We start from the raw sequence: 72089 nt of genomic DNA, 5'->3' as shown, positions 1-72089 counted from the left end.
TGTTGCTCATGTTTTTAGTGACAGTTCTTGGATGTTTGTTATTATAAGATGTAGTTCTTTCTTCAGTGCACTCTCCTGGTGTGGGTTCTTCATGTTGCTCATGTTTTTAGTGACAGTTCTTGGATGTTTGTTATTATAAGATGTAGTTCTTTCTTCACTGCACTCTCCTGGTGTGGGTTCTTCATGTTGCTCATGTTTTTAGTGACAGTTCTTGGATGTTTGTTATTATAAGATGTAGTTCTTTCATCACTGTACTCTCCTGGTGTGGGTTCTTCATGTTGCTCATGTTTTTAGTGACAGTTCTTGGATGTTTGTTATTATAAGATGTAGTTCTTTCTTCACTGCACTCTCCTGGTGTGGGTTCTTCATGTTGCTCATGTTTTTAGTGACAGTTCTTGGATGTTTGTTATTATAAGATGTAGTTCTTTCTTCACTGCACTCTCCTGGTGTGGGTTCTTCATGTTGCTCATGTTTTTAGTGACATTTCTTGGATGTTTGTTATTATAAGATGTAGTTCTTTCTTCACTGCACTCTCCTGGTGTGGGTTCTTCATGTTGCTCATGTTTTTAGTGACAGTTCTTGGATGTTTGTTATTATAAGATGTAGTTCTTTCTTCACTGCACTCTCCTGGTGTGGGTTCTTCATGTTGCTCATGTTTTTAGTGACAGTTCTTGGATGTTTGTTATTATAAGATGTAGTTCTTTCTTCACTGCACTCTCCTGGTGTGGGTTCTTCATGTTGCTCATGTTTTTAGTGACAGTTCTTGGATGTTTGTTATTATAAGATGTAGTTCTTTCTTCACTGCACTCTCCTGGTGTGGGTTCTTCATGTTGCTCATGTTTTTAGTGACAGTTCTTGGATGTTTGTTATTATAAGATGTAGTTCTTTCTTCACTGCACTCTCCTGGTGTGGGTTCTTCATGTTGCTCATGTTTTTAGTGACAGTTCTTGGATGTTTGTTATTATAAGATGTAGTTCTTTCTTCACTGCACTCTCCTGGTGTGGGTTCTTCATGTTGCTCATGTTTTTAGTGACAGTTCTTCGATGTTTGTTATTATAAGATGTAGTTCTTTCTTCACTGCACTCTCCTGGTGTGGGTTCTTCATGTTGCTCATGTTTTTAGTGACAGTTCTTGGATGTTTGTTATTATAAGATGTAGTTCTTTCTTCACTGCACTCTCCTGGTGTGGGTTCTTCATGTTGCTCATGTTTTTAGTGACAGTTCTTGGATGTTTGTTATTATAAGATGTAGTTCTTTCTTCACTGCACTCTCCTGGTGTGGGTTCTTCATGTTGCTCATGTTTTTAGTGACAGTTCTTGGATGTTTGTTATTATAAGATGTAGTTCTTTCTTCACTGCACTCTCCTGGTGTGGGTTCTTCATGTTGCTCATGTTTTTAGTGACAGTTCTTGGATGTTTGTTATTATAAGATGTATTTCTTTCTTCACTGCACTCTCCTGGTGTGGGTTCTTCATGTTGCTCATGTTTTTAGTGACAGTTCTTGGATGTTTGTTATTATAAGATGTAGTTCTTTCTTCACTGCACTCTCCTGGTGTGGGTTCTTCATGTTGCTCATGTTTTTAGTGACGGTTCTTGGATGTTTGTTATTATAAGATGTAGTTCTTTCTTCACTGCACTCTCCTGGTGTGGGTTCTTCATGTTGCTCATGTTTTTAGTGACAGTTCTTGGATGTTTGTTATTATAAGATGTAGTTCTTTCTTCACTGCACTCTCCTGGTGTGGGTTCTTCATGTTGCTCATGTTTTTAGTGACAGTTCTTGGATGTTTGTTATTATAAGATGTAGTTCTTTCTTCACTGCACTCTCCTGGTGTGGGTTCTTCATGTTGCTCATGTTTTTAGTGACAGTTCTTGGATGTTTGTTATTATAAGATGTAGTTCTTTCTTCACTGCACTCTCCTGGTGTGGGTTCTTCATGTTGCTCATGTTTTTAGTGACAGTTCTTGGATGTTTGTTATTATAAGATGTAGTTCTTTCTTCACTGCACTCTCCTGGTGTGGGTTCTTCATGTTGCTCATGTTTTTAGTGACAGTTCTTGGATGTTTGTTATTATAAGATGTAGTTCTTTCTTCACTGCACTCTCCTGGTGTGGGTTCTTCATGTTGCTCATGTTTTTAGTGACAGTTCTTGGATGTTTGTTATTATAAGATGTAGTTCTTTCTTCACTGCACTCTCCTGGTGTGGGTTCTTCATGTTGCTCATGTTTTTAGTGACAGTTCTTGGATGTTTGTTATTATAAGATGTAGTTCTTTCTTCACTGCACTCTCCTGGTGTGGGTTCTTCATGTTGCTCATGTTTTTAGTGACAGTTCTTGGATGTTTGTTATTATAAGATGTAGTTCTTTCTTCACTGCACTCTCCTGGTGTGGGTTCTTCATGTTGCTCATGTTTTTAGTGACAGTTCTTGGATGTTTGTTATTATAAGATGTAGTTCTTTCTTCACTGCACTCTCCTGGTGTGGGTTCTTCACGTTGCTCATGTTTTTAGTGACAGTTCTTGGATGTTTGTTATTATAAGATGTAGTTCTTTCTTCACTGCACTCTCCTGGTGTGGGTTCTTCATGTTGCTCATGTTTTTAGTGACAGTTCTTGGATGTTTGTTATTATAAGATGTAGTTCTTTCTTCACTGCACTCTCCTGGTGTGGGTTCTTCATGTTGCTCATGTTTTTAGTGACAGTTCTTGGATGTTTGTTATTATAAGATGTAGTTCTTTCTTCACTGCACTCTCCTGGTGTGGGTTCTTCATGTTGCTCATGTTTTTAGTGACAGTTCTTGGATGTTTGTTATTATAAGATGTAGTTCTTTCTTCACTGCACTCTCCTGGTGTGGGTTCTTCATGTTGCTCATGTTTTTAGTGACAGTTCTTGGATGTTTGTTATTATAAGATGTAGTTCTTTCTTCACTGCACTCTCCTGGTGTGGGTTCTTCATATTGCTCATGTTTTTAGTGACAGTTCTTGTATGTTTGTTATTATAAGATGTAGTTCTTTCTTCACTGCACTCTCCTGGTGTGGGTTCTTCATGTTGCTCATGTTTTTAGTGACAGTTCTTGGATGTTTGTTATTATAAGATGTAGTTCTTTCTTCACTGCACTCTCCTGGTGTGGGTTCTTCATGTTGCTCATGTTTTTAGTGACAGTTCTTGGATGTTTGTTATTATAAGATGTAGTTCTTTCTTCACTGCACTCTCCTGGTGTGGGTTCTTCATGTTGCTCATGTTTTTAGTGACAGTTCTTGGATGTTTGTTATTATAAGATGTAGTTCTTTCTTCACTGCACTCTCCTGGTGTGGGTTCTTCATGTTGCTCATGTTTTTAGTGACAGTTCTTGGATGTTTGTTATTATAAGATGTAGTTCTTTCTTCACTGCACTCTCCTGGTGTGGGTTCTTCATGTTGCTCATGTTTTTAGTGACAGTTCTTGGATGTTTGTTATTATAAGATGTAGTTCTTTCTTCACTGCACTCTCCTGGTGTGGGTTCTTCATGTTGCTCATGTTTTTAGTGACAGTTCTTGGATGTTTGTTATTATAAGATGTAGTTCTTTCTTCACTGCACTCTCCTGGTGTGGGTTCTTCATGTTGCTCATGTTTTTAGTGACAGTTCTTGGATGTTTGTTATTATAAGATGTAGTTCTTTCTTCACTGCACTCTCCTGGTGTGGGTTCTTCATGTTGCTCATGTTTTTAGTGACAGTTCTTGGATGTTTGTTATTATAAGATGTAGTTCTTTCTTCACTGCACTCTCCTGGTGTGGGTTCTTCATGTTGCTCATGTTTTTAGTGACAGTTCTTGGATGTTTGTTATTATAAGATGTAGTTCTTTCTTCACTGCACTCTCCTGGTGTGGGTTCTTCACGTTGTTGCTCATGTTTTTAGTGACAGTTCTTGGATGTTTGTTATTATAAGATGTAGTTCTTTCTTCACTGCACTCTCCTGGTGTGGGTTCTTCATGTTGCTCATGTTTTTAGTGACAGTTCTTGGATGTTTGTTATTATAAGATGTAGTTCTTTCTTCACTGCACTCTCCTGGTGTGGGTTCTTCATGTTGCTCATGTTTTTAGTGACAGTTCTTGGATGTTTGTTATTATAAGATGTAGTTCTTTCTTCACTGCACTCTCCTGGTGTGGGTTCTTCATGTTGCTCATGTTTTTAGTGACAGTTCTTGGATGTTTGTTATTATAAGATGTAGTTCTTTCTTCACTGCACTCTCCTGGTGTGGGTTCTTCATGTTGCTCATGTTTTTAGTGACAGTTCTTGGATGTTTGTTATTATAAGATGTAGTTCTTTCTTCACTGCACTCTCCTGGTGTGGGTTCTTCACGTTGCTCATGTTTTTAGTGACAGTTCTTGGATGTTTGTTATTATAAGATGTAGTTCTTTCTTCACTGCACTCTCCTGGTGTGGGTTCTTCATGTTGCTCATGTTTTTAGTGACAGTTCTTGGATGTTTGTTATTATAAGATGTAGTTCTTTCTTCACTGCACTCTCCTGGTGTGGGTTCTTCATGTTGCTCATGTTTTTAGTGACAGTTCTTGGATGTTTGTTATTATAAGATGTAGTTCTTTCTTCACTGCACTCTCCTGGTGTGGGTTCTTCATGTTGCTCATGTTTTTAGTGACAGTTCTTGGATGTTTGTTATTATAAGATGTAGTTCTTTCTTCACTGCACTCTCCTGGTGTGGGTTCTTCACGTTGCTCATGTTTTTAGTGACAGTTCTTGGATGTTTGTTATTATAAGATGTAGTTCTTTCTTCACTGCACTCTCCTGGTGTGGGTTCTTCATGTTGCTCATGTTTTTAGTGACAGTTCTTGGATGTTTGTTATTATAAGATGTAGTTCTTTCTTCACTGCACTCTCCTGGTGTGGGTTCTTCATGTTGCTCATGTTTTTAGTGACAGTTCTTGGATGTTTGTTATTATAAGATGTAGTTCTTTCTTCACTGCACTCTCCTGATGTGGGTTCTTCATGTTGCTCATGTTTTTAGTGTCAGTTCTTGGATGTTTGTTATTATAAGATGTAGTTCTTTCTTCACTGCACTCTCCTGGTGTGGGTTCTTCATGTTGCTCATGTTTTTAGTGACAGTTCTTGGATGTTTGTTATTATAAGATGTAGTTCTTTCTTCACTGCACTCTCCTGGTGTGGGTTCTTCATGTTGCTCATGTTTTTAGTGACAGTTCTTGGATGTTTGTTATTATAAGATGTAGTTCTTTCTTCACTGCACTCTCCTGGTGTGGGTTCTTCATGTTGCTCATGTTTTTAGTGACAGTTCTTGGATATTTATTATAAGATGTAGTTCTTTCTTCATTGCACTCTCCTGGTGTGGGTTCTTCATGTTGCTCATGTTTTTAGTGACAGTTCTTGGATGTTTGTTATTATAAGATGTAGTTCTTTCTTCACTGCACTCTCCTGGTGTGGGTTCTTCATGTTGCTCATGTTTTTAGTGACAGTTCTTGGATGTTTGTTATTATAAGATGTAGTTCTTTCTTCACTGCACTCTCCTGGTGTGGGTTCTTCATGTTGCTCATGTTTTTAGTGACAGTTCTTGGATGTTTGTTATTATAAGATGTAGTTCTTTCTTCACTGCACTCTCCTGGTGTGTGTTCTTCATGTTGCTCATGTTTTTAGTGACAGTTCTTGGATGTTTGTTATTATAAGATGTAGTTCTTTCTTCACTGCACTCTCCTGGTGTGGGTTCTTCATGTTGCTCATGTTTTTAGTGACAGTTCTTGGATGTTTGTTATTATAAGATGTAGTTCTTTCTTCACTGCACTCTCCTGGTGTGGGTTCTTCATGTTGCTCATGTTTTTAGTGACAGTTCTTGGATGTTTGTTATTATAAGATGTAGTTCTTTCTTCATTGCACTCTCCTGGTGTGGGTTCTTCATGTTGCTCATGTTTTTAGTGACAGTTCTTGGATGTTTGTTATTATAAGATGTAGTTCTTTCTTCACTGCACTCTCCTGGTGTGGGTTCTTCATGTTGCTCATGTTTTTAGTGACAGTTCTTGGATGTTTGTTATTATAAGATGTAGTTCTTTCTTCACTGCACTCTCCTGGTGTGGGTTCTTCATGTTGCTCATGTTTTTAGTGACAGTTCTTGGATGTTTGTTATTATAAGATGTAGTTCTTTCTTCACTGCACTCTCCTGGTGTGGGTTCTTCATGTTGCTCATGTTTTTAGTGACAGTTCTTGGATGTTTGTTATTATAAGATGTAGTTCTTTCTTCACTGCACTCTCCTGGTGTGGGTTCTTCCTGTTGCTCATGTTTTTAGTGACAGTTCTTGGATGTTTGTTATTATAAGATGTAGTTCTTTCTTCACTGCACTCTCCTGATGTGGGTTCTTCATGTTGCTCATGTTTTTAGTGACAGTTCTTGGATGTTTGTTATTATAAGATGTAGTTCTTTCTTCACTGCACTCTCCTGGTGTGGGTTCTTCATGTTGCTCATGTTTTTAGTGACAGTTCTTGGATGTTTGTTATTATAAGATGTAGTTCTTTCTTCACTGCACTCTCCTGGTGTGGGTTCTTCATGTTGCTCATGTTTTTAGTGACAGTTCTTGGATGTTTGTTATTATAAGATGTAGTTCTTTCTTCACTGCACTCTCCTGGTGTGGGTTCTTCATGTTGCTCATGTTTTTAGTGACAGTTCTTGGATGTTTGTTATTATAAGATGTAGTTCTTTCTTCACTGCACTCTCCTGGTGTGGGTTCTTCATGTTGCTCATGTTTTTAGTGACAGTTCTTGGATGTTTGTTATTATAAGATGTAGTTCTTTCTTCACTGCACTCTCCTGGTGTGGGTTCTTCATGTTGCTCATGTTTTTAGTGACAGTTCTTGGATGTTTGTTATTATAAGATGTAGTTCTTTCTTCACTGCACTCTCCTGGTGTGGGTTCTTCATGTTGCTCATGTTTTTAGTGACAGTTCTTGGATGTTTGTTATTATAAGATGTAGTTCTTTCTTCACTGCACTCTCCTGGTGTGGGTTCTTCATGTTGCTCATGTTTTTAGTGACAGTTCTTGGATGTTTGTTATTATAAGATGTAGTTCTTTCTTCACTGCACTCTCCTGGTGTGGGTTCTTCATGTTGCTCATGTTTTTAGTGACAGTTCTTGGATGTTTGTTATTATAAGATGTAGTTCTTTCTTCACTGCACTCTCCTGGTGTGGGTTCTTCACGTTGCTCATGTTTTTAGTGACAGTTCTTGGATGTTTGTTATTATAAGATGTAGTTCTTTCTTCACTGCACTCTCCTGGTGTGGGTTCTTCATGTTGCTCATGTTTTTAGTGACAGTTCTTGGATGTTTGTTATTATAAGATGTAGTTCTTTCTTCACTGCACTCTCCTGGTGTGGGTTCTTCATGTTGCTCATGTTTTTAGTGACAGTTCTTGGATGTTTGTTATTATAAGATGTAGTTCTTTCTTCACTGCACTCTCCTGGTGTGGGTTCTTCATGTTGCTCATGTTTTTAGTGACAGTTCTTGGATGTTTGTTATTATAAGATGTAGTTCTTTCTTCACTGCACTCTCCTGGTGTGGGTTCTTCACGTTGTTGCTCACGTTTTTAGTGACGCTTCTTGGATCTTTGTTATTATAAGATGTAGTTCTTTCTTCACTGCACTCTCCTGGTGTGGGTTCTTCATGTTGCTCATGTTTTTAGTGACAGTTCTTGGATGTTTGTTATTATAAGATGTAGTTCTTTCTTCACTGCACTCTCCTGGTGTGGGTTCTTCATGTTGCTCATGTTTTTAGTGACAGTTCTTGGATGTTTGTTATTATAAGATGTAGTTCTTTCTTCACTGCACTCTCCTGGTGTGGGTTCTTCATGTTGCTCATGTTTTTAGTGACAGTTCTTGGATGTTTGTTATTATAAGATGTAGTTCTTTCTTCACTGCACTCTCCTGGTGTGGGTTCTTCATGTTGCTCATGTTTTTAGTGACAGTTCTTGGATGTTTGTTATTATAAGATGTAGTTCTTTCTTCACTGCACTCTCCTGGTGTGGGTTCTTCATGTTGCTCATGTTTTTAGTGACAGTTCTTGGATGTTTGTTATTATAAGATGTAGTTCTTTCTTCACTGCACTCTCCTGGTGTGGGTTCTTCACGTTGCTCATGTTTTAGTGACAGTTCTTGGATGTTTGTTATTATAAGATGTAGTTCTTTCTTCACTGCACTCTCCTGGTGTGGGTTCTTCATGTTGCTCATGTTTTTAGTGACAGTTCTTGGATGTTTGTTATTATAAGATGTAGTTCTTTCTTCACTGCACTCTCCTGGTGTGGGTTCTTCATGTTGCTCATGTTTTTAGTGACAGTTCTTGGATGTTTGTTATTATAAGATGTAGTTCTTTCTTCACTGCACTCTCCTGGTGTGGGTTCTTCATGTTGCTCATGTTTTTAGTGACAGTTCTTGGATGTTTGTTATTATAAGATGTAGTTCTTTCTTCACTGCACTCTCCTGGTGTGGGTTCTTCATGTTGCTCATGTTTTTAGTGACAGTTCTTGGATGTTTGTTATTATAAGATGTAGTTCTTTCTTCACTGCACTCTCCTGGTGTGGGTTCTTCATGTTGCTCATGTTTTTAGTGACAGTTCTTGGATGTTTGTTATTATAAGATGTAGTTCTTTCTTCACTGCACTCTCCTGGTGTGGGTTCTTCATGTTGCTCATGTTTTTAGTGACAGTTCTTGGATGTTTGTTATTATAAGATGTAGTTCTTTCTTCACTGCACTCTCCTGGTGTGGGTTCTTCATGTTGCTCATGTTTTTAGTGACAGTTCTTGGATGTTTGTTATTATAAGATGTAGTTCTTTCTTCACTGCACTCTCCTGGTGTGGGTTCTTCATGTTGCTCATGTTTTTAGTGACAGTTCTTGGATGTTTGTTATTATAAGATGTAGTTCTTTCTTCACTGCACTCTCCTGGTGTGGGTTCTTCACGTTGCTCATGTTTTTAGTGACAGTTCTTGGATGTTTGTTATTATAAGATGTAGTTCTTTCTTCACTGCACTCTCCTGGTGTGGGTTCTTCATGTTGCTCATGTTTTTAGTGACAGTTCTTGGATGTTTGTTATTATAAGATGTAGTTCTTTCTTCACTGCACTCTCCTGGTGTGGGTTCTTCATGTTGCTCATGTTTTTAGTGACAGTTCTTGGATGTTTGTTATTATAAGATGTAGTTCTTTCTTCACTGCACTCTCCTGGTGTGGGTTCTTCATGTTGCTCATGTTTTTAGTGACAGTTCTTGGATGTTTGTTATTATAAGATGTAGTTCTTTCTTCACTGCACTCTCCTGGTGTGGGTTCTTCATGTTGCTCATGTTTTTAGTGACAGTTCTTGGATGTTTGTTATTATAAGATGTAGTTCTTTCTTCACTGCACTCTCCTGGTGTGGGTTCTTCACGTTGCTCATGTTTTTAGTGACAGTTCTTGGATGTTTGTTATTATAAGATGTAGTTCTTTCTTCACTGCACTCTCCTGGTGTGGGTTCTTCATGTTGCTCATGTTTTTAGTGACAGTTCTTGGATGTTTGTTATTATAAGATGTAGTTCTTTCTTCACTGCACTCTCCTGGTGTGGGTTCTTCATGTTGCTCATGTTTTTAGTGACAGTTCTTGGATGTTTGTTATTATAAGATGTAGTTCTTTCTTCACTGCACTCTCCTGGTGTGGGTTCTTCATGTTGCTCATGTTTTTAGTGACAGTTCTTGGATGTTTGTTATTATAAGATGTAGTTCTTTCTTCACTGCACTCTCCTGGTGTGGGTTCTTCACGTTGCTCATGTTTTTAGTGACAGTTCTTGGATGTTTGTTATTATAAGATGTAGTTCTTTCTTCACTGCACTCTCCTGGTGTGGGTTCTTCACGTTGCTCATGTTTTTAGTGACAGTTCTTGGATGTTTGTTATTATAAGATGTAGTTCTTTCTTCACTGCACTCTCCTGGTGTGGGTTCTTCATGTTGCTCATGTTTTTAGTGACAGTTCTTGGATGTTTGTTATTATAAGATGTAGTTCTTTCTTCACTGCACTCTCCTGGTGTGGGTTCTTCATGTTGCTCATGTTTTTAGTGACAGTTCTTGGATGTTTGTTATTATAAGATGTAGTTCTTTCTTCACTGCACTCTCCTGGTGTGGGTTCTTCATGTTGCTCATGTTTTTAGTGACAGTTCTTGGATGTTTGTTATTATAAGATGTAGTTCTTTCTTCACTGCACTCTCCTGGTGTGGGTTCTTCATGTTGCTCATGTTTTTAGTGACAGTTCTTGGATGTTTGTTATTATAAGATGTAGTTCTTTCTTCACTGCACTCTCCTGGTGTGGGTTCTTCATGTTGCTCATGTTTTTAGTGACAGTTCTTGGATGTTTGTTATTATAAGATGTAGTTCTTTCTTCACTGCACTCTCCTGGTGTGGGTTCTTCATGTTGCTCATGTTTTTAGTGACAGTTCTTGGATGTTTGTTATTATAAGATGTAGTTCTTTCTTCACTGCACTCTCCTGGTGTGGGTTCTTCATGTTGCTCATGTTTTTAGTGACAGTTCTTGGATGTTTGTTATTATAAGATGTAGTTCTTTCTTCACTGCACTCTCCTGGTGTGGGTTCTTCATGTTGCTCATGTTTTTAGTGACAGTTCTTGGATGTTTGTTATTATAAGATGTAGTTCTTTCTTCACTGCACTCTCCTGGTGTGGGTTCTTCATGTTGCTCATGTTTTTAGTGACAGTTCTTGGATGTTTGTTATTATAAGATGTAGTTCTTTCTTCACTGCACTCTCCTGGTGTGGGTTCTTCATGTTGCTCATGTTTTTAGTGACAGTTCTTGGATGTTTGTTATTATAAGATGTAGTTCTTTCTTCACTGCACTCTCCTGGTGTGGGTTCTTCATGTTGCTCATGTTTTTAGTGACAGTTCTTGGATGTTTGTTATTATAAGATGTAGTTCTTTCTTCACTGCACTCTCCTGGTGTGGGTTCTTCATGTTGCTCATGTTTTTAGTGACAGTTCTTGGATGTTTGTTATTATAAGATGTAGTTCTTTCTTCACTGCACTCTCCTGGTGTGGGTTCTTCACGTTGCTCATGTTTTTAGTGACAGTTCTTGGATGTTTGTTATTATAAGATGTAGTTCTTTCTTCACTGCACTCTCCTGGTGTGGGTTCTTCATGTTGCTCATGTTTTTAGTGACAGTTCTTGGATGTTTGTTATTATAAGATGTAGTTCTTTCTTCACTGCACTCTCCTGGTGTGGGTTCTTCATGTTGCTCATGTTTTTAGTGACAGTTCTTGGATGTTTGTTATTATAAGATGTAGTTCTTTCTTCACTGCACTCTCCTGGTGTGGGTTCTTCATGTTGCTCATGTTTTTAGTGACAGTTCTTGGATGTTTGTTATTATAAGATGTAGTTCTTTCTTCACTGCACTCTCCTGGTGTGGGTTCTTCATGTTGCTCATGTTTTTAGTGACAGTTCTTGGATGTTTGTTATTATAAGATGTAGTTCTTTCTTCACTGCACTCTCCTGGTGTGGGTTCTTCATGTTGCTCATGTTTTTAGTGACAGTTCTTGGATGTTTGTTATTATAAGATGTAGTTCTTTCTTCACTGCACTCTCCTGGTGTGGGTTCTTCATGTTGCTCATGTTTTTAGTGACAGTTCTTGGATGTTTGTTATTATAAGATGTAGTTCTTTCTTCATTGCACTCTCCTGGTGTGGGTTCTTCATGTTGCTCATGTTTTTAGTGACAGTTCTTGGATGTTTGTTATTATAAGATGTAGTTCTTTCTTCACTGCACTCTCCTGGTGTGGGTTCTTCATGTTGCTCATGTTTTTAGTGACAGTTCTTGGATGTTTGTTATTATAAGATGTAGTTCTTTCTTCACTGCACTCTCCTGGTGTGGGTTCTTCATGTTGCTCATGTTTTTAGTGACAGTTCTTGGATGTTTGTTATTATAAGATGTAGTTCTTTCTTCACTGCACTCTCCTGGTGTGGGTTCTTCATGTTGCTCATGTTTTTAGTGACAGTTCTTGGATGTTTGTTATTATAAGATGTAGTTCTTTCTTCACTGCACTCTCCTGGTGTGGGTTCTTCATGTTGCTCATGTTTTTAGTGACAGTTCTTGGATGTTTGTTTTTTTAAGATGTAGTTCTTTCTTCACTGCACTCTCCTGGTGTGGGTTCTTCATGTTGCTCATGTTTTTAGTGACAGTTCTTGGATGTTTGTTATTATAAGATGTAGTTCTTTCTTCACTGCACTCTCCTGGTGTGGGTTCTTCATGTTGCTCATGTTTTTAGTGACAGTTCTTGGATGTTTGTTATTATAAGATGTAGTTCTTTCTTCACTGCACTCTCCTGGTGAGGGTTCTTCATGTTGCTCATGTTTTTAGTGACAGTTCTTGGATGTTTGTTATTATAAGATGTAGTTCTTTCTTCACTGCACTCTCCTGGTGTGGGTTCTTCATGTTGCTCATGTTTTTAGTGACAGTTCTTGGATGTTTGTTATTATAAGATGTAGTTCTTTCTTCACTGCACTCTCCTGGTGTGCGTTCTTCATGTTGCTCATGTTTTTAGTGACAGTTCTTGGATGTTTGTTATTATAAGATGTAGTTCTTTCTTCACTGCACTCTCCTGGTGTGGGTTCTTCATGTTGCTCATGTTTTTAGTGACAGTTCTTGGATGTTTGTTATTATAAAATGTAGTTCTTTCTTCACTGCACTCTCCTGGTGTGGGTTCTTCATGTTGCTCATGTTTTTAGTGACAGTTCTTGGATGTTTGTTATTATAAGACGTAGTTCTTTCTTCACTGCACTCTCCTGGTGTGGGTTCTTCATGTTGCTCATGTTTTTAGTGACAGTTCTTGGATGTTTGTTATTATAAGACGTAGTTCTTTCTTCACTGCACTCTCCTGGTGTGGGTTCTTCATGTTGCTCATGTTTTTAGTGACAGTTCTTGGATGTTTGTTATTATAAGATGTAGTTCTTTCTTCACTGCACTCTCCTGGTGTGGGTTCTTCATGTTGCTCATGTTTTTAGTGACAGTTCTTGGATGTTTGTTATTATAAGATGTAGTTCTTTCTTCACTGCACTCTCCTGGTGTGGGTTCTTCATGTTGCTCATGTTTTTAGTGACAGTTCTTGGATGTTTGTTATTATAAGATGTAGTTCTTTCTTCACTGCACTCTCCTGGTGTGGGTTCTTCATGTTGCTCATGTTTTTAGTGACAGTTCTTGGATGTTTGTTATTATAAGATGTAGTTCTTTCTTCCCTGCACTCTCCTGGTGTGGGTTCTTCATGTTGCTCATGTTTTTAGTGACAGTTCTTGGATGTTTGTTATTATAAGATGTAGTTCTTTCTTCACTGCACTCTCCTGGTGTGGGTTCTTCATGTTGCTCATGTTTTTAGTGACAGTTCTTGGATGTTTGTTATTATAAGATGTAGTTCTTTCTTCACTGCACTCTCCTGGTGTGGGTTCTTCATGTTGCTCATGTTTTTAGTGACAGTTCTTGGATGTTTGTTATTATAAGATGTAGTTCTTTCTTCACTGCACTCTCCTGGTGTGGGTTCTTCATGTTGCTCATGTTTTTAGTGACAGTTCTTGGATGTTTGTTATTATAAGATGTAGTTCTTTCTTCACTGCACTCTCCTGGTGTGGGTTCTTCATGTTGCTCATGTTTTTAGTGACAGTTCTTGGATGTTTGTTATTATAAGATGTAGTTCTTTCTTCACTGCACTCTCCTGGTGTGGGTTCTTCATGTTGCTCATGTTTTTAGTGACAGTTCTTGGATGTTTGTTATTATAAGATGTAGTTCTTTCTTCACTGCACTCTCCTGGTGTGGGTTCTTCATGTTGCTCATGTTTTTAGTGACAGTTCTTGGATGTTTGTTATTATAAGATGTAGTTCTTTCTTCACTGCACTCTCCTGGTGTGGGTTCTTCATGTTGCTCATGTTTTAGTGACAGTTCTTGGATGTTTGTTATTATAAGATGTAGTTCTTTCTTCACTGCACTCTCCTGGTGTGGGTTCTTCATGTTGCTCTTGTTTTTAGTGACAGTTCTTGGATGTTTGTTATTATAAGATGTAGTTCTTTCTTCACTGCACTCTCCTGGTGTGGGTTCTTCATGTTGCTCATGTTTTTAGTGACAGTTCTTGGATGTTTGTTATTATAAGATGTAGTTCTTTCTTCACTGCACTCTCCTGGTGTGGGTTCTTCATGTTGCTCATGTTTTTAGTGACAGTTCTTGGATGTTTGTTATTATAAGATGTAGTTCTTTCTTCACTGCACTCTCCTGGTGTGGGTTCTTCATGTTGCTCATGTTTTTAGTGACAGTTCTTGGATGTTTGTTATTATAAGATGTAGTTCTTTCTTCACTGCACTCTCCTGGTGTGGGTTCTTCATGTTGCTCATGTTTTTAGTGACAGTTCTTGGATGTTTGTTATTATAAGATGTAGTTCTTTCTTCACTGCACTCTCCTGGTGTGGGTTCTTCATGTTGCTCATGTTTTTAGTGACAGTTCTTGGATGTTTGTTATTATAAGATGTAGTTCTTTCTTCACTGCACTCTCCTGGTGTGGGTTCTTCATGTTGCTCATGTTTTTAGTGACAGTTCTTGGATGTTTGTTATTATAAGATGTAGTTCTTTCTTCACTGCACTCTCCTGGTGTGGGTTCTTCATGTTGCTCATGTTTTTAGTGACAGTTCTCGGATGTTTGTTATTATAAGATGTAGTTCTTTCTTCACTGCACTCTCCTGGTGTGGGTTCTTCATGTTGCTCATGTTTTTAGTGACAGTTCTTGGATGTTTGTTATTATAAGATGTAGTTCTTTCTTCACTGCACTCTCCTGGTGTGGGTTCTTCATGTTGCTCATGTTTTTAGTGACAGTTCTTGGATGTTTGTTATTATAAGATGTAGTTCTTTCTTCACTGCACTCTCCTGGTGTGGGTTCTTCATGTTGCTCATGTTTTTAGTGACAGTTCTTGGATGTTTGTTATTATAAGATGTAGTTCTTTCTTCACTGCACTCTCCTGGTGTGGGTTCTTCATGTTGCTCATGTTTTTAGTGACAGTTCTTGGATGTTTGTTATTATAAGATGTAGTTCTTTCTTCACTGCACTCTCCTGGTGTGGGTTCTTCATGTTGCTCATGTTTTTAGTGACAGTTCTTGGATGTTTGTTATTATAAGATGTAGTTCTTTCTTCACTGCACTCTCCTGGTGTGGGTTCTTCATGTTGCTCATGTTTTTAGTGACAGTTCTTGGATGTTTGTTATTATAAGATGTAGTTCTTTCTTCACTGCACTCTCCTGGTGTGGGTTCTTCACGTTGCTCATGTTTTTAGTGACAGTTCTTGGATGTTTGTTATTATAAGATGTAGTTCTTTCTTCACTGCACTCTCCTGGTGTGGGTTCTTCATGTTGCTCATGTTTTTAGTGACAGTTCTTGGATGTTTGTTATTATAAGATGTAGTTCTTTCTTCACTGCACTCTCCTGGTGTGGGTTCTTCATGTTGCTCATGTTTTTAGTGACAGTTATTGGATGTTTGTTATTATAAGATGTAGTTCTTTCTTCACTGCACTCTCCTGGTGTGGGTTCTTCATGTTGCTCATGTTTTTAGTGACAGTTCTTGGATGTTTGTTATTATAAGATGTAGTTCTTTCTTCACTGCACTCTCCTGGTGTGGGTTCTTCATGTTGCTCATGTTTTTAGTGACAGTTCTTGGATGTTTGTTATTATAAGATGTAGTTCTTTCTTCACTGCACTCTCCTGGTGTGGGTTCTTCATGTTGCTCATGTTTTTAGTGACAGTTCTTGGATGTTTGTTATTATAAGATGTAGTTCTTTCTTCACTGCACTCTCCTGGTGTGGGTTCTTCATGTTGCTCATGTTTTTAGTGACAGTTCTTGGATGTTTGTTATTATAAGATGTAGTTCTTTCTTCACTGCACTCTCCTGGTGTGGGTTCTTCATGTTGCTCATGTTTTTAGTGACAGTTCTTGGATGTTTGTTATTATAAGATGTAGTTCTTTCTTCACTGCACTCTCCTGGTGTGGGTTCTTCATGTTGCTCATGTTTTTAGTGACAGTTCTTGGATGTTTGTTATTATAAGATGTAGTTCTTTCTTCACTGCACTCTCCTGGTGTGGGTTCTTCATGTTGCTCATGTTTTTAGTGACAGTTCTTGGATGTTTGTTATTATAAGATGTAGTTCTTTCTTCACTGCACTCTCCTGGTGTGGGTTCTTCATGTTGCTCATGTTTTTAGTGACAGTTCTTGGATGTTTGTTATTATAAGATGTAGTTCTTTCTTCACTGCACTCTCCTGGTGTGGGTTCTTCATGTTGCTCATGTTTTTAGTGACAGTTCTTGGATGTTTGTTATTATAAGATGTAGTTCTTTCTTCACTGCACTCTCCTGGTGTGGGTTCTTCATGTTGCTCATGTTTTTAGTGACAGTTCTTGGATGTTTGTTATTATAAGATGTAGTTCTTTCTTCACTGCACTCTCCTGGTGTGGGTTCTTCACGTGTTGCTCATGTTTTTAGTGACAGTTCTTGGATGTTTGTTATTATAAGATGTAGTTCTTTCTTCACTGCACTCTCCTGGTGTGGGTTCTTCATGTTGCTCATGTTTTTAGTGACAGTTCTTGGATGTTTGTTATTATAAGATGTAGTTCTTTCTTCACTGCACTCTCCTGGTGTGGGTTCTTCATGTTGCTCATGTTTTTAGTGACAGTTCTTGGATGTTTGTTATTATAAGATGTAGTTCTTTCTTCACTGCACTCTCCTGGTGTGGGTTCTTCATGTTGCTCATGTTTTTAGTGACAGTTCTTGGATGTTTGTTATTATAAGATGTAGTTCTTTCTTCACTGCACTCTCCTGGTGTGGGTTCTTCATGTTGCTCATGTTTTTAGTGACAGTTCTTGGATGTTTGTTATTATAAGATGTAGTTCTTTCTTCACTGCACTCTCCTGGTGTGGGTTCTTCATGTTGCTCATGTTTTTAGTGACAGTTCTTGGATGTTTGTTATTATAAGATGTAGTTCTTTCTTCACTGCACTCTCCTGGTGTGGGTTCTTCATGTTGCTCATGTTTTTAGTGACAGTTCTTGGATGTTTGTTATTATAAGATGTAGTTCTTTCTTCACTGCACTCTCCTGGTGTGGGTTCTTCATGTTGCTCATGTTTTTAGTGACAGTTCTTGGATGTTTGTTATTATAAGATGTAGTTCTTTCTTCACTGCACTCTCCTGGTGTGGGTTCTTCATGTTGCTCATGTTTTTAGTGACAGTTCTTGGATGTTTGTTATTATAAGATGTAGTTCTTTCTTCACTGCACTCTCCTGGTGTGGGTTCTTCATGTTGCTCATGTTTTTAGTGACAGTTCTTGGATGTTTGTTATTATAAGATGTAGTTCTTTCTTCACTGCACTCTCCTGGTGTGGGTTCTTCATGTTGCTCATGTTTTTAGTGACAGTTCTTGGATGTTTGTTATTATAAGATGTAGTTCTTTCTTCACTGCACTCTCCTGGTGTGGGTTCTTCACGTTGCTCATGTTTTTAGTGACAGTTCTTGGATGTTTGTTATTATAAGATGTAGTTCTTTCTTCACTGCACTCTCCTGGTGTGGGTTCTTCATGTTGCTCATGTTTTTAGTGACAGTTCTTGGATGTTTGTTATTATAAGATGTAGTTCTTTCTTCACTGCACTCTCCTGGTGTGGGTTCTTCATGTTGCTCATGTTTTTAGTGACAGTTCTTGGATGTTTGTTATTATAAGATGTAGTTCTTTCTTCACTGCACTCTCCTGGTGTGGGTTCTTCATGTTGCTCATGTTTTTAGTGACAGTTCTTGGATGTTTGTTATTATAAGATGTAGTTCTTTCTTCACTGCACTCTCCTGGTGTGGGTTCTTCATGTTGCTCATGTTTTTAGTGACAGTTCTTGGATGTTTGTTATTATAAGATGTAGTTCTTTCTTCACTGCACTCTCCTGGTGTGGGTTCTTCATGTTGCTCATGTTTTTAGTGACAGTTCTTGGATGTTTGTTATTATAAGATGTAGTTCTTTCTTCACTGCACTCTCCTGGTGTGGGTTCTTCATGTTGCTCATGTTTTTAGTGACAGTTCTTGGATGTTTGTTATTATAAGATGTAGTTCTTTCTTCACTGCACTCTCCTGGTGTGGGTTCTTCATGTTGCTCATGTTTTTAGTGACAGTTCTTGGATGTTTGTTATTATAAGATGTAGTTCTTTCTTCACTGCACTCTCCTGGTGTGGGTTCTTCACGTTGCTCATGTTTTTAGTGACAGTTCTTGGATGTTTGTTATTATAAGATGTAGTTCTTTCTTCACTGCACTCTCCTGGTGTGGGTTCTTCATGTTGCTCATGTTTTTAGTGACAGTTCTTGGATGTTTGTTATTATAAGATGTAGTTCTTTCTTCACTGCACTCTCCTGGTGTGGGTTCTTCATGTTGCTCATGTTTTTAGTGACAGTTCTTGGATGTTTGTTATTATAAGATGTAGTTCTTTCTTCACTGCACTCTCCTGGTGTGGGTTCTTCATGTTGCTCATGTTTTTAGTGACAGTTCTTGGATGTTTGTTATTATAAGATGTAGTTCTTTCTTCACTGCACTCTCCTGGTGTGGGTTCTTCACGTTGCTCATGTTTTTAGTGACAGTTCTTGGATGTTTGTTATTATAAGATGTAGTTCTTTCTTCACTGCACTCTCCTGGTGTGGGTTCTTCATGTTGCTCATGTTTTTAGTGACAGTTCTTGGATGTTTGTTATTATAAGATGTAGTTCTTTCTTCACTGCACTCTCCTGGTGTGGGTTCTTCATGTTGCTCATGTTTTTAGTGACAGTTCTTGGATGTTTGTTATTATAAGATGTAGTTCTTTCTTCACTGCACTCTCCTGGTGTGGGTTCTTCATGTTGCTCATGTTTTTAGTGACAGTTCTTGGATGTTTGTTATTATAAGATGTAGTTCTTTCTTCACTGCACTCTCCTGGTGTGGGTTCTTCATGTTGCTCATGTTTTTAGTGACAGTTCTTGGATGTTTGTTATTATAAGATGTAGTTCTTTCTTCACTGCACTCTCCTGGTGTGGGTTCTTCATGTTGCTCATGTTTTTAGTGACAGTTCTTGGATGTTTGTTATTATAAGATGTAGTTCTTTCTTCACTGCACTCTCCTGGTGTGGGTTCTTCATGTTGCTCATGTTTTTAGTGACAGTTCTTGGATGTTTGTTATTATAAGATGTAGTCCTTTCTTCACTGCACTCTCCTGGTGTGGGTTCTTCATGTTGCTCATGTTTTTAGTGACAGTTCTTGGATGTTTGTTATTATAAGATGTAGTTCTTTCTTCACTGCACTCTCCTGGTGTGGGTTCTTCATGTTGCTCATGTTGTTAGTGACAGTTCTTGGATGTTTGTTATTATAAGATGTAGTTCTTTCTTCACTGCACTCTCCTGGTGTGGGTTCTTCATGTTGCTCATGTTTTTAGTGACAGTTCTTGGATGTTTGTTATTATAAGATGTAGTTCTTTCTTCACTGCACTCTCCTGGTGTGGGTTCTTCATGTTGCTCATGTTTTTAGTGACAGTTCTTGGATGTTTGTTATTATAAGATGTAGTTCTTTCTTCACTGCACTCTCCTGGTGTGGGTTCTTCATGTTGCTCATGTTTTTAGTGACAGTTCTTGGATGTTTGTTATTATAAGATGTAGTTCTTTCTTCACTGCACTCTCCTGGTGTGGGTTCTTCATGTTGCTCATGTTTTTAGTGACATTTCTTGGATGTTTGTTATTATAAGATGTAGTTCTTTCTTCACTGCACTCTCCTGGTGTGGGTTCTTCATGTTGCTCATGTTTTTAGTGACTGTTCTTGGATGTTTGTTATTATAAGATGTAGTTCTTTCTTCACTGCACTCTCCTGGTGTGGGTTCTTCATGTTGCTCATGTTTTTAGTGACAGTTCTTGGATGTTTGTTATTATAAGATGTAGTTCTTTCTTCACTGCACTCTCCTGGTGTGGGTTCTTCATGTTGCTCATGTTTTTAGTGACAGTTCTTGGATGTTTGTTATTATAAGATGTAGTTCTTTCTTCACTGCACTCTCCTGGTGTGGGTTCTTCATGTTGCTCATGTTTTTAGTGACAGTTCTTGGATGTTTGTTATTATAAGATGTAGTTCTTTCTTCACTGCACTCTCCTGGTGTGCGTTCTTCATGTTGCTCATGTTTTTAGTGACAGTTCTTGGATGTTTGCTATTATAAGATGTAGTTCTTTCTTCACTGCACTCTCCTGGTGTGGGTTCTTCATGTTGCTCATGTTTTTAGTGACAGTTCTTGGATGTTTGTTATTATAAGATGTAGTTCTTTCTTCACTGCACTCTCCTGGTGTGGGTTCTTCATGTTGCTCATGTTTTTAGTGACAGTTCTTGGATGTTTGTTATTATAAGATGTAGTTCTTTCTTCACTGCACTCTCCTGGTGTGGGTTCTTCATGTTGCTCATGTTTTTAGTGACAGTTCTTGGATGTTTGTTATTATAAGATGTAGTTCTTTCTTCACTGCACTCTCCTGGTGTGGGTTCTTCATGTTGCTCATGTTTTTAGTGACAGTTCTTGGATGTTTGTTATTATAAGATGTAGTTCTTTCTTCACTGCACTCTCCTGGTGTGGGTTCTTCATGTTGCTCATGTTTTTAGTGACAGTTCTTGGATGTTTGTTATTATAAGATGTAGTTCTTTCTTCACTGCACTCTCCTGGTGTGGGTTCTTCATGTTGCTCATGTTTTTAGTGACAGTTCTTGGATGTTTGTTATTATAAGATGTAGTTCTTTCTTCACTGCACTCTCCTGGTGTGGGTTCTTCATGTTGCTCATGTTTTTAGTGACAGTTCTTGGATGTTTGTTATTATAAGATGTAGTTCTTTCTTCACTGCACTCTCCTGGTGTGGGTTCTTCATGTTGCTCATGTTTTTAGTGACAGTTCTTGGATGTTTGATATTATAAGATGTAGTTCTTTCTTCACTGCACTCTCCTGGTGTGGGTTCTTCATGTTGCTCATGTTTTTAGTGACAGTTCTTGGATGTTTGTTATTATAAGATGTAGTTCTTTCTTCACTGCACTCTCCTGGTGTGGGTTCTTCATGTTGCTCATGTTTTTAGTGACAGTTCTTGGATGTTTGTTATTATAAGATGTAGTTCTTTCTTCACTGCACTCTCCTGGTGTGGGTTCTTCATGTTGCTCATGTTTTTAGTGACAGTTCTTGGATGTTTGTTATTATAAGATGTAGTTCTTTCTTCACTGCACTCTCCTGGTGTGGGTTCTTCATGTTGCTCATGTTTTTAGTGACAGTTCTTGGATGTTTGTTATTATAAGATGTAGTTCTTTCTTCACTGCACTCTCCTGGTGTGGGTTCTTCATGTTGCTCATGTTTTTAGTGACAGTTCTTGGATGTTTGTTATTATAAGATGTAGTTCTTTCTTCACTGCACTCTCCTGGTGTGGGTTCTTCATGTTGCTCATGTTTTTAGTGACAGTTCTTGGATGTTTGTTATTATAAGATGTAGTTCTTTCTTCACTGCACTCTCCTGGTGTGGGTTCTTCATGTTGCTCATGTTTTTAGTGACAGTTCTTGGATGTTTGTTATTATAAGATGTAGTTCTTTCTTCACTGCACTCTCCTGGTGTGGGTTCTTCATGTTGCTCATGTTTTTAGTGACAGTTCTTGGATGTTTGTTATTATAAGATGTAGTTCTTTCTTCACTGCACTCTCCTGGTGTGGGTTCTTCATGTTGCTCATGTTTTTAGTGACAGTTCTTGGATGTTTGTTATTATAAGATGTAGTTCTTTCTTCACTGCACTCTCCTGGTGTGGGTTCTTCATGTTGCTCATGTTTTTAGTGACAGTTCTTGGATGTTTGTTATTATAAGATGTAGTTCTTTCTTCACTGCACTCTCCTGGTGTGGGTTCTTCATGTTGCTCATGTTTTTAGTGACAGTTCTTGGATGTTTGTTATTATAAGATGTAGTTCTTTCTTCACTGCACTCTCCTGGTGTGGGTTCTTCATGTTGCTCATGTTTTTAGTGACAGTTCTTGGATGTTTGTTATTATAAGATGTAGTTCTTTCTTCACTGCACTCTCCTGGTGTGGGTTCTTCATGTTGCTCATGTTTTTAGTGACAGTTCTTGGATGTTTGTTATTATAAGATGTAGTTCTTTCTTCACTGCACTCTCCTGGTGTGGGTTCTTCATGTTGCTCATGTTTTTAGTGACAGTTCTTGGATGTTTGTTATTATAAGATGTAGTTCTTTCTTCACTGCACTCTCCTGGTGTGGGTTCTTCATGTTGCTCATGTTTTTAGTGACAGTTCTTGGATGTTTGTTATTATAAGATGTAGTTCTTTCTTCACTGCACTCTCCTGGTGTGGGTTCTTCACGTTGCTCATGTTTTTAGTGACAGTTCTTGGATGTTTGTTATTATAAGATGTAGTTCTTTCTTCACTGCACTCTCCTGGTGTGGGTTCTTCATGTTGCTCATGTTTTTAGTGACAGTTCTTGGATGTTTGTTATTATAAGATGTAGTTCTTTCTTCACTGCACTCTCCTGGTGTGGGTTCTTCATGTTGCTCATGTTTTTAGTGACAGTTCTTGGATGTTTGTTATTATAAGATGTAGTTCTTTCTTCACTGCACTCTCCTGGTGTGGGTTCTTCATGTTGCTCATGTTTTTAGTGACAGTTCTTGGATGTTTGTTATTATAAGATGTAGTTCTTTCTTCACTGCACTCTCCTGGTGTGGGTTCTTCATGTTGCTCATGTTTTTAGTGACAGTTCTTGGATGTTTGTTATTATAAGATGTAGTTCTTTCTTCACTGCACTCTCCTGGTGTGGGTTCTTCATGTTGCTCATGTTTTTAGTGACAGTTCTTGGATGTTTGTTATTATAAGATGTAGTTCTTTCTTCACTGCACTCTCCTGGTGTGGGTTCTTCACGTTGCTCATGTTTTTAGTGACAGTTCTTGGATGTTTGTTATTATAAGATGTAGTTCTTTCTTCACTGCACTCTCCTGGTGTGGGTTCTTCATGTTGCTCATGTTTTTAGTGACAGTTCTTGGATGTTTGTTATTATAAGATGTAGTTCTTTCTTCACTGCACTCTCCTGGTGTGGGTTCTTCATGTTGCTCATGTTTTTAGTGACAGTTCTTGGATGTTTGTTATTATAAGATGTAGTTCTTTCTTCACTGCACTCTCCTGGTGTGGGTTCTTCATGTTGCTCATGTTTTTAGTGACAGTTCTTGGATGTTTGTTATTATAAGATGTAGTTCTTTCTTCACTGCACTCTCCTGGTGTGGGTTCTTCATGTTGCTCATGTTTTTAGTGACAGTTCTTGGATGTTTGTTATTATAAGATGTAGTTCTTTCTTCACTGCACTCTCCTGGTGTGGGTTCTTCATGTTGCTCATGTTTTTAGTGACAGTTCTTGGATGTTTGTTATTATAAGATGTAGTTCTTTCTTCACTGCACTCTCCTGGTGTGGGTTCTTCACGTTGCTCATGTTTTTAGTGACAGTTCTTGGATGTTTGTTATTATAAGATGTAGTTCTTTCTTCACTGCACTCTCCTGGTGTGGGTTCTTCACGTTGCTCATGTTTTTAGTGACAGTTCTTGGATGTTTGTTATTATAAGATGTAGTTCTTTCTTCACTGCACTCTCCTGGTGTGGGTTCTTCATGTTGCTCATGTTTTTAGTGACAGTTCTTGGATGTTTGTTATTATAAGATGTAGTTCTTTCTTCACTGCACTCTCCTGGTGTGGGTTCTTCATGTTGCTCATGTTTTTAGTGACAGTTCTTGGATGTTTGTTATTATAAGATGTAGTTCTTTCTTCACTGCACTCTCCTGGTGTGGGTTCTTCATGTTGCTCATGTTTTTAGTGACAGTTCTTGGATGTTTGTTATTATAAGATGTAGTTCTTTCTTCACTGCACTCTCCTGGTGTGGGTTCTTCATGTTGCTCATGTTTTTAGTGACAGTTCTTGGATGTTTGTTATTATAAGATGTAGTTCTTTCTTCACTGCACTCTCCTGGTGTGGGTTCTTCATGTTGCTCATGTTTTTAGTGACAGTTCTTGGATGTTTGTTATTATAAGATGTAGTTCTTTCTTCACTGCACTCTCCTGGTGTGGGTTCTTCATGTTGCTCATGTTTTTAGTGACAGTTCTTGGATGTTTGTTATTATAAGATGTAGTTCTTTCTTCACTGCACTCTCCTGGTGTGGGTTCTTCACGTTGCTCATGTTTTTAGTGACAGTTCTTGGATGTTTGTTATTATAAGATGTAGTTCTTTCTTCACTGCACTCTCCTGGTGTGGGTTCTTCATGTTGCTCATGTTTTTAGTGACAGTTCTTGGATGTTTGTTATTATAAGATGTAGTTCTTTCTTCACTGCACTCTCCTGGTGTGGGTTCTTCATGTTGCTCATGTTTTTAGTGACAGTTCTTGGATGTTTGTTATTATAAGATGTAGTTCTTTCTTCACTGCACTCTCCTGGTGTGGGTTCTTCATGTTGCTCATGTTTTTAGTGACAGTTCTTGGATGTTTGTTATTATAAGATGTAGTTCTTTCTTTACTGCACTCTCCTGGTGTGGGTTCTTCATGTTGCTCATGTTTTTAGTGACGGTTCTTGGATGTTTGTTATTATAAGATGTAGTTCTTTCTTCACTGCACTCTCCTGGTGTGGGTTCTTCATGTTGCTCATGTTTTTAGTGACAGTTCTTGGATGTTTGTTATTATAAGATGTAGTTCTTTCTTCACTGCACTCTCCTGGTGTGGGTTCTTCATGTTGCTCATGTTTTTAGTGACAGTTCTTGGATGTTTGTTATTATAAGATGTAGTTCTTTCTTCACTGCACTCTCCTGGTGTGGGTTCTTCATGTTGCTCATGTTTTTAGTGACAGTTCTTGGATGTTTGTTATTATAAGATGTAGTTCTTTCTTCACTGCACTCTCCTGGTGTGGGTTCTTCATGTTGCTCATGTTTTTAGTGACAGTTCTTGGATGTTTGTTATTATAAGATGTAGTTCTTTCTTCACTGCACTCTCCTGGTGTGGGTTCTTCATGTTGCTCATGTTTTTAGTGACAGTTCTTGGATGTTTGTTATTATAAGATGTAGTTCTTTCTTCACTGCACTCTCCTGGTGTGGGTTCTTCATGTTGCTCATGTTTTTAGTGACAGTTCTTGGATGTTTGTTATTATAAGATGTAGTTCTTTCTTCACTGCACTCTCCTGGTGTGGGTTCTTCATGTTGCTCATGTTTTTAGTGACAGTTCTTGGATGTTTGTTATTATAAGATGTAGTTCTTTCTTCACTGCACTCTCCTGGTGTGGGTTCTTCATGTTGCTCATGTTTTTAGTGACAGTTCTTGGATGTTTGTTATTATAAGATGTAGTTCTTTCTTCACTGCACTCTCCTGGTGTGGGTTCTTCACGTTGCTCATGTTTTTAGTGACAGTTCTTGGATGTTTGTTATTATAAGATGTAGTTCTTTCTTCACTGCACTCTCCTGGTGTGGGTTCTTCATGTTGCTCATGTTTTTAGTGACAGTTCTTGGATGTTTGTTATTATAAGATGTAGTTCTTTCTTCACTGCACTCTCCTGGTGTGGGTTCTTCACGTTGCTCATGTTTTTAGTGACAGTTCTTGGATGTTTGTTATTATAAGATGTAGTTCTTTCTTCACTGCACTCTCCTGGTGTGGGTTCTTCATGTTGCTCATGTTTTTAGTGACAGTTCTTGGATGTTTGTTATTATAAGATGTAGTTCTTTCTTCACTGCACTCTCCTGGTGTGGGTTCTTCATGTTGCTCATGTTTTTAGTGACAGTTCTTGGATGTTTGTTATTATAAGATGTAGTTCTTTCTTCACTGCACTCTCCTGGTGTGGGTTCTTCATGTTGCTCATGTTTTTAGTGACAGTTCTTGGATGTTTGTTATTATAAGATGTAGTTCTTTCTTCACTGCACTCTCCTGGTGTGGGTTCTTCATGTTGCTCATGTTTTTAGTGACAGTTCTTGGATGTTTGTTATTATAAGATGTAGCTCTTTCTTCACTGCACTCTCCTGGTGTGGGTTCTTCATGTTGCTCATGTTTTTAGTGACAGTTCTTGGATGTTTGTTATTATAAGATGTAGTTCTTTCTTCACTGCACTCTCCTGGTGTGGGTTCTTCATGTTGCTCATGTTTTTAGTGACAGTTCTTGGATGTTTGTTATTATAAGATGTAGTTCTTTCTTCACTGCACTCTCCTGGTGTGGGTTCTTCATGTTGCTCATGTTTTTAGTGACAGTTCTTGGATGTTTGTTATTATAAGATGTAGTTCTTTCTTCACTGCACTCTCCTGGTGTGGGTTCTTCATGTTGCTCATGTTTTTAGTGACAGTTCTTGGATGTTTGTTATTATAAGATGTAGTTCTTTCTTCACTGCACTCTCCTGGTGTGGGTTCTTCATGTTGCTCATGTTTTTAGTGACAGTTCTTGGATGTTTGTTATTATAAGATGTAGTTCTTTCTTCACTGCACTCTCCTGGTGTGGGTTCTTCATGTTGCTCATGTTTTTAGTGACAGTTCTTGGATGTTTGTTATTATAAGATGTAGTTCTTTCTTCACTGCACTCTCCTGGTGTGGGTTCTTCACGTTGCTCATGTTTTTAGTGACAGTTCTTGGATGTTTGTTATTATAAGATGTAGTTCTTTCTTCACTGCACTCTCCTGGTGTGGGTTCTTCATGTTGCTCATGTTTTTAGTGACAGTTCTTGGATGTTTGTTATTATAAGATGTAGTTCTTTCTTCACTGCACTCTCCTGGTGTGGGTTCTTCATGTTGCTCATGTTTTTAGTGACAGTTCTTGGCTGTTTGTTATTATAAGATGTAGTTCTTTCTTCACTGCACTCTCCTGGTGTGGGTTCTTCATGTTGCTCATGTTTTTAGTGACAGTTCTTGGATGTTTGTTATTATAAGATGTAGTTCTTTCTTCACTGCACTCTCCTGGTGTGGGTTCTTCATGTTGCTCATGTTTTTAGTGACAGTTCTTGGATGTTTGTTATTATAAGATGTAGTTCTTTCTTCACTGCACTCTCCTGGTGTGGGTTCTTCATGTTGCTCATGTTTTTAGTGACAGTTCTTGGATGTTTGTTATTATAAGATGTAGTTCTTTCTTCACTGCACTCTCCTGGTGTGGGTTCTTCATGTTGCTCATGTTTTTAGTGACAGTTCTTGGATGTTTGTTATTATAAGATGTAGTTCTTTCTTCACTGCACTCTCCTGGTGTGGGTTCTTCATGTTGCTCATGTTTTTAGTGACAGTTCTTGGATGTTTGTTATTATAAGATGTAGTTCTTTCTTCACTGCACTCTCCTGGTGTGGGTTCTTCATGTTGCTCATGTTTTTAGTGACAGTTCTTGGATGTTTGTTATTATAAGATGTAGTTCTTTCTTCACTGCACTCTCCTGGTGTGGGTTCTTCATGTTGCTCATGTTTTTAGTGACAGTTCTTGGATGTTTGTTATTATAAGATGTAGTTCTTTCTTCACTGCACTCTCCTGGTGTGGGTTCTTCATGTTGCTCATGTTTTTAGTGACAGTTCTTGGATGTTTGTTATTATAAGATGTAGTTCTTTCTTCACTGCACTCTCCTGGTGTGGGTTCTTCACGTTGCTCATGTTTTTAGTGACAGTTCTTGGATGTTTGTTATTATAAGATGTAGTTCTTTCTTCACTGCACTCTCCTGGTGTGGGTTCTTCATGTTGCTCATGTTTTTAGTGACAGTTCTTGGATGTTTGTTATTATAAGATGTAGTTCTTTCTTCACTGCACTCTCCTGGTGTGGGTTCTTCACGTTGCTCATGTTTTTAGTGACAGTTCTTGGATGTTTGTTATTATAAGATGTAGTTCTTTCTTCACTGCACTCTCCTGGTGTGGGTTCTTCACGTTGCTCATGTTTTTAGTGACAGTTCTTGGATGTTTGTTATTATAAGATGTAGTTCTTTCTTCACTGCACTCTCCTGGTGTGGGTTCTTCATGTTGCTCATGTTTTTAGTGACAGTTCTTGGATGTTTGTTATTATAAGATGTAGTTCTTTCTTCACTGCACTCTCCTGGTGTGGGTTCTTCATGTTGCTCATGTTTTTAGTGACAGTTCTTGGATGTTTGTTATTATAAGATGTAGTTCTTTCTTCACTGCACTCTCCTGGTGTGGGTTCTTCATGTTGCTCATGTTTTTAGTGACAGTTCTTGGATGTTTGTTATTATAAGATGTAGTTCTTTGTTCACTGCACTCTCCTGGTGTGGGTTCTTCATGTTGCTCATGTTTTTAGTGACAGTTCTTGGATGTTTGTTATTATAAGATGTAATTCTTTCTTCACTTAACTCTCCTGGTGTGGGTTCTTTGAGCTGCTCATCTTGAGATCTCCAGTAGAAAACTTCTTGATGAGAATAATTAAAAAATTCTCTTGACTATGTATTAATTTTTAGAAACTAATAAAGCGTCTATGTTAATCTAACATTTAGTAGACTTTTAGCTAGGTTTTTCTAAAAATTAAAGTATATTTCCTGTCAGGATATTAAAATCTAAGCAGCGCTATGGATTTCTGTTGCTGTCAGACTGGCATCTTGGCCACACACCCCCACTTCTGAACTTCTGAAGCTGAAACAGGCTTTACAGTAATCTTTTGAGTTGACTGCAATTCTAAGTTTGTAGTCATTCTTGCATTTCCTAATGGTAAGCTGAAGGATTTACATTTAAATCCCTTTTATAATGATAAAATCAACAATCTTTTATAGACGGCCAAGCATATCTGTCAACCAGAGATGTAGCAAGCAAATTGCATTTTGTATTCACAAGCTTTTTGTGTTATCCGCCCTGCCCCTGGGACATATCACTTAAAAATGGACGTATCTCTCAAAATGCTGCCCCCAAGCACTTAATAAATGTAAGTAACATATCCTAGGTGTACCCCCTAAAATTACTTAAAATATTGTTTTTAGATTAGAAAAATGTTGCACCCGTTGTTAAAAGCATTAATCTAGACAGCAGTAGACATAATATGACCTGACCTGAAAAAAAAAAACATGCTTATATGATACTCAGAAAAAAATGTACTCAGTAGAGTACATTGAGTATGCCTGGCTACACCCTTTCTCTCAACTGTCCAGATTTTCACAGAATGTCAAATGTTTGCCTCTTATTTTTGGTCTGTTCCTCATAAAATCTGTGGTTTTCTGGCAAATCAAAGAGAATTGAAGTCACTAAACAATACTAAATAATGGCAATCATTTGAGTTTCAGACTTCACATCCTTCAGAAAAAAAATATAATAATGGAAAATCTGTCATTCTATCATCTTTCTAAGTGTATAGGAACAATATGTTAAATTTGTCCCTATTTTTGGGCCTTTATTCGCCCATTATTTCTGGCTTTGTCCTGATTTCTTCTATTGAGAGGATGAGACGTACGTGGCAAAGAGCTTTTTTTCTTTTTTTTATGTTAATGTCGAGGTTCGGTTTTAGAATTGATATTAGGCTTGTGCTAGATGAGTAAAGATGTCTCAGTACATCTCTGAGAAATATTGTATGAAAACTTATCATATAAGTCAAGGTTTCAGTGGTTAATTCATACCTCTCAATTGTCCAGATTTTCACAGAATGTCCAGATTTTTGCCTCATATTTTATTCTAGCAACTTTCTAAGTTTATAAAAGCAATATTTAAAATCTGTTCTTACTTTTGGGCCTTCATCCCCACATTTTGTCAGGCTTTGTCCAGACTTCTTCCACTAACAGGTTGAGAGGTATAGTTGTTATACTAATTTTATAGTTATTACCTTATGCAAATATAAAATAAATAATAAAATAATGGAGGATTTATTATACAGCCCCGTCATTTTCAAATGTTAGGCAGATTTAAGCATGTTATGAATGTGAAATGCTTTTAAATTAATGCAGTTCAGGAAAGATACACAAGATACACAAGATAGAAAAGGCAAAAAAAGAAAAAAAAATCCCAAGGGCAGGACTGTACAGGTGGGGGGGTGTTCTATTCTTGACTGACACCCGATGTGGGCGTGGTCACAGTTACATTTAATTTGTAATTTGTACGGGGTTTTACCCTAAGTCAAAACAGCATCACAATTACATTAAAAGTCTGTAAACAAAGAAGTCTTATAGCAATGTGAAAACTTACCAAACGCCATTTTAAAAGGAATATTGACGTACACACACCTCTCAAATGTCCAAATTGTTGATCTGCTCATCATAAAATTAGTGTTTTTGGCAAATTATTAAGGATTTAAGTAATACAATAATATAGCAATAACCGACGACGTTGGTGTGGTATATTGAAGATTTACCCATGGTTGGTATGGTTTAATCATGAGGGTAAAGCCCAAGTAATTAAATAAAGCAAACCATGGGTAAATTTCAATATACTACAACCACTAGTTATTGCTATTATACAATGACATTATTTAAGAAAAAAATACTTACTTTTCTTAAATAAAGTCTTTGTATAACGACACATTACTGTTCTTCCGCAGCTGGCGTTATATTGATGCCTTGTTTTGATGTACTGCGCATGCGTATGGGACTTCCAACGCTTATGCAGTACAACAGGGCTGTGAAGAGGTAGCAACAGAAAAAGGAAGATCTCCGTTGCTTCTTCTTCTTTGTTATAATCAATAAAAAAAAAAAAAAAAAGAACCTGGGAGACTTTCTATGTTAGGGAGAGTCGGGACAGACAAAATAAAAGGATAGTCAGGTAAGTTGTTTACGTTTTGTAGAACGTTTCTGATTGTCCTTTTATTTCTGTCTGTGCCATCTCCCGAACGTAAAATGCCTTCCATTTCCATTTTGTATTAAAAAAAATAAATGTAAAAAATAAAATACAAGATATACTAACGGGAAAACGTCCGGGTGACCGGACCTTTTTCCATTGGCATATTCTCAGATTTACAACAGGCACGCTGGTTGGGCTGGCCAATCAGCATGCTCGTTTTTGAATGCTAATGGCCAGTCATTGTATAATGCCAAATATTTGAGTTTAGGTTTAACATCTTATATAAAAGCAGACTAATGTAAACCCCATTACTCTAGCAACTTTCTAAGTTTACAGGAGAAATATTTATAACCTGCCACTATTTTTTTGCCTTTGTTCTCCCATCATTTCTGGCTTTGTCCAGATTGCTTGTGCTAAAAGGTTAAGAGGTCTGCTCATACGTAAGTACGAGGCTAGCTGTCCTTGGCCACATAGCTCTCAGTCTTCCATCTCCAAAATGAAGAACACCACTTCTCATAATGTGGAAAATGAGCAAAATATGCATCACTTTCCAAAAGCTTACTAACGACTTCAACTGGGAAACTCATAGGACAGATAAAATGTGCTTACACAAGAGTAATTTTACTGATGTGACATGAGTCACTTCTATTTATCATGGATATCAGTTACAAAAACGTCTAACACTGAATGTGTGACAGACTCTTTCAATGTGGAATATGAACATTTTAAGACACCGGATGAGAAAGGTTCCTTGTAATGAAGTGCACTTGGGAGATATGGTAGGCCATTTTAGGTCTAGACAATTTTCCCTCAAGGGTGAGAGTCAAATCTTGTACCTTGTGTCTGCAAGATAAACACTTCAGGCATTAAGCCAACCCTAAATATAATGCCAACTGACAAATAGTATAGCAATAACCGACGATGCCGGTGTAGTATATTGAAGATTTACTGATGGTTTTCATGATTTAATCATGAGGGCGTAGCCTGAGTGATTAAATAAAGCCAACCGTGGGTAAATTTCAGTATACCACAACCATGGAGTCTGTTATTGCTATTATACAATGACATTATTTAAGAAAAAAATACTTACTTTTGCTTAAATAATGTCTTTGTATAATGCCTCTGTGCTCCCCTTCTGCATTCATGTGGTATCCTGGGGCTTTTTTGATGTACTGCACATGTGTATGGGACTTGTGCTCCCATGCTTACACAGTATATCAGGGCTGTGAAGCGGAAGCAACGGAGAAAGGAAAATCTCTGTTGCTTCTTCTTCTTTGTTATAATCAATAAAAAAACAAAAAAAAAAAAAACAAAAGAAGAAGAACCCAGGAGACTTTTTATGTTAAGGAGAGTCGGGACAGACAAAAACAAAAGGATAATCAGGTAAGTTGTTTACGTTTTGTAGAATGTACCTGGTTACCCTTTTATTTCTGTCTGTGCCATCTCCCGAACGTAAAATGTCTTCAGTTGTGTTTGGTATTAAAAAAAAAAAAGAGATATACTAACAGGAAAAAGTCCAGAAGACTGGACCTTTTCCCGTTGGTATATTTTCGGACTTAACAATGGGCACACTGGTTGGGCTGGCCAATCAGCGTGCTTGTTTTTGAATGCTAATAACCAGTCATTGTATAATAAATATTTAATAACACATAGTAGTAAATATGTACATAAATCTAGTTTCTATAATCACTAACATAACATTTCAAAAGGCTACTTACATGACATTATCGGTTTTATTCTTCCTTCACCTCACCTGTGCCTCTAACATCTTGCCCTTGACAGGATGGAGTTTACTGCATGGTGCCATGGCACAGGTTAGTTTTTTTTTTCTCAGAGCCTGCCCCTTTTTATATTTGTTAATGTATCCTTCAGTATGCCCATTTCACTATTTCTCCTATTTGTTTAACAATTCTGTCAGCCACTGTGTCAAGGCAGATAAATATTTTGAGGAACTGTGTATTGCCAGTTAAGTATGAAGACATTTACTTTGTTTGAGCGGCTATATTGTATTTATAGTGTGTTGTCAGTTGGAAGAGTACTGATTCGGAGTAATTTCAGAATTATATTTACATATTTTATTGCTTTCACCCGTTTGTGCTTGCTATGATCAGATTATAAGCATATATCATTACACTTGTGTTAACAGCTTTGTTGATTGTATTTTTATTGGCTTTTGTCCAGACTGTACCATTTACTGTATTTATCTGCATAACAGACCTCTCAGCCTGACAGTGCAAGAAATCTGGGCAAAGCCAGAGATAATTGGGGGGGGGGGGGGTTCAAAGGCCCACAAATATGGACAGATTTTAAAACTTCTTTTTTTCGGCTTTTCCCGGTTAGGGGTCGCCACAGCAAATCACCTGTTTGCCCATGATTGGCAGTGGAGTTTTTACCGCGTCGAGTTGCCAGTCTGACGCCCAACCTTCCACAGAAGACACCACACACGCACGCACTCACACCTAGGGCCAGTTTACAGTGTCCAGTCCACCTACAGCATGTCTTTGGGATGTGGGAGGAAACCGGAGCACCCGGAGGAAACCCACGCAACCACAGGGAGGACATGCAGACTCCGCACAGAATGCACCCCAGCCGAGGATCGAAAAAGAGAGTCTCTTGCAGTGAGACTTGTAAAGTTGCTAGAATGACAGCCTTTGCATTATTATTTTATATTTTCAGAATAATATGAAGTTTAAAATTCAAATGTCTGTCATTATTTAGTGACTTCAATGTTCGTTGATTTACAAGGAAAAAAAAATATGAGGAAAACATCAAAAATAAGAGGTAAAAATCCGGACATTTGAGAGGTATACTGCATAATCACAGTAGGTTTAGTGAACCTCTTCCCCCCACATTACAAAAAATGGGAGTTATGGAAAGGGCTTTATCAGCGCAGAAAGCCTTGTTGTGTTGTATTGCTTGGATTAAAACTGGAAGGCTCTGGCTAGGTAATTTTCTACTTCCAATTACTGGTCCATTTCTGCATCTGCAATAACTGATGATTAGCTATGGAGAGAAAAGCTACCACCTTGTCATCCATTCCTTTTATATTCATTGGTAAAAGCAATGCTTTCGGCTTTTCCCGGTTAGGGGTTGCCACAGCGGATCACCGATCCGCAGATTGATTGGCAGGTGCTGAGGGGCCAGCCTGACGCCCAACATCCACGGAAGGCACACCCACATACACCTACCTGCATGTCTTTACAGCACACGCAGCCGCAGGGAGGGCATGCTGACTCGGCACTGAAGAAACACCAGCCGAGAATCGAACTCACAACCCAGTCCTTGGTGCCTGCACGATATACAGCCGTCGAGGAATCGAACCTTTCGGGTTCACTACTGAAGACCGAAAACCCACAATACCGACGCCAAGAAACTCGAGACCAAATACCTGAAAGACTACAAGACCGATCGCGAACGTTTGTAACACATACAGTACACGCATAAACAGACACACAGCCCCCCACGATCAAACGAATCAACCTACACACACCCACACGTTACAGCCCCCCCACACACACACCACAGTCACAACACACTAAAGCCCCTCACAAACACACTTACCTGAACCGCAACACCAGAAGCGCCAACTCAAAATCTTCGAACATCGGGATTATGAAATTCGCGCTTCTGGACTAGCGATCATCTGGTCTTTCGGTGTTGTGGTCTCGGGGTTCCGAGCGTCGATAATATGGGCGTTCGGTCTTCCGTAGTGAACCCGGTACAGTTACTACTGTACACAACTCTGGTCGTGGAACTAGGAAATGTGTACAGGTCATTTGCATACCCAGAATGCAACTCCTTTTGACAACACGATATGCCTATTTTGAATTTATTTTGAAAAACAACAAGATGTGCAAGCTAGGTTTTAGTCACTGTTTTTAAGCATATTTTGGACTGCTGTCCTAATAAAGTGTTTTCCCTTGCTCCATTCTTAAAAAGAAAAAAAATATTAATATTAAAACCTCTTGCTTACTTTGCTTGAAATAGCTGCAGGGTCAGATCTATCAGTGAAAGTTCACTGAAAAACAAATTTTTGAGCTCGTTTGGGACGAGTTTTTGAATCCAGTAAAAGAACAAAAATAGTTGGTGTGCAATGCAATGTTTTGTGCTTATCAAATGATATAGGTTATTAGTATAATGTAGTAATAACTGTACGCGTCTCAGATTTCCAGTTTTAATTGGTAGGGTGTTAATTTTTCAATTTTGACGTTTTTCTGTTCCATATGCCGTGTTACGTTTTTCTTGTGTTTTGTTCCGGCGAAGTTCTTGGCTTTTATTTATTGTGCGCAGGGGTGGACACGGATTGACCATCTAGATTACCTTACATGATAGCATGGGTGGTTGAAACAATTTGTCCTCAAACATCGTGTGCAAATATTTTCTTAGCATTTATTTTTATTGTCATTATACTCTCATTGTGTGTGCAGGGGCTTGGGAGATTAAACGTTTTTTTTTTGCGGATATGCAGGATGTCCATCAGAGTGGGGTCTGGCAATGTCTTGTATGACAGGCATAGATTCATAGGTTCATACTAGGCTATCTGCCCAAGGGCATTTATAAGCCTAGCCCATAGTTATGTGGCTTTCGCCACCCCTTTAGTTTGAATAAAAACTATGCCTATCATTTTGCTGTGCCTCTGTCAAGCAGTGACACTGAAGTAATCCCTGGGGTATATCTGCGATCTCCCATCCATTGGTCAAGATTCCTCTTGAACAAGGCCAGCGAGGTGCTCTGCCTCACATGTACCGGGATTTTGTTCCACAGCATAGGGAGTCTCTGGGTGATGAATCTGTCCCTCCAGCACGTTCTATTTATAACCGTGTCAAGGTTTAAGTCTCCCGCCCTTGTGGTTCTGAGGGATCTAGATTTTTTGAGATGAAGCATATTCATCAAATCTGGGTTTGACATGGCCTTATATGTCAGGCATAGGTCACCTCTGAGAAAGCGGTATGAGACTGAATAGAGCTGGAGTTCTTTCAGTCGGGCAGCATAAGACATATTTTTGAGACCCTTTATCCTTTTGGTGAGGAACTTTTGGGGCCTTTCAAGCTGCAGCAGGTGTCTGGTCAGATACATTCCGAACGGGGCAATGTACTCAATCATAGGTCTAATGAGTGATGAGTACAGGGGGACGATGACCTCCCTTGATCTAGATGTGAATCCCTTCATGATCAGGTGGGCGATATAGAAGGTTTTCCTAACTACTTTAGCAACATGAGTGTCAAGCGAAGGCTACTGTCAACCTGGGTCCCCAGATCCCTGATGACTTTTTCTGTGCTCAGTGGATTGCCACCTATATGGTAGCTAGGGGTAACCTTGTTTTTCCCGAAGGGTATGACTATGCATTTTTGGCGTTTAACTTCAGGCCATGGCTCTGGCACCAGTTATCCGTTTCTGTGAGGCCCTTCTGGAGGATATCTGTGTCAGATGTGTTTTCGACTATGGCCAGTTTGCAGTCATCTGCAAACTTTGTCAGCCATAACCCTCCTGTGTTTGCTTGTACTTCAGAAAAGTAGATGCCGAACAAGAGTGGACCCAGGACTGAGCCCTGTGGGACACCACTTGTGACAGGCTTTGAGTCTGACATGGCTCCAGCAACTCTGACCCTGTGGGTTCTGTCATTTAGCCAGTTTGCAACCCATCTTGTGATGTATGGGTTTACATTCAAGCTGATGAGTTTTTCGATGATACCTGAGTGGGGTATTGTGTCAAAGGCCTTTGCCAGGTCGAGGTAGGCTGTATGGACTGCCTTTCCCTCATCAATGGTCTTGGTGACTGTCTTGAAAAAGTCAACCAAGTTTAAGAGGCAGGATCTGCCTTTGACAAAGCCAAACTGGGTTGGATCCAAAGTCTGCAAGTTCCCTATGTCTTTATTTATGAGTTCCATTATGATCCTCTCCATGGCTTTGCAGATAAGGCTTGTCAAGCTAATGGGGCGGTAATTTCCAGGGTCTGTGGAGGCACCGCCCTTATGAAGTGGGACCACAGTCGCTGTGCGCCACTCCTTGGGTACGTATCCTGAGGTGAGGCTAAGATTAAACAGCTGTCCTAACTGTGAGTTTAATTCCTCGTTGAGTTTGTGAAGCACACAGCCGGGGACACCATCCGGTCCCATGGATGCTGTGTTTTTTGCCTTAGTGAGGGCAGTTCTCACCTGGGCGTTGGAGATGTTTGGGGGGTACAATCCTCTGGAATAGATATCTCTCCTTTTGGGGAGGGGAGAAGTTTGCACTGAACCTGTCAGCCAGTATGTTGGCAATGTGTGTAGGTTCAGTAATTTTCACATCATTTTGAAGTAATTCTGAGCATATCTGGGAGTTTCCTCCTAGGTTTCTAACATAGCTAAAGAAGGCCTTATGATTGTCTTTAGAGTCCTAGGTGATTTTTCTCTCAAAATTTGCCTTGGATGATTTTATGAGAGCTCTTAGTTTTTTACTTATAATGATCAAAGGTGTCTTACCTTTCAAGGATTTTGCTCTATCTTGTAGTAGCTTCCTCCTTTTGTTGTAGAGCTTGTTTATGGCTGGGGTCCACCAGACTGGACGCTTGCCTTTGGTACAGAGAGTCTTAGTTTTGTTTGGGATTGCCTGATCCATGCAGTCCTGTAGGTGCTGGTAGAAGGCATTTGTAAGTGATTCAGCGGTTTGAGTAATGTTTACCACTGGCTCAGGGGCCTTAAAGGAGACCACACTAGTTTTTAGAAGTGTGAAATCGGCTTTTGAGAAGTTTTTCACTGTAGTCTTTTTTGTTTCAGGTGGGGGCGGGATGAGGACCTCCAGCGAGATTAGTTTATGATCTGATCTCACCAGTGAGGGGTATACTTCCGGTGTTGAACATTTTGATCCCATGTTCGTGATGATGAGATCAAGTATGTTTTCTCCTCTTGTGGGGATGGTGACTAGTTGTTCCATGGCATTTGAGTTTATGAACTCCAGGAATCTTTGGGTTAGAGTGTTCGGGCTTGAGTAGTGTTCCCAGTCTATATTAGGGTAGTTGAAGTCACCTAGTATGATGGTGTTTGGAGATACATTTATCCCCTCCAATGTTTTCAGGAAGGCCATGTGAGGTTCCTGAGTTTGAGAGGGTGGCCTGTAACATGCTACAAATTGCAAAGCAGTCTTGCCTATGGTTAATTGCACCTGGATGGTCTCCGATGCATCGTGCTTGAGGTGTGGGTGTCCTTTATGAATATGGACACCCCCCCTCCTTTCTTGGTGTTGTCCGGATTTTGGGGCCGGAACGCATGATATGAGGTGAAACCTGTTAGTGCTGGGGTGCTCTCAGGAGCCTTGAACCAGGTTTCTGTCACAGCACAGACATCGATGTTCTCCATATTGAGAAGGGCCTCGAGTGCGTGCATCTTGAGATTGAGACTTCTGGCATTGAGCAGCATTACCCTTAGTTTTTTTCCTTTTTGGTGTTCTAGGGTGGTAGGTTTAGAATTTGAGCCTTGCCTAAAAAGGCAATATGGGGTGGCAAGAGCCTTTGCCAATATCCGGAAGCCCAGGGGTGACAGGTGCAAGCCGTCCCTTGCGAAGCAGTGTGGCTTGTCCAGCATGTCATCCCAGGCAGACAGACATTGGATCCCCTTTGAATGACACCAGAATTTAAGCCAATTATTAAAGCTGATCATCTTATCACTGTATTGTGGCATCATTCTAGGTGAAGGTAGGATACTGCTCAAGGTCAGGGTCATACCTGCCTGGGCTACATAATCAGAGAGCTCCTTGATGTCCCTTTTCATGTAGTCCAAGGAGGTACGTCTCAGTTCGTTGACACCAGCGTGGACAATGACTGAGTTGTACTTGTACCTGCTGTTGAGAGACCTGAGTGCTTGCGTTATGTGGCGGATTCTAGCGCCCGACAGGCAGCTTACTGTGACCTTCTCCTTACTCAGTCTGGTGAGCGGGACGCCAGTGTGTCTGACTATGGAATCACCAATGACAAGTGTGTCTGGCATTTTGTTTGGCCTTAAGGGCTGTGACTGTTTGACACTCTGACTGTGTGGTCTATGTGTTGCATGTGTTGGGTCGTGAGGTGGTGGTTGTTTGGGTGTCTGCTTTGGTGGCCTCTGCTGTTTTGGTAAATTTTTGATCAGAGCCTCCGAGTATGTCTTTGTGTGAGTATGTGTATGATTTGAAGTTGTGATGGTACCATGTGTGACTGGGTATGTATTGTGTGTGGTTACCTTCTCCTCCTGTCTGGTCTTGCCAGTCCTATGTTGAGAGAGCTCAGCCTCCAGTTTGGCCATATAGTTGCATCTCTCGCATGTATTTGTGTTTTGTGGGAGAAGGAGAGGATTGTCTGTGTACATGAGGCAATTGTAACATTGCCTCAATATTCCCAGGTTCACCAGTTGAGCTGGAGAGGACACTAGCAACTGATCCCTCGACATACTAGAAGTAGTAGATAAAGAGACTTTCAAAGGACTCCGGGGAAGTGGGTTTTAGGCTGGTGGGGTACTATCTATAATAAGAGTGCTTTATCAAGGTGCAAGTACTGTAGGAGTAAGTGCTAGGCTTTACAGATAGAGAATAGTCTACTTGGGAATCAAGTAGAGATGAACTTTTCAGTTATAGGATATGCTGGTTAGATCAGCAGTACAGCTCGAGGAAGGTAGTTCTAAGGGAAAATTTGAAGAGTGGAATTTAGATGGCCCGAATAGTTTAACCTTGTTTAACCGCCGCTCCGCCGCTGCTCTTGTGTGCAACAGTGGCAACTCCGCGCTAAATCGCGCTGACGCGCGTTTAGCGTGTTTTATAGCAGGGGGCTGAAGGGAGCTAGGAATTGGCCCAAAACGACCAATGGACTACTAGTTTCTGGCTGAAACTTCACCAAATCGGACAAAAAGGCCGCTCAGTGCTTCCCACTGGTAAGCAAAGAAACTTCCCTCCTTCCTGATAAGGCAATGGATCAGTAACAGGAACTAAAAACAAAGCCCAGGGATCAGCAACTCTGAAACTGGACTACTCTAGTTCAGTAAGGCGGGAAAACAAGAGATTTTTTTGTTTTATTACAGAGATAAGGAAAAAAACAGACAGATTACCCCTCAACAGCCTGTAGGACACATAGTACAGTGATAGGGCCTTGAGGCAGTCTACAGAGGACATGTTACTTACACCCTGTATTCTTTCTGTGAGGAACCTATCTGGGCGTTCCATTTGTTGGATATGCCTGATTAGGTACATACCAAAGGGGGCATTGTACTCAATGGTAGGTGAGATGAATGCTGAATACAGTGAAATAATGACTTCCTTGGACCTAGATGTTATACCTTTGTTTATAAGTTGCACAACATACAATGATTTCCTCACTACTGTAGTCACGTGATGGTCAAAGGCTAGATTACTATGTGTGCCCCTAAGTCCCTGACTACTTGGGCATATCTTAGAGGGGTGTTGTCAATATGATAGTTACCAGCAGTGGATGACTTCCAGAAGGATACTATTATGCATTTCTTGGCATTTAGTTTTAATCCATGGCTCTGACATCATTTTTTTGTCTGTGTCAGTGCTTCTTGGAGAACATTTGTCTCAGTGTGGGATGCATTGGCAGCTCCTAATCTACAATCAGCTGTAAATTTAGTAAGCCAGAGACCTTTGACATTGGCTTTGACTTCAAAGAAGTAAATGCCAAAAAGGAGCAGTCCCAGGACTGATCCCTGAGGGACTCTGCTTGTGAATGGCCTCTTCGTAGAGGTAGCCTCCCCAATTCTAACTTCCTGGGTCCTGTCTGTGAGCCAGTTGGCTATCCACCGAGTGACATAAGGGCTTGTACCTAACCTCTTGAGTTTGTCAACAATGCCCAAGTGGGATATTTTGTCAAATGCCTTAACCAGGTCAAGGTAGGCAGTGTGAACCATTTTGCCCTCACCCATGGCTTTGGTGACCTTCTCAAAGAAGTCCACCAGGTTGAGAAGGCATGACCTGCCCTTGATGAAACCAAATTTGATTGGGTCCAGTGTCTGGGGGTTTCCTATGTCATTGTTGATCACTTCCATGATAATTCTTTCCATGGCTTTGCATATGAGACTAGTGAGACTTATGGGTCTGTAGTTTCCAGGGTCTGTAGGTGGCCCAACGTTGTGCAGAAAGATGACTGTTGCTCATCTCCCATCATGATATCTGTTCAGGCATGTCCAAAGGGCAGTTTCAGGTGTATTCTCCAGTCCAACTGGTGAATCTGGGCATCTTGAGGCAATGTTATAATTGCCTCATGTACACAGACAACCCTCTCCTCCTTCCACCAAACACAAATGTATGCGTGAGATGCAACTATACAGCCAAACTGGAGGCCAAGCCCTCTCAACCAAAGGCTGGAACAGTCAATCATGAGGGAAGGGAAACACTTGCACCACACTACCAGTCTCACATAGACAAGTCATATCTGTACCAGCAAATAACACGCATAAATACTCAAAAACATACTCGGAGGCTCTAAATAAAAATCTGCCAAAGCAGCAGAGACCTCCAAAGCAGACATCCAAGCAACCTCCACCCCCCAACAATAACCACATATCACATACTTCACAAAGTCAGTGTGCCATGCAATCACAGCCCTTAAGGCTAAATAACACACCCAATACACTAGTAATAGGTGACTCTATTGTCAGGCACGCTGACGTCCCACTCACTAGACTGAACAAGGATAAGGTTACTGTAGCTGCCTGTCGGGTGCCAGGATCCACCACATAACACAAGCACTCAGGTTACTCCAGAACAGGTACAAATATGACTCTGTCATTGTTCATGTTGGTATGAATGACCTGAGACGTACCTCCCTGGACTACATGAAAAAGACATAGAGGAGCTCTCTGATCATGTAGCCCAGGCCGGTATGACCCTGACCCTGAGTAGCATCTTGCCCTCACCAAGAATGATGCCACAGTATAAAGATAAAATGATCAATTTTAACAATTGGCTAAGCTTTTGGTGTCATTCAAAAGGGATCCAGTGTCTGTCAGCCAGGGATGACATGCTCGACAAGCCATGTTGCTTTGCCAGAAACGGCTTGCACCTGTCGCCCTTAGGCTTTCGAATATTGGCCAAGGCTCTTGCCACCCCCATAGTGCCTTTTTTAGGCAAGGCTCAAAAGACAAACCCACCTCCATAAACAACACAAGAAACCAAAAACTGAGGGTAATGCTACTCAATGCCAGAAATCTAAACCTCAAAATGCATGCACTCAAGGCACTCCTCAGTATGGAGAGAATCGATATCGGTGCAGTAACAGAAACCTGGTTCAATGCTCCAGAGAGCACTCCAGCACTACCAGGCTATGACTCATACCATACCTTTCGGCCACAAAACCCAGACCGAAAGATAAAAGGCGGAGGTGTATCCATTTTCATCAAGGATACCCACACCTCCAGGTTAGTGGCACAGCACGAGGCCTCAGAGACCATCCATGTGCAACTAACAGTGGGCAAAGCTGCTTTTCAGATTGTAGCTTGCTACAGATCACCCACCTTGTCTCAGGACCCCCACTCAGCATTCCTGAGAACACTGGAAAATATGAATGTCATACCTAACACCATGATATTGGGTGATTTCAACTACCCAAACATTGACTGGGAAAACTACTCAAGTACAGACTACTTTGCCAAATGCTTCCTAGAGTTTATAAACTCAAATGCCCTGGAACAACTGGTCACCACTCCCACAAGGGGTGACAACATACTGGACCTGATCATCACCAACATGGGGGACCAATGTTCCACACCAGAGGTAAACCTGTCACTGGTAAGATCAGACCATAAACTAATCACACTGGACATCCACACCCTGACCCCACCCCCAGTCAAGAAAACCACTGTGAAAAACTTTTCAAAAGCAAACTTCACACTTTTCAAGTCCGAGGTGGAAAGTTTCAAAGCCCCCTTGCTAAAGGATAATGCTGCCCAAACCACAGAATCCTTTGCAAATGCACTCTATGAGCACCTACAGGAATGCATGGATCGAGCCATCCCAAGTAAAACCAAGACTCACTTCTCCAAAAAGAGGAAACCAGTCTGGTGGACCCCAGCCATAAATAAGCTATACAACAGAAGGAGGAAACTATTACGTGATAGAGCAAAATCGCAAAAAGGGAAGGAATCCCTGATCAGTATCAGCAAGAAACTACGATCCCTCATAAAATCATCCAAGGCCAGCTTCGAAAGAAAAATTGCCAAAGACTCTAAAGATAATCACAAAGCCTTCTTTAGCTATGTCAAGAATCTAGGTGGCAACTCTCAGATCTGCTCTGAGCTGGTGCAAAATGGCAAAAAATACACTGAACCAACTGACATTGCTAACATCCTGGCTGACAGGTTCAGTGCAAACTTTACCCTCCCGTCACCCCCAAAAGGGCCCGTGTCCATCCCAAAAGAATGTAGAGCCCCAGATATCATGGACACGCAGGTGAAAGCAGCCCTTTCCAAGGCCAAAAACACAGCATCAATGGGACTGGATGGTATCCCAGGCTGCGTCTTACATGAGCTCCAAAATGAACTAACCCCTCACCTAACTTCAATGTTCAAACTCAGCCTTACCACAGGCTATGTACCCAAAGAATGGCATACAGCAACGGTTATCCCACTCCACAAAGGTGGTGCCACAACGGATCCTGAGAACTATCGCCCTATAAGCCTGACTAGCTTAGTCTGCAAAGCTATGGAATGCATCATCACGGAACTCATTAACAGAAACATTGGGAACCTCCAGACACTGGACCCTACCCAATTCAGCTTTGTTAAAGGCAGATCTTGCCTCCAAAATCTAGTTGACTTCTTTGAAATGGTTACCAAGGCCATGGATGAAGGAAAGGTAGTCCACACAGCCTACCTGGACCTCACAAAGGCCTTCAACACCATTCCCCACTCTGGCATTATAGATAAGCTTACCAGCTTGAACATTAACCCCTATGTCATCAGATGGATTGCCAACTGACTCATGGATAGAACACACATGGTCAGAGTTGCGGGTGCTATGTCCGACTCTAAACCGGTTACAAGTGGCGTCCCACAGGGCTCAGTCCTGGGGCCCCTCCTGTTTGATATATACTTTTCTGAGGTACAGGCAAGGATGGGAGGACTATGGCTGACCAAGTTCGCAGATGCTTGCAAACTGGGGGCCATAATCGACTCTCCTGCTGACACAGACATCCTCCAGAAGGGTCTCATGGAGACGAATACCTGGTGTCAGATTCATGGCCTCAAGCTAAATGCCAAAAAGTGCATAGTCATCCCCTTTGGGAAAAACAAAGTGCCCATGAACTGCCACATAGGTGGTAATCCACTAAGTACGGAAGATGTAATTAGGGATCTGGGGACCCAAGTAGATAGCAACCTCTCCTTTGATAATCACATTGCCAAAGTGGTTAGAAAATACTTCTATGTAGCCCACCTAATCACAAAAGGGTTCACATCTAGATCAAGAGAGGTTATTATGCCCCTCTACTCATCACTCATCAGGCCCATAATAGAGTACAGTGCCCCATTTGGGATGTACCTTACATGACACCTGCAACAGCTGGAAAGACCACAGAAGTACCTCACCAAGAGGATCGTGGGCCTCAAACAGTTGCCCTATGCAGCTCGACTAAAGAAACTCCAGCTCTACTCGGTTGCTTACCACCTACTCAGAGGTGATCTCTGCCTGATGTACAAGGCCATGTCTAACCCAGAATTAATGGACATGCTCCACCTCAAGAAAACTAAATCTCTTAGAGCCACATGCTCTGGGGATTTAAACCTCAGCACAACAATAAATAGGACATGCTTGAGGGATAGATTCCTGTCCCAGAGACTTCCCTCGCTCTGGAATAGAATTCCAATCTATGTTAGGCAAAGCCCCTCACTGACTCTCTTCAAGAGAAATCTTGACAAGTGGATGGGAAATCGTAAATTTACCCTTGGGATCACTTCAGTGGCCTTGCTAGACAGAGGCTCAGGAAACTAATCTAAAAGGGAGGCAAAAGCCAACACTTTCTGGCTAGGCTTATAAATGCCCTTGGGCAGATAGCCTAGTACCTACCTATGAACCTATGAGGCATGAAGCCTATTTGGAGGCTACAGTTAATTAACAATTCCACAGGCCCTGATAGGGCATGTTTCATCCTGTTTAGAAAGCATCCTCGGATATTGTCTGGGCCCATTGATGTAGTGTTTTTGGCCTTAGGGTGAGCATTAAGGACCTGTTCCCTAGTGATAGCAAGGGGAGTTATATTTGATAGTATTTCCTGAAGGAAGGTTGAGGGGAGGACAGTGGTAAAGTTGGAGCTGAATTTGTCTGCCAGTAGGTTTGCTATAACTTCTGTCTCTATATCTTCTGGCTCAGTATAGGTGGCTACATTTACAAGAAGCTCTGCACACAGTTGTGTATTACCTTTGAGGCTGTGGACATATGTAAAAAATGTCTTGTGGTTATCCTTGGCCTGGGGGCCAAATTCTGGTCCAAATTGGCTTTGGTAGACTTTATTTGTCGTCTGAGTTGTTTGTTTAGCTTGATGAGGGTGCTTTTATCCTGTTGGGTGCTGAACCTCCTAATTTTTGCCCTGGTTTTCTTCCTTCTCTTATTCAGCCTACTGATTTTGTGATTCCACCAGGGTGGTTTGCCTTTGAGTTAGTTTTGCACTTCTTCCTGGTGGTTACAGCTGCCTCTATACAACTATTAACATGTTTGTACAGGGTTTCTGTGAACAGTTCTGCATAGGCAACAATATTCTCAGGGTTTATGAGAGCTTGACATTTTGCTAGGTTATTACGTAATAGCAGGAAGTTAGCCTTAGAGTACTTCCTGACTATTCCAGGGTTAGCTGGGGTTCTAGGTTTTATTTTTACTTCAAAGGAGACCATTTTGTGGTTTGACCTTATCAGAGAAGACATTACACTATGGGGTATGCAGCACTCTTCCAAATCAGTGAGGACAAGATCCAGTATGGTTGCTCCTCTGGTTGGTGTATGGATGATCTGGTTCCTGGAGATTGTGTTTATAAAATCCAGGAATCTCTGTGCCTGTATGTTTGGTGTGCTAAAGGATTTCCAGTTAATAGTGGGGTAATTAAAGTCACCCATGAATATGGTATTGGGTTGAATGGTGAGTCTTTCCAATAGGTTTAAACGCATTATATGGTTTTCCTGGATCATAGAGAGGGACCTATAACTTGCAAGGAAGTGGTATTGTATTTTGCCTGTGGTGATTTGAACAAGGAGAAACTCAAGTGCATTGTCATGTTTGATCATCATTGAGGCATATTTATTTTGTATGTAAATTGAAAGACCTCCACCTTTAGTCCCTGTCTTTGTAGTAGCTGGACTAAATGTGTGGAAGGCATTATAACCTTGCACTGCCCTTGTGTTCTCTTGCGGCTTTAAAACATGTCTCAATGACTGCACAGACATCAGCATTCTCTAGAATGAAGAGAGCTTCTAGGAAGTGGAGTTTTGTTTATTTGGACTCTTAGCATTGAGTAGTAACACCTTTAGATTTTCTTGGTTTTGATTCGCTATGAGTAGCGATCGCATGTGAATGCAGGAAAAAAATAGTAGGCGCAAGAAATAAGAAGTTTACTAGATTCGACAGATGGGATGCACCTTTTATTAAGCGAAACTGTTATGTTCAAGACTAATAACATTCTCGATGGTATAATTTTGGTGGTCAGTTAGGAATTTGTAAGCACTTGCGAGTAAGAGGTTACTGAGGCCTTCGACCTTGCAGGCTTCTCTCAGCATGCTTCTAAGACTTCGTTAGAGCCACTGTTGTTTCAGGAAATGCTAACAGATAATGTGCTGGTTCTACCCCTGCCTGATTTATGAAAACGATGGAAAGACCACATACACTGGCTTTTGCTTTCCTTAAGTACAAGTCAGGACAGTATGGTATCTCCGTCGGTTTATTGTGAAATACTTCAAGCTCCTGAAAAGTATTATTAAGCATGCAGGCAGGTGAACCGAAGTAAATAAACAAAACCAGTTTCCTACATTTATCAGATATCTGGTTGCGACGAATGTCGGCCTGCTTTCCTGCTCAGCATGTATCATTTTTATGTTGTTAATTGATGGCTAGAGTCTATTTGATCTTTTATCCCTTTGTGTCATCCATGAGTCTTGTTAGTGAAGAACTATCGGTTTCTTTGGGGAAACTGTAAGCTTCAGGTACTGTGTGCTTTCACGGACATGTTAATGGGATAATCTATATTTCTGGCAGTTAGTGGCTGTCTATTTGGCTCATTTCATATCGGCTTGTCATAGTATGGACAATTTTGTATTAGACATAACCGTTTAGATAAATGTCATGTTTGAACTATTGCTTGGACATATTCTATAATGGATATTAAATCACTTGGATTCATAACTAGTAGTTTTACGTTTAGATGGAAATGCCGAATAATGGCTGTTTTTTTTTTAATGATACCCAAGAATTGCAGGGATTATATGTAATTTTTGTCTTTCACAAATTAACACTTTTTGATGGTCAATTTTTTGTTCTGTCTATATAAACAATTGTTGTCTGCCCTGAATATTGTTTATGTTCACTAGGAACCCACAGGCAGAGTTGTCGAGCTGTTAAAATCCAGCCATAGTCTCATAGATTAGTCTCTAAGGTCTAGAGCGAGGTCTAGTCTTAATATTTATTTATTTATTTTTTAAGAAGCCTCACTCTAAACATTTGAGTTTGTTAGTATTGTTCTATATTAAGACAAATAAGATCAGGGCAAATACATCTTGCCTGCATAGGGAATTGAATATACTTTTTGATATAATCTTGTTTGTATTACTGCACTTGTATTATTTCTGCACTGTTGTCTTATGACCTCCGACATATTTTTGTTCTGCATATTAACTCTATCTCCCCTACTCAGTCCTTAGCCAAGGGTTTAAGCCCCACTCAGTTCGCTATGCTCACTTTATGCTCCACCCACCCCCAGTACATTCTACATTTATCTTTAGCTAAAAAACACTTCCATATTTACTTCTCAATCAAGCCTTACTGCTGATACTCTGAACCTCTCGACTCACCTACCTTCTTAATCTCACATTCTAACCCAAAGTAACCACGCCACTGGGTAATGCTGTTGTAATCCTCACCTGCTCTATTCCAGCTTATATTACATCCTACCAAACAGGTACAGTCACAACCCCCAACCATTTCCACTGCACTCTCTCATCAACTTCCTTCAAACACTCACTGCATAATTTCATTACCCCAATCACAAACTACCTCCTCCCAGCACAACTACTCAATCACCGAACCCCCATTACATTTGAACACAAAATGTCCATAAAATATAACACATTTGTTACTGCATATATACAACATATTCTCAACACTGTCTCTAAACTTGCTTTCAGTGGAGATGTGCACCCCAATCCTGGACCCACAATCACCATCTCCACATACCCCCTTCCAACCAACTCCCCCATCACCCAAATCACAAGCAAAAAAAAAACAAATGACCTCATCATTATGTCTCTTAACATCAGAAGCATCTGTAATAAAATCCAAGACCTCCATGTCTACATAAGCCTCTAATCCCCTGACATCCTTTTCCTAACTGAATCTTGGCTCAGACCTCACATCAAAAGTGAGGAAATACTTCCACCTGGATACAACATCCTCTGTAAGAACAGACTATCCAGAAAAGGTGGAGGCGTGGCACTGTTGTACAAATGCCACCTCAATATCCAAATTCTTACCAAATCAGCTCCCCAGTTTGACAAGGAAGAAATACTTTACACCACCCTCAACTTAAACCCTAACAAATCTATCAACATTATAGGGTGTTATTTCACACCAGGCCAAAATATACCTCCCCTTGAAAACCTACTGTACTGGGCCAACCTCTCCCAACCCCAAGAAACTATCATCCTCGGGGACTTTAACATCAGTTGGCTATCTTGCAATAGCAACCACTCAGCCCTCCATCTAAATCTCCATGGTTTCTCTCAGCTAATATAACCCCCCACTAGGATCAATAAAAACCCTAATAGCCACACCATTCTTAACTGGGTCTTAGCTAACAAAGCCCCTCACACCTACCTAGCAGGCTGTTTACCTGACTTCCTCAGTGACCATTCCCCAACCTTCCAACTAAAAAATCACATTAATGTTTGCAAACCCATTACTCACAGACTTATTCGCAACAAAGCTAATTTTAACCCTAACTCCTTCACCTCTTCCCCCCAGAATGTAAACTGGTTACCTCTAAAATACCTCATCCTAGATGAAGCAGTTCATTTCTTTAACAGTTCCTTCCTCAACATCCTTAACTCCCATGCCCCCCCCCCCGCAAAACACCAAAATCAGAACTAAGAGCTCCCCCTGGCTACAAAAAAACACCAGGGGCCTTATGAAAGCCAGGGATAAAACATGGGAATGCTGGTGCACTACTAAAACCCCCTCAGATAGGCAACTCTTCCTTGAACTACATAACAAGGTCAAAAAGCAAGTAAAAGCAGACAAAGCCCTTTTCCACCAGACGTCCCTAAACTCCTCCCAAAAGAACCCCAAGAAATTCTGGTCCACAATTAACTCTATACTCTGCTCAGGAAAAATAAGCACCCCACTACCTACACTTCTCTCTCCACCAGTAGCATTGCTGATTCTTTCAATAAACACTTCACAGAATCCGTTCTATCCCTAACAAAAAAATCACTTCCCTACACAAATTCCTCCCTCACCAAACCCAAATCCACCCCTCCCTACCTTCTTTCTCTCCGCAGTACCCACTTCCTACATAAAAAGATTCCTGACAAAACTAAAACCCACTAAACTAGCAGCCGACTAACTGCCCGCTGAATACCTAAAGATAGCAGCTGATGTCCTAGCTTATCCTATTTCCATATTAATAAGCCGCTCCATATCTGAATCCTATGTACCCACGCTATGGAAAATATCACACATCACTCCCTTCTACAAAGGTGTCCCCTCCTCTGACCTCTCCAACTACCGCCCCATTGCCATCCTCTCTCCCCTCTACAAGATACTTGAAGCATCAACTCATAGGTCTCCAAATTCCTCCTTAACAATAACCTCCTCTCCAATACCTAGCATGGTTTCAGACCACAGTAACCACCTCTCCAATACTCAGTATGATTTCAGACCACAGTAACCTCCTCTCCAATTCCCAGCATGGTTTCAGACCACAGTAACCTCCTCTCCAATACCCAGCATGATTTCAGACCACAGTAACCTCCTCTCCAATTCCCAGCATGGTTTCAGACCACAATAACCTCCTCTCCAATACCCAGCATAGTTTCAGGCCACAATAACCTCCTCTCCAATACCCAGCATGGTTGCAGACCACAATAACCTCCTCTCCCATACCCAGCATGGATTCAGACCACAATAACCTCCTCTCCAATACCCAGCATGGTTTCAGACCACAATAACCTCCTCTCCAATACCCAGCATGGTTTCAGACCACAGTAACCTCCTCTCCAATACCCAGCATGGTTTCAGACCTCCTCTCCAATACCCAGCATGGTTTCAGACCACACCACAGCATGACAACTGCTCTCCTCTCCTTCACCAACACTATCCTCCATCATAAAAACAATGGCCACCTCTCCTCTGCTGTATTTCTGGATCTATCTAAAGCCTTTGACATTGTGCCACACAATCTACTACTCTCTGCTCTATCAGACCTCGCTTTCTCCACACCAGCCATAAACTGGTTCCACAGCTATCTACTAGGCCGCCAGCAATCAGTCATCTGGAACAACAATCTATACCCTCGCCTACCTGTTATTCTCAGGGTTCCCCAAGGCTCCATCCTTGGCCCCCTACTTTTCTCCCTTTTCACCAACAACCTGCACACCGCCACCAAACATGCCTCTCTCATACAGTATGCAGATGATTCCACTCTCATCTGCTCATCCCCAACTCTAATAGAACTTCAACAGATCACCCAAGAATATTTCTCTTCAGTTGAAAACTGGCTATCTCATGCCCAGCTCCTCCACAATCCAAATAAAACCAAACTCCTCATCTTCCAATCCTCCAAACCTGCCTCTAACACCCCACACTTTACTATTCAAGCCAAAGATAATACCTCCAGTTCACCAACTGTCCACACAAAACTACTTGGTGTACAGATAGATAATAATCTCAAATTTGACACCCACATATTACTAACAATAAAAAAGTTCACAAAAAATGGGTGCCTTATATAGGAGCCGCCAATACCTCACCAAACCAGCAAGAATTTCTATCGCCAATTCCCAACTAATCTCCACCTTACTCTATGCATCACCCATACTTACAAATTTTAGACAGTCAGACCTACACATACTCGAAGCCTGCTACAATAAAATCGCAAAATTTGCCACTGGTGCCTCTTACCGCAGCTACCACTGTCTCCCTTATAGACCTTGACTGCCTTGAACTTCCACAACTCCTACCAAACTCAGCTCACCTTTGCTCATAAACTGGTAAACTACCCTCTCCAAATCCCATCGCTCCGTACAATTCTTCAGTCCTGCCACTCTTCCAGACCACTACGCTCCTGCAACAAAAATCTACTCCAGGTCACCAAAGTCAAAAACTCAGCAGGTAAAGCACTATTTTCCTATGCTATATCCAACCTCTGGAACAACCTTCATACTTCCATAACTATCCTTCCTTCCTGCAGTCTTTTCAAGACTACATTTAAATCTCACCTAAATTCTCACTGGCTTTGTCCTTGTCTAAACCCCATCTATTAACCCCCCTTCAACCTTTCTCTCCTTTTCCAGATTTAGATAAGAGTGCCCTCTTCTATCACTAAAAAACTGAACTGAAGATAAAATTCCATGATAGGAATTAAGATAAAAGGATACTGCTGGCAACTAACAAGTTGCAATGTTATCAATTTATTAAGATGAAAATCAGTTATTAGGTTGAATGGATCCATGGATGGGGGATCGCAGATATACCCCAGGGATTACTTCAGTGTCACTGCTTGACAGAGGCACAGCAAAATAATAGGCATAGTTTTATTCAAACTAAAGGGGTGGCGAAAGCCAAATAACTATGGGCTAGGCTTATAAATGCCCTTGGGCAGATAGCCTAGTACGAACCTATGAACCTATGAACCTATAATATCATTTCAAGTATAATATTAATTGTTTAACAGCTTTTGTGGTCCTCAAGACTGTCTAATTTGTACTCTAAGTAATCTGAATGTTTCTACCACCTTGAATTGTTCTGTTTGATGTACTTATGCTTGTTAATCAAAGAATATATTTGTAATTTTTGGAGTTTTTTCTCCCCGTGCCTCTGCTAAAAACAGGCTATTAGCCCAGTCAGACTTTTACAGTAAACAAACGTAAATCAACAAATGTAAATAAATAATAAATAAATGAATAACAGAACTACTTTAGGTTCGGCATTACCTAAAAAGGCACTATAGGAGAAGACGATGTTTTACCTAATATTCGAAAGCCTAGAGGGGAGAGGTGCAGACCATCCCTGGCATGGCAGCGTGGTCTGTTGACCATCTCCTTCTATGCTGACAAATATTGCACCCCCCTTAGAATGACACCAGAAACTAAGCCAGTTGTTAAAGACAGCCATCTTTTGTTCGTATTGTGGCATCATCCTTCAAGAAGGTAAAATGATGCTCAGTGCTAAGCTCATACCAGCCTGGGACACATATTCCGAGAGCTCCATGATATCTCTTTTCTTATAGTCTGGGGAGGTACATCTCAGGGCATTTACCCACCTGGAGTCAGAGTCATACTGGTACTCGTGGTCCAATGACCTGAGTGCATGTGTAATGTGGCGGATCCTAGCCCCTGAAAAGCAACTGACTGTGACTTTTTTCTTACTCAGCCTGGTGAGAGGGATATCAGTGGGTCTCACTATGGAGACTCCAGTGACCAGTGTTGGATTGTGTGGTGACTTGTCTTATGGGCTTAGAAGTAGATGCTCCATTAGATGTGGCTGTATGTGTTGATATGGGTGTTCTTTTGAAAGAGTGCATTCAGGGCTGCTGAGGGTATTTGTTATATGGACTTCATCTAGGAGGTCTTTGGGGTTTAGGAAGGTTACATTTAACTGCCTCAGCATATGTGGGTCTGTATGTCTGCTTTGAATTGCATGTAATGGGTGCAGTCTGTATACTACTGACAACCTTATTGACATTAGGAGTGCTTTTATGTGAGAACTTTGCCACCAGTGACATTGTGTAAATACCTCTCTCCCATACCATATTAGTTTGTTTGAGAATTAACTGGTTGTCAGTAAACATAAGGCAATTTCTACACTGCCTCAGGATGCCCATATCCACCAAGCTGGTAATAGAGATAGTGGGAAAAGTTCAAATCCATGGTAACAGACCCTTTTTATTAATTAGATGGATTGAGAATATAAAGCAATGTCAGGAGTACCAGGTTTGCAAGTCTGGCGACAGTGCTTGTCACTACAAACTAGTTGTCCTGTGTGCAACTAGGTATTGATGAAATCTCAGTTGTGCTTTTACAGGAAAAAAGGTATCTCAGGGTGTTGTGTCTGTACAGGGCACTACAAAACACTTGAGGGGAAACTAATCAGTAGACCATGATGAATTATGGACAAATCAAGCAGTACTTATTGAAAAGAAAGAAAGAATTAGCTTGTCAAGAATGATGAAAAGAGGGGAGTCGCATGAATGGCTACTGCCTGGCTACTACTACTGCTGGTCTCACCACAGCTTCACTCTGTTGGGATACAATACCCCTTTGCGTCTTCTCTCACCAGAAGCAAAACATTAGCACCAATCCCAACATGAGAAGCAGGCCACAGCCTGTTTGGGGATTCACAGTCTTGTCAGAGATGAAAAGGGTTTGTAAGTTTGTCGTAGCCTTTTCCTGGTAGATGCCTTGAATAGCAACCAGACCAGTCAGGATAGTCAAGCACAGACACTCAATGCTGAACTAGAAACTGCCAGGAATCAATGCCCTCTGCTCTTTCTCTCACCAGGGGCAAAATATAAGCACACATTCCAAGCTGTCACCTATGAAGCAGTTATTAGGCTTTCTGGTGATCAGCAGTCTCCGTAAAATAATGTTCCTGTGCTCCATCTCTCACCAGCAGCAAAACAGAAGCAGTAATCCCAAGATGACTTCTGAAAGGCAGAATGTAGGTTCTCCAATAATCGGTGGCCTTCTACTTCCCTGAAGTATAGGCTAACACAGAAGGTCTTTGGCTAACTAAGTTCGCAGATGACTGCAAACTAGGAGCCATAATCAAATCTCCTAACGATGTAGACATCCTACAAAAGGGCCTCACTGAGACAGATGCCTGGTGTCAAAGCCATGGCCTCAAGCTCAATGCCAAAAAGTGCATTGTCATCCCTTTTGGTAAAAACTTTATACCCATGAACTACCACATAGGTGGTAGTCTACTTAACACCGAAAGTGTGATAAGAGACCTTGGGACACAGGTGGACAGTAGTTTCTCCTTTGATAATCACATCGCCACAGTAGTCAGGAAATCCTTCTACATGGCACACCTCATCACAAAAGGTTTCTCATCCAGGAAAAAAGAGGTCATTGTTCCCCTCTGCTCATCACTAATTAGACCCATTATAGAGTACAATGCCCCTTTTTGTATTTACCTCACAAGACAGCTACAACAACTGGAAAGGCCACAGAAATACCTCACAAAGAGGATTATCGGCCTCAAACAGATGCCCTAAGCAGACCGTCTCAGAAAACTCCAGCTTTACTCTGTCGCATACCGCCTACTCAGAGGAGATCTCTGCCTAACATACAAAGCTATGTCAAACCCAAAGCTGTTGGACATGCTTCACATAAAGAAATCCCAATCCCTCCAAGCTACACGTTCTAGGGACCTAAACCTTGTCACCACAATAAACAGAACATGCTGGAGGGATAAATTCCTATCTCAGAGACATCCCATACTCTGGAACAAACTACCTATCTATATCAAACAGAGCTCCTCCTTAGCACTCTTCAAGAAAAATCTTGATGATTGGATGGGAGATAGGAAATACACCCCAGGGATCACTTATGTGGCTCTGCTTGACAGGGGCACAAGAAAATAATTTTCTTGGGTGGCAAAAGCCAGGGTACTATTTGGCTAGGCTTATAAAGGCCCTAGGGCCAATAGCCTAGTACCTGCCTATGAACCTATGAACCTTGCAGTAGATGCTGCAGATTTTAAAAGTAAGATGGAAAAATAGGTTAATATTCTAAGAGCACTCAAAACAACCACAGAAAAAAACATCAAGGGACCTCAATCCTCACCACTGGCACCTGTGGGGGATGTTCACTGAAAGGACCAACAGAGGTTTTATTAAAATACTTTTTTTCACCAAACAGAGGATACTCTGATGAAGTCTGGTGACAGAGCAGATGAAAGCGCTTAGTATTTTAATAAAACCTCTGTTTGGTGAAAAAAGTATTTTAATAAAACCTCTGTTTGGTGAAGCCGTGTCCCCTTGGTGTTTTTCTGTAGTTCTTCTGCATGGATTCCTGGTTTCTAGTATTCTAAGAGCTGCTGTATTCATTAAGCAGTTTGATATGAAAGCGGGGGGGGGGGGGTAACTAGCTATCTAAGTGGACAGCCACTAATTATAAAAGTGCAGAATAGACTAGAAGGGGGTGGGCACTTTGTATTCTGGTTCTATGGAATAAAGTGAGATGGCCAATAAATTGAAACAGTTGAATGGGAGTGATTTCACAAAATCATAATTTTGTGCAAGGGGAGAGGAAAGGAGATATGTGGTCAAATTAACATAACGAGCAGGCAGCTAGATAGACAGTTGAGTTTAAAGAATCAACAATGCCAGGGTGGGAAAATGAATTTCTGTGTGACTCACAGGAGGCACAGCTGTGGTCTTTTTTCTAGTTTAAATAAGCAATTAAAATCAGAATACAAGTAAAACACAGTATAAAGAAAACAAATCACAATGTACAAAATAGAAGAGGGTAGTAAAGTAATACAAAATACAAGAAATCAAAAACAAAGTAACCTTTCCCTCAAAGCAAGTTGTGGCAGAGTCTGTATGATCCTTCCAGTAAGGCCCTGAAATGTTTTATTTTACCCCTGCTAATTACTTTACAGACAAAAGATACAATGTTTGATACCTAAAAGGAGTAATTGGCTAGGATTAAAATGACTCACATGGGCAGTTTGCCTAGTATGAATTTGCATTGAGGGTTAGTATAATGTTTAAAGTGTTCACCTCACAGTTACAAAGTACAAGGCTTGATTCTGATCTTTGAAAAATAAATTGGCTAGAGTGAAAATGGCCCACAGGAGAAGCTAGTCAAGTACTTACAAAAGAAAAAAATACATGTTTTTCATTGAAATACATTCTATCTAGTGTTTCTTAGTATTAGGCATTTGTCTGTGGTTCCTTAACACGGGCTCCAACCACTCATTTTACAATAAGAGGGTCAAAGTCTGCAGTCTTTTGGCAGGAGAGATCTGATTTCACCAATCTCAGCTGGGAATTGCTGGTGGAAAGCTCATTGTGTGATTACCAGACTGGTTTTAGGGCATAGTTAGTATAAAACTTGTTTTCCTGATCTTATATAAGCCTTCCATTTGCATGTGTCTTATCTCATTTATCCAGAGCTGCCCATTGTTTGGCAATAGTGCCAGAGACTTTGAGAGATCTTGCTAACATATGAAGCCATCTTTGGCAAGACAAACAAATTAAGTATCATGTTGCACTTGCATTGCTTCTTTTCATTAATCTGTGAAACTTTGATGTTCTATTTATAGTTTTTTTTTGCACTTCTTTAAAGTTTAAGTTGCATTTCCAAACTGCTGTAAGGGCTGCTGTTCTGCATGTAGTTTTCTTAGTATTAGGCAATCATGTCTGTTTCCTTAACATTTTCACTCCAAAATAGTCATTTAACATTAAAAGAGAGCAGTACCCACAGCAGAAAAGAACATGTTTATTTTATCATGGCTTGATGTTTCCTACATTTCAATACCACAATGTGACGACCCACAATTGCCAACCAATATGTGACTCAGATATCCCACCTCTGGGCCAGTAATCAAGGGACCTCAATCCTCACCACTGGCACCTGTGGGGGATGTTCACTGAAAGGACAACAGGTACCACACAGTATTTCCAGATGCAGCTTTCTGCATCAAGTACAATTTCCCTTAAGAGCACTCAGAGAAGACAGCCAGTCAGGGGCTGGTTTCTCCCTATTCCTCCAGATCCCCAATAAGACTCCCAATGACACTGCTATAGAGTTGAGTCCTTGGCTAGGGTTCCAAACCAAGCCTTCCAATGCTCACTCTGGCCAAACAGTGCTTCGTGTCCCTGCCCAAGTAGCTGACACATACAGTCTTTGAGATTTGATTTACACACACACACACACACACACACACACACATGCACACACATGTGCACACGCGCACATACACACACACACACACACACACACACACACACACACACACACACACACACACACACAGACACACACACACACACACACACACACACACACACACACACACACACACACACACACACTCACACCTGGGAAAGGCTGGCACAGGTTTACTAGCTATTCCCCCTCTTGCCCAGACTGTAAGGTAGTTTTCACTGCCACCAGAACCCTTTTCCAGCTATTTTAAGGCCCTTAACAAAGGGTGTCCAATTTTACTGAGTGAAAATAATATTAATACAAATTGTGGTTTGACCAAGAACAAGGCTATTAGAAGTGGTCCACACAGTGTCACCAAATAAATAAGCAAGTACTCTCAGAACTTAAATATCTCTACAAAGATCAGCCACAATGAACAATTTAAATATATTTAATAATAAATAATAAAAGAACAAAAATACTAAGCATATATTTACAGTGACATCAGAGTTCAAAACACAGGAAATATTTAAAATAACATTGCAGGACAGGCTCAGATAATTAAAGAAAAACAATATCTAAACTAAGCTTCACTATATTCCTGACTGTATCTAAGAGAATTGCTATACCCTAATAACTTACTTAATAGAGCCAGAAAGATGATGTGGTGAGTGGTCCTTCTTGTTGTTGTCAGGCCCAAGACAGAATACAGAATACTCAGTCTCACTAAGAGACTTCTCAAATGAATATCTAAAATATTACTGCTGGGATAGCTTGCAGAATGACATCACGTCTGGTCATCTGACGTCTAGTTCCCATGGAAAATCCCCATTGTTGGCAACTGGCCGTATTTAGCACCTATCCGTAAAAATATACACAAGGGTTTTTGCTCAGAACTGTTGAGCTTCTGGAGGTCATAAAACAACTAAACACTTCAACTCTTCATGAGTGGCAATTAGTTTACCCTAAAGACAATATAGAATGCTTCCTAGTAAAGTTTTTGCCTTGAAACCTGTGAAATAGCATCTTTATGGCCTAGCCTATAAAGTGATTTAATTTCAGATATTTTTCCAAAGTTTGCTGAACTAAGGTTAACCATTCAGTTTCCTCTGTCAAAGCATATACATTTAAACATTTACAGTAGTGCATGTACATTTCTGTTCTCTTCCAGTAGGGCACACTGTGGATACATTTCAAACACAAAGCACTTTGCAAATATCTTTTCAACATAAACATCTGTACAAAGCAGTTTGATATACACATGGCATACTGTTCTGATACATTTGTAACACAAACATCTTATATAAATTAGTCTGATATTCAAAATTACATATAATTATTTTAAAAATTCCAGCTAGTTGTGCTGGCAGTACCTCGTGTCGTCACACACCATATCTACTTTTTTAATATTTTTAATTGTAATTCCAGAGTCTGCCTACATGGGTTTGAACATCTTGAAGTGATTTCTTTTTTGTTTTAGTCTACCTCAAGGTATCCCACACTGCAATGTTTGTCTTTAAAATATTACAGCATAGCCCCTAAGCTCCTGTCAGTGCATTGACTTTACATGTGTTTTCAGACATACCCTGCTTTCTTTTAGTCAGTCATGTTTAATTATCATTTCTTGCTTTTCAAAGACTACTTAAAAGGCAAACAGAGATAATTACACAGAACAGTATTCTCAGTGCCTCTTACTTCCTTTTCTTTCTAATGTGGCTAATTTCATTCTTTTCTTATGCCTGAGTTGTAGTCCTTAAACTCATCATCCCCTCCCCTAAACACTTCCCCTTTGTATTTGTCCACATGCCAAAGGCAATTTGAGTTGTTTGTTTCTGGGAGTGATAGCTCACAGCAGATGATTAGCCTTGTGCATTATTTACTTCTGCAAGCCTTTTCCTACTGCCAGGGGAGGGGGGGGGGGCAGATTTTAGTTGCACCACAGTTTATTTCTGTCCTCATATTCGAATCCATACTCAATATTAATTTTTTAACAGGTCGCTTGTCAAGCCTTGCAACTTAATTTTGCAGGAATTCATAAAAAGGCAAAATTACTGAATTATTATGTCACAAAGGCTATAAAACCTAGAACATTATTTTTAAATATCTCTCTGATGCTCTTAAAACTACTATTGTTTCAATAAGCATTTTTAAAATACTAATTCAATATTAATGCATCATATTATTCATTTACAGTAATCACAATTACTTTAACTGAGGGACACGTCCAATGCATGATTACAACATTAGGAGCATTCTTCAAAATTAGGTCCCTAGGAGATATACAGTCTTGGGACATTTGTCTCCTCCTCTGCTGTTGCCTGCATTTATAGGTTCATAGGTTCATACTAGGCTATCTGCCCAAGGGCATTTATAAGCCTAGCCCATAGTTATGTGGCTTTCGCCACCCCTTTAGTTTGAATAAAAACTATGCCTATCATTTTTCTGTGCCTCTGTCAAGCAGTGACACTGAAGTAATCCCTGGGGTATATCTGCGATCTCCCATCCATTGGTCAAGATTCCTCTTGAACAAGGCCAGCGAGGTGCTCTGCCTCACATGTACCGGGATTTTGTTCCACAGCATAGGGAGTCTCTGGGTGATGAATCTGTTCCTCCAGCACGTTCTATTTATAACCGTGTCAAGGTTTAAGTCTCCCGCCCTTGTGGTTCTGAGGGATCTAGATTTTTTGAGGTGAAGCATATTCATCAAATCTGGGTTTGACATGGCCTTATATGTCAGGCACAGGTCACCTCTGAGCAAGCGGTATGAGACTGAATAGAGCTGGAGTTCTTTCAGTCGGGCAGCATAAGACATATTTTTGAGACCCTTTATCCTTTTGGTGAGGAACTTTTGGGGCCTTTCAAGCTGCAGCAGGTGTCTGGTCAGATACATTCGACGGGGCATTGTACTCAATCATAGGTCTAATGAGTGATGAGTACAGGGGACGATGACCTCCCTTGATCTAGATGTGAATCCCTTCATGATCAGGTGGGCGATATAGAAGGTTTTCCTAACTACTTTAGCAACATGAGTGTCAAACGAAAGGCTACTGTCAACTTGGGTCCCCAGATCCCTGATGACTTTTTCTGTGCTCAGTGGATTGCCACCTATATGGTAGCTAGGGGTAACCTTGTTTTTCCCGAAGGGTATGACTATGCATTTTTTGGCGTTTAACTTCAGGCCATGGCTCTGGCACCAGTTATCCATTTCTGTGAGGCCCTTCTGGAGGATATCTGTGTCAGATGTGTTTCGACTATGGCCCAGTTTGCAGTCATCTGCAAACTTTGTCAGCCATAACCCTCCTGTGTTTGCTTGTACTTCAGAAAAGTAGATGCCGAACAAGAGTGGACCCAGGACTGAGCCCTGTGGGACACCACTTGTGACAGGCTTTGAGTCTGACATGGCTCCAGCAACTCTGACCCTGTGGGTTCTGTCACTTAGCCAGTTTGCAACCCATCTTGTGATGTATGGGTTTACATTCAAGCTGATGAGTTTTTCGATGATACCTGAGTGGGGTATTGTGTGAAGGCCTTTGCCAGGTCGAGGTAGGCTGTATGGACTGCCTTTCCCTCATCAATGGCCTTGGTGACTGTCTCGAAAAAGTCAACCAAGTTTAAGAGGCAGGATCTGCCTTTGACAAAGCCAAACTGGGTTGGATCCAAAGTCTGCAAGTTCCCTATGTCTTTATTTATGAGTTCCATTATGATCCTCTCCATGGCTTTGCAGATAAGGCTTGTCAAGCTAATGGGGCGGTAATTTCCAGGGTCTGTGGAGGCACCGCCCTTATGAAGTGGGACCACAGTCGCCGTGCGCCACTCCTTGGGTACGTATCCTGAGGTGAGGCTAAGATTAAACAGCTGTCCTAACTGTGGGTTTAATTCCTCGTTGAGTTCATGAAGCACACAGCCGGGGACACCATCCGGTCCCATGGATGTTGTGTTTTTTGCCTTAGTGAGGGCAGTTCTCACCTGGGCGTTGGAGATGTTTGGGCTACAATCCTCTGGAATAGATATCTCTCCTTTTGGGGAGGGGAGAAGTTTGCACTGAACCTGTCAGCCAGTATGTTAGCAATGTGTGTAGGTTCAGTAATTTTCACATCATTTTGAACTAATTCTGAGCATATCTGGGAGTTTCCTCCTAGGTTTCTAACATAGCTAAAGAAGGCCTTATGATTGTCTTTAGAGTCCTTGGCGATTTTTCTCTCAAAATTTGCCTTGGATGATTTTATGAGAGCTCTTAGTTTTTACTTATAATGATCAAAGGTGTCTTACCTTTCAAGGATTTTGCTCTATCTTGTAGTAGCTTCCTCCTTTTGTTGTAGAGCTTGTTTATGGCTGGGGTCCACCAGACTGGACGCTTGCCTTTGGTACAGAGAGTCTTAGTTTTGTTTGGGATTGCCTGATCCATGCAGTCCTGTAGGTGCTGGTAGAAGGCATTTGTAAGTGATTCAGCGGTTTGAGTAATGTTTACCACTGGCTCAGGGGCCTTAAAGGAGACCACACTAGTTTTAGAAGTGTGAAATCGGCTTTTGAGAAGTTTTTCACTGTGGTCTTTTTTTGTTTCAGGTGGGGCGGGATGAGGACCTCCAGCGAGATTAGTTTATGATCTGATCTCACCAGTGAGGGGTATACTTCCGGTGTTGAACATTTTGATCCCATGTTCGTGATGATGAGATCAAGTATGTTTTCTCCTCTTGTGGGGATGGTGACTAGTTGTTCCATTGCATTTGAGTTTATGAACTCCAGGAATCTTTGGGTTAGAGTGTTCGGGCTTGAGTAGTGTTCCCAGTCTATATTAGGGTAGTTGAAGTCACCTAGTATGATGGTGTTTGGAGATACATTTATCCCTCCAATGTTTTCAGGAAGGCCATGTGAGGTTCCTGAGTTTGAGAGGGTGGCCTGTAACATGCTACAAATTGCAGAGCAGTCTTGCCTATGGTTAATTGCACCTGGATGGTCTCCGATGCATCGTGCGTTGCCACCAACCTTGAGGTGTGGGTGTCCTTTATGAATATGGACACCCCCCCTCCTTTCTTGGTGTTGTCCGGATTTTGGGGCCGGAACGCATGATATGAGGTGAAACCTGTTAGTGCTGGGGTGCTCTCAGGAGCCTTGAACCAGGTTTCTGTCACAGCACAGACATCGATGTTCTCCATATTGAGAACGGCCTCGAGTGCGTGCATCTTGAGAGTGAGACTTCTGGCATTGAGCAGCATTACCCTTAGTTTTTTTCCTTTTGGTGTTCTAGGGTGGTAGGTTTAGAATTTGAGCCTTGCCTAAAAGGCACTATGGGGGTGGCAAGAGCCTTTGCCAATATCCGGAAGCCCAGGGGTGACAGGTGCAAGCCGTCCCTTGTGAAGCAGCGTGGCTTGTCCAGCATGTCATCCCAGGCAGACAGACATTGGATCCCCTTTGAATGACACCAGAATTTAAGCCAATTATTAAAGCTGATCATCTTATCACTGTATTGTGGCATCATTCTAGGTGAAGGTAGGATACTGCTCAAGGTCAGGGTCATACCTGCCTGGGCTACATAATCAGAGAGCTCCTCGATGTCCCTTTTCATGTAGTCCAAGGAGGTACGTCTCAGGTCGTTGACACCAGCGTGGACAATGACTGAGTTGTACTTGTACCTGCTGTTGAGAGACCTGAGTGCTTGCGTTATGTGGTGGATTCTAGCGCCCGACAGGCAGCTTACTGTGACCTTCTCCTTACTCAGTCTGGTGAGCGGGACGTCAGTGTGTCTGACTATGGAATCACCAATGACAAGTGTGTCTGGCATTTTGTTTGGCCTTAAGGGCTGTGACTGTTTGACACTCTGACTGTGTGGTCTATGTGTTGCATGCGTTGGGTCGTGAGGTGGTAGTTGTTTGGGTGTCTGCTTTGGTGGCCTCTGCTGTTTTGGTAAATTTTTGATCAGAGCCTCTGAGTATGTCTTTGTGTGAGTATGTGTATGATTTGAAGTTGTGATGGTACCATGTGTGACTGGGTATGTATTGTGTGTGGTTACCTTCTCCTCCTGTCTGGTCTTGCCAGTCCTATGTTGAGAGAGCTCAGCCTCCAGTTTGGCCGTATAGTTGCATCTCTCGCATGTATTTGTGTTTTGTGGGAGGAGGAGAGGATTGTCTGTGTACATGAGGCAATTGTAACATTGCCTCAATATTCCCAGGTTCACCAGTTGAGCTGGAGAGGACACTAGCAACTGATCCCTCGACATACTAGAAGTAGTAGATAAAGAGACTTTCAAAGGACTCCGGGGGAAGTGGGTTTTAGGCTGGTGGGGTACTATCTATAATAAGAGTGCTTTATCAAGGTGCAAGTACTGTAGGAGTAAGTGCTAAGCTTTACAGATAGAGAATAGTCTACTTGGGAATCAAGTAGAGATGAACTTTTCAGTTATAGGATATGCTGGTTAGATCAGCAGTACAGCTCGAGGAAGGTAGTTCTAAGGGAAAATTTGAAGAGTGGAATTTAGATGGCCCGAATAGTTAACCTTGTTTAACCGCCGCTGCTCTTGTGTGCAAAAGTGGCAACTCTGCGCTAACGCGTGTTTAGCGTGTTTTATAGCAGGGGGCTGAAGGGAGCTAGGAATTGGCCCAAAACGACCAATGGACTACTAGTTTCTGGCTGAAACTTCACCAAATCGGACAGAAAGGCCGCTCAGTGCCTCCCACTCCCACTGGTAAGCAAAGAAACTTCCCTCCTCCCTAATAAGGCAATGGATCAGTAACAGGAACTATAAACAAAGCCCAGGGATCAGCAACTCTGAAACTGGACTACTCTAGTTCAGTAAGGCGGGAAAACAAGAGATTTTTTTGTTTTATTACAGAGATAAGGAAAAAACAGACAGTAAATGCTATAAATGCTGTAAATCGGCTAGCGACTTTAGTGTGTAGCCTACAGAAACAATTTGCAACAATTAGTAACTTAAAGTGCAATAAACAGTGTAAAATGCAGAAATCACTTAAAGTAGCAGTAAAACAGGCGAAATGCAGTCGCTAGCTTAATAACAGTGGGAAAGCCACAAAAATACTTATATCTGGTAGAAAGTCACTCTTTTAGCTCTCTGCTGCTTGGATCACTCTGCAGGCCACCACGAGGATCTGTGCTGAGTTGGTACAAGCTGGAAAACGTGTTTAGCGTGTTTTATAGCAGGGGCTGAAAGGAGCTAGGAATTGGCCCAAAGCGACCAATGGACTACTAGTTTCTGGCTGAAACCTCACCAATTCGGACAAAAAGGCTGCTCAGTGCTTCCCACTCCCACTGGTAAGCAAAGAAACTTCCCTCCTTCCTAATAAGGCAATGGATCAGTAACAGGAACTAAAAACAAAGCCCAGGGATCAGCAACTCTGAAACTGGACTACTCTAGTTCAGTAAGGTGGGAAAACAAGAGATTTTTTTTTTTTTTTTACAGAGACAAAGAAAAAACAGACAGTAAATGCTATAAATGCTTTTAAGCGGCTAGCACACTTGAGTGTGTTAGCCTACAGGTAAAATTAAGCAACAAATAACTTTTAAGAGTGCAAAACAGTTAATCAACACAAAAACAGTTTAAATAGAATGCAGAGCTGTATAAACAGGCTAAGATGCAGTCGCTAAGCAGTAAATATTCAAAAAGCCAGAAAAAAATACTTAAATCAGTTATAGCAAATACAGTTATAACAAATGCTCTGAAATATACTGTATATTTCCAATATGTTTGAGAAGGACAGTCAGAACACAAGAAGGTTCAGGCGAAAAAGAAAAAAAAGTTTTGTTTTACTTTTTGAAGAGGGAAAAAGGAGGAACAGAAGGCCTTATCAAATGTTCTCTCTGTATTAAGAAGAATGAGCTAATGACACTAGATTGGGAGGTGTGTCACAGTAGGGGCGGGCAACTGCAAAGCCACCAAGTATAAAAAAAATAAAAGCACTACAGAGTCAAATGAAATTTTTTAAACAGATAAGGATTTGTGAAGATTCTGAATAGACAAAGTGCTTTATATATATTAAATTATAAAAACAGTAATCTGTAAAAATAATCAAAATATACTTATATTTTGTAGCTCAGTTGCGGTCAAACAACTTCTCCAGCTTGCACTGTGTGCAAAGACAAAGACCAGAACAACAACTTTTTTTTTTTTTACAAGAACACAAAAGAACCAGCCCCCACTAGCCAAGAGATAATTACACAGAGTAAATGTTTCAGTTTATACAATAGCCTAAGACAGAAAAGCACTACAGAGTCAAATGAATTTTTTTTTTAGTCTCTGGAATTTGTCTCTTACAACTATAGGACTTTTCTAAGTTTTTTGGATTTTTTTTTTTACAGCAGTAAATTATTCCTAATACATCAGCTCAGATTTTTAACACATTTTAAGTTGGTATGCAGGTCCACATTCATTGTTTTGTTTCTGTCTTCATTCACTGTTTTACTTCTGATCCCACTCCCTTCATCAAAGTGTAACTATGCATACAATGTGCATTCCTCTTTATAAATCCTCCCCACATATTGCTGTTTATTTTCTGTATTTAAATATGCTAGTTATATTCTCTTCCCTTTTCAGTTTTAAGACACCACCGTGTCACCCTGCATCAGACAACAGAATAAAGCAGATGCACTAACTAGGCAAATACTTCTGTCTTAGGACAGAATGCATTACTTATCCTCTTTCACCGTCTCTATTATGAATACAGACCCTACCTACAGTAAATATCAGCGTTACAAACTTAATTGATAAATAACACAGTTAGTGCACTTAACATTAGTGGGCATGTCACAGCACTGATATATCTAGACACCTTTATTCACCAATATACGGCTAACGTCGGCATGTGGATAGTGGCATCACGTTTGATTCACAACACCGATCTATAATGCTGTTATACCATTATAGTACATTACCATAAAAATTAAATCAATGAACGCAAAACTTGTAACAAATGCCGCTTAATGCAAATATTAGTAACCTGGGATTCTCCCCTCCTCCAGTAGCAATCCAGTTATTATAACAATTACTTTCCACACACCTAAGATGCTGAATAGCAAATAATGGGGCATGTGCTAATGGGTTTTGAATGCACATCATGAAACTGTGCATACATTAACAAAAGGCTTGCTGACCATCATTAGCTGGCTAATTACAATCACAACTGTGGAATTCAAGGTAGGTGTCATTTGGTTTTCATTCTGTGATTGCATATCACTTTACAGTGCATTTATTTTCCTTGTTAAAAGCATTGCACAAGATTTTCTACATAGTTTTACCTGTTATACGATTTGAAATTGCCTGTAGCACAATATGCAGTGAGTAATCCAAGTCCCAAACAGAGATTATGTTGCAATACTGGATAAGTTTTAGTCCAAGTCACTAAGCTTTCAATCCTGTGTAATGTTCTGGCTTTTTGGTCAGACAGTACATCACAACAAAATCAACTGCAGCAAAGTCACACACATAAAACAGTTCTCAGGATGTGCGTTTGCCACATACATTTGTGTCATGCAACTAAGCAACTTCATACATGTGCTTTTTCCACCTGTTTGAGTAACAGTAATTTATTTTTTACACCTTTAATTGATAATGTAAACACAACAACATATAGAGAGGCCTGGGTTAAAACCTGATAACTTCATACCAACTACAAGAAACATCGAGAAATGCTTTGTGCCTCAACAGAAATGGAACTCTCAGCACCAAAATGAAATGTTAAGAGCATGATTAACTCCAAATAACTTTCCCTTCTGAGTTCATGGAAAACTCGACTGATGGCACAGTTCTTCTTAGGGTAAAAGATGGCAATTATAAATATAATGGGCCAGATTCAGTAACACCTGTACCATACACCGTTCTGAACATATAGACAACACAAGCAAAGTATCCACCTTCTTCCTCCTAATTTTAGTTTCCTATAGATATTCTTGCAGCCTAAATAATGAGGTGGATTCATAAAGGCCGCAACAAAGTGTAGACCATATGTACACTTTGTCTAATCTTTCTGACTGCATAGTCAGCACCAAAATGTGATAGGAATGTTCAGGAACACAGACCTTATACACTTAATATAGCCCTTACTCAATCTGGCCCATGATCTACATGGATGTAGGGGGGGTAGTGCATGTGTTAAAAGCAAGATAAAACCCTTGGATCAACTAATGCGAAACACCTGAACAGAATAGGACTAAGGAATTTCAGTTAATTGTCTGATTAGCAAGAACAGGGGATGGTGATAGGAGCTAGAAGCAAATGTAAGACAAGGGTTTAGCATGGTGACAGGAGTTAAAAGTAAATGTAGGACAGAAGCTGGTTAAGTAAATTTCAAAAATGTGTGTCTGTTTGAGAGAGATACGAGAACGGTTGCTGTTCCATGGTCACAGTGAAACTACCAGTTTCAGAGTTTCCAGTCTTTGGCTGGCACATGAAAAAAACACCACTACTATGAACAACGTAAAAAACACACCACTCCACACCAGGAAACAGTTAGAAAGAAGCTTTACTGGTGTATCCAGTACCCAGGCTTACACCTTCAAGGAATATTTTACACACAAGCAGCTCTTCTTTATATACAATAAATAATTGAATAATTAAATCCAATTAAATATAAATACTTCTCATTAAATATTAAATAGAATGTAATTATTGTCTCATTGAAAAGATTCATCACTTCCACATTTTCATTAAAGTGCCCTGCTCTAAAAAAATGAATTATGTATTAAGTTACAAGCATGTATATTATCCTTTATGTTTGTTCCAAAATCGCTACCTTTCCCGTATTGCATATCAAAAAATATATATTACATATTATATTATAATATAAATATTCAACTAAATAAAAATTTGCAGTATTGGAAAGGGCCACTATGAACAATAAATGTATATACATACCTGAATAAAAACAGATGTTCTTTGCAGAAATCAAATACGTAATATATTTCCTACCCCTGCCCTACATTTAAATTAATATCAAGATTTAATCCCCTTGGGCAAAGGGTACCAAAATTGATAATACATTTAGTTTCCAATTGTGTCAGTTTATATGTAAATTCATCCCCTTGATATTGATTTGGTTTGGCTAGCACACAGTAAAATAGGGACGTGTCCGTACCCTCATGGCATGTGGTAAAATGTTCTGCAGCTGGGCTCTCTGCCCTTCTCCTCCTAATATCACCCAGATGTTCATTATTCTTATCTTTACTGCCCTTCTAGTCTGCCCTATATACCATTTAACTGTGGGGCATCCTCATCCTATGATGGATACAGCCCCCCTGGTTTCACAGTTGTCTTGGTCCGTGGCCTTATAAACTTTCCCATTAATCTGCTTTCCATCTAAATTCCTGATCTTGTTACACACCTTACGTCTCCCAAAAGAAAAACTACCTTTCTTACCCTGTTGGCTGGCACAACATGTCTGAGCTACCTGACAATACTTCTTTACTCCACAAGCCAGGTTTAGGTCAGTTACTACACTTACACCTAATACAATGTTGCCAGGCAATGCCATTCAGATTACTTACTACACTTACCCCTTAAAACAATGTTACCAGGCTATGGCAGGTTTAGGTTAGTTAATACACTTACACCTAATACAATGTTGCCAAGCTATGCTACATTTAGGTTAGTTACTACACTTACACCTAATGCAATGTTGCCAGGCTATGCTAGGTTCAGGTTAGTTACCACACTTACACCTAATACAGCATTGGCAGGCTATGCTGGGTTGCGGTTAGTTACTACACTTACACCTAATACAATGTTGCCAGACTATGCTAGGTTCAGGTTAGTTGCTACACTTACACCTAATACAATGTTGGCAGGCTATGCCATTCAGGTTACTTGCTACACTTACCATTTAAAACAATGTGGCCAGGCTACGCCAGGTTTAGGATAGTTAATACACTTACACCTAATACAATGTTGCCAAGATATGCTAGGTTCATGTTAGTTACTATAATTACATCTAATACAATGTTGCCAGGCTGTGCTAGGTTCAGGTTAGTTACTACACTTACACCTAATACAGTGTTGCCAGGCTATGCTAGGTTCAGATTACTTACTAAATTTACACCTAATACAATGTTACCAGGGTATGCTAGGTCCAGGTTAGTTACTACACTTACACCTAAAACAGCGTTGCCCGGTTATATTAAGTTCATTTTAGTTACAGCACTTACACCTAATACAGTGTTGCCAACCTATGCTAGGTTCAGGTTAGTTACAACACTTACACCTAATACAATGTTGTCAGGCTATGCTAGCTTCAGGTTAGTTAATACTCTTACATGTAATATAGTGTTGCCAGGCTATGCTAGATTTGGGTTAGTTACCTACACTTACACATAATACAATATTGCCAACCTATACTAGGTTCAGGTTAGTTACAACACTTACATGTAATACAATGTTGCCTGGCTATGCAAGGTTCAGGTTAGTTACTGCACTTACACCTAATACAGTGTTGCCCAGCTATACTAGGTTCAGGTTAGTTACTATACTTATACCTAATACAATGTTGCCTGGCTATGATAGGGTCAGGATAGTTACTGCACTTACACCTAATAAAATGTTGCCAGGCTATGCTAGGCTCAGGTTAGTTACTACACCTATACCTAATACAATGTCACCAGGCTAAGGTAGGTTCAGGTTAGTTACTACACTTACACCTAATACAATCTTACCAGACTATACCAGGTTCAGTTTAGTTACTACACTTACACCTGATACAATGTTGGCTGGCTACGCTAGGTTTAGGCTAGTTACTACACTTACACCTAATACAATGTTAACAGGCTGTGATAGGTTCAGGTAAGTTACTACACTTGCACCTAGTAAAATGTTGCCCCACTATGCTAGGTTCAGGTTAGTTATTACACTTCCACGTAATACAGTGCTGCAAAGCTATGCTAGGTTCAGGTTAGTTACTGCACTTACACCTAATACAATGTTGCCAGGATATGCTAGGTTCAGTTTAGTTACTACACTTACACCTACTACAAGGTTACCATGCTATGTTAGGTTTAGGTTAGTTACAACACTTACACCTAATGCGATGTTGCCAGGCTATGCTTGGTTGAGGTTAGTTACTGCACTTACACTTAATGCAATTTTGCCAAGCTATGCTTGGTTCAGGTTAGTTACTGCACTTACACGTAATACAATGTTGCCAGGATATACTAGCTTCAGATTAGTTACTACACTTACACCTAATACAATGTTGCCTGGCTATGCTAGGTTCAGGTTAGTTACTACACTTACACCTAATACAATCTTGACATGGTATGCCAGGTTTAGGTACTTACTACACTTACACCTAATACAATGTTGACAGGCTGTGATATGTTCAGGTAAGTTACTACACTTACACCTAATACAATGTTGCCCTGCTATGCTAGGTTCAGGATTGTCATTACACTTCCACGTAATACAGTGTTGCTAGGCTGTGCTAGGTTCAGGTTAGTTACTACACTTAATCCTAACAGAATGCTGCCTGGCTATGCTAGGTGTAGGTTAATTACTAGGGTATATATTAGAACATTGAAGTTTCAGAACTTTGAATGTTCTAATATCGAACCCAATTCAGCAAACGCTGACATCGAACATTCAGAACAGCAAATTTTTTCCTAGAGAAAAAATTTGCTGTTCCAAAACACATACACACAACACAAGCACATCAAACAAACAGCAATCGACATGCATGCACCTAAAATCATACATCTAACCCTATACTGTACATACACCACTAACTACCCACTTACCTTAACCCAAACCCTAACCCTAAGGTCCGTCACTATCGCACACTAACCTCACCCGCATACTAGCCGTAACTCACCTACCCCACCCTAACCCTCATGACCACACAGTCGCACACTTACCTGGACCCAACCCGTAACGTTCCACAACAGGGCTGAAAATAGCAAAGCGACAGAAACAGACAACCAAATTCTTTCTCTGGGAAAAAATTTGGTTTTCTGCAGCTTTGCTATTTTCAGTTTTCGCTGAATACGGTTCGATATTAGAACATTCAAAATTCTGAAACTTCAATGTTCTAATATAGACCCAGTTACTACACTTACACCTAATACAATGTTGACAAATGTATGCCAGGTTTAGGTGAGTTACTACACTAACACCTAGTACAATGTTGCATGGCTATGCCAGGTTCAGGTTAGGTATTGCACTTACACCTAATACAGTGTTGCCAGGCTATGCTAGGTTCAGTTACTGCACTTACACCTAATGCAATGTTGCTGAGTTCATGGCCAGCCTTAGACATAGGCCAACTTGGCGGCCGCCTAGGGCGCCTCTGTAGTAGGGGTGCTTTTCCAGTATTTATTTAGTATAGGTAGACCAGGATGGGGGCACTGAGTGGTGTCATGGGGGTGCCACAGAGCCCTTTTCCCTAGGGCACCAGTTGAACTAAGGCCGCTCCTGGCCGAGCTATGCTTGGTTCAGGTTAGTTACTGCACTTACACCTAATACAATGTTGCCAGGCTATGCTAGGTTCAGGTTAGTTACTACACTTACACATAATACAATGTTTCCAGGCTGTGCTAGGTTCAGGTTAGTTACTACACTTACACCTAATATAATGTTGCCAGGCTATGCTGGGTTCATGTTAGTTACTTCACTTACACCTAATACAATGTTGCCAGACTATGCTAGGTTCTGGTTAGTTACTACACTTACACCGAATACAATGTTGTCGGGCTATGCTAGGTTCAGGTTATTTACTACACTCACACCTAATACAATGTTGCCAGGCTATGCTAGGTTGAGGTTAGTTATTACACTTACGCCTAATACAGTGTTGCCAGGCTATGCTAGGTTCAGGTTAGTTACTACACTTACACCGAGTACAATGTGGTCAGGATATGCTGGGGTTCAGGCTAGTTACTACACTTACACCTAATACAATGTTGCCAGGCTGTGCTGGGTTGAGGTTAGTTACTACACTTACACCGAATACCATATTGCCAGGATATGCAGCGTTCAGGTTATTTAGTGCACTTACCCCTAATATAATGTTGCCAGGCTATGCTAGGTTCAGGTTTCTTACTAAACTTACACCTACTACAGTGTTGCTAGGCTATGTTAGGTTC

Source organism: Protopterus annectens, chromosome 4.part0 (assembly GCF_019279795.1).
Source record: "Protopterus annectens isolate FY-2018-M chromosome 4.part0, PAN1.0, whole genome shotgun sequence".
Lineage (NCBI taxonomy): Eukaryota > Metazoa > Chordata > Ceratodontiformes > Protopteridae > Protopterus > Protopterus annectens.
Note: the sequence above shows the minus strand (reverse complement) of the source record.